The sequence below is a fragment of the Thalassophryne amazonica genome, chromosome 22 (genome assembly GCF_902500255.1).
Source record: "Thalassophryne amazonica chromosome 22, fThaAma1.1, whole genome shotgun sequence".
NCBI lineage: Eukaryota > Metazoa > Chordata > Actinopteri > Batrachoidiformes > Batrachoididae > Thalassophryne > Thalassophryne amazonica.
Window position 1 is genome coordinate 7,947,461 of NC_047124.1, and position 72,089 is coordinate 8,019,549.

General features: G+C 40.8%; 3 protein-coding genes across 7 annotated transcripts; 1 reads left to right on the plus strand and 2 right to left on the minus strand.

Moving 5' to 3' along the window:
• Positions 1–1,295: 1,295 nt before the first annotated feature.
• zmp:0000000711 (tubby-related protein 3) lies at positions 1,296–29,245 on the plus strand. Of its 5 annotated transcripts, none has more exons than XM_034163508.1 (13): positions 1,296–1,431; positions 12,486–12,527; positions 14,394–14,445; positions 19,061–19,223; positions 19,360–19,572; positions 23,201–23,328; positions 23,423–23,614; positions 25,900–26,012; positions 26,133–26,250; positions 26,349–26,447; positions 27,062–27,233; positions 27,341–28,752; positions 28,787–29,245. In XM_034163508.1, the coding sequence occupies exons 1-12, from the start codon at positions 1,412–1,414 to the stop codon at positions 27,472–27,474; spliced, it is 1,446 nt and encodes a 481-aa protein (XP_034019399.1). In that variant the 5' UTR covers positions 1,296–1,411; the 3' UTR covers positions 27,475–28,752; positions 28,787–29,245. The 5 variants fall into 5 exon arrangements, with proteins under 5 accessions (XP_034019399.1, XP_034019398.1, XP_034019400.1 ...); XM_034163507.1 differs by lacking the exon at positions 1,296–1,431 and adding an exon at positions 9,654–9,780; XM_034163509.1 differs by lacking the exon at positions 1,296–1,431 and adding an exon at positions 9,654–9,780 and having other exon boundaries at positions 23,486–23,614.
• Positions 29,246–29,303: 58 nt separating this feature from the next.
• On the minus strand, positions 29,304–32,471 carry LOC117504126 (protein mono-ADP-ribosyltransferase TIPARP-like). Its single transcript, XM_034163512.1, has 5 exons — positions 31,666–32,471; positions 31,366–31,534; positions 31,060–31,244; positions 30,561–30,830; positions 29,304–29,943 (listed from the first exon to the last, which is right to left on the minus strand). Exons 1-5 carry the CDS (start codon positions 32,469–32,471, stop codon positions 29,499–29,501), a joined length of 1,875 nt encoding a protein of 624 aa, XP_034019403.1. The 3' UTR covers positions 29,304–29,498.
• Positions 32,472–34,857: 2,386 nt separating this feature from the next.
• LOC117504219 (tripartite motif-containing protein 35-like) lies at positions 34,858–46,575 on the minus strand. Its single transcript, XM_034163617.1, is given in 9 exon segments — positions 34,858–35,217; positions 35,220–35,689; positions 40,175–40,293; positions 40,396–40,418; positions 40,504–40,734; positions 40,815–40,910; positions 45,406–45,852; positions 46,011–46,091; positions 46,514–46,575. Coding segments are annotated over 7 exon segments (1,446 nt in total). The 5' UTR covers positions 45,841–45,852; positions 46,011–46,091; positions 46,514–46,575; the 3' UTR covers positions 34,858–35,145.
• Between the last annotated feature and the right edge of the window lie 25,514 nt (positions 46,576–72,089).

Here is a 72,089-nt window from a genome sequence, read left to right on the forward strand (position 1 = left end):
TGTAGTAAGATAGAGCTTCAAGATAGGGCCCCAAGTCAATTCATATCATGTCACGTGACAAAACACTCAACACAGTCAAAATCCCCCCCCCCCCCACAAAATAAAAAAAAAAAAAATTTCCAGCCAACACTTTTTTGTGATGTTTTATTCTATTTGTTTATCTTTTTTAAGCTGCAGCAAAAATGGTGCAGCTGTCTTGATTTGTCTACAGTAAGAGCACAGGTTGCCAAGGTAACAATGCATTCTGACATTTTATAAATAAGATTTGACATTTCTCCTTGATTAAAATTTTAAAGTCCTGATGTGACCAAGATATCTTTTTTTCTTTCTTTCTTACAAATGTTATCCTTAAAATGTTCTGTTGATGTGGCCCTGGAGCCTCAGAACCTCACACTGTACCTCATGTTTTTCTAACACTTTTGTGTCTTCCAAACTGCTTTGTCGACTAAAAGATGAGCGCTGGCGGCATTTCTCGAAATATGCCTCTAGGAAGGCCTACAGCTTCATTTCATTGTGCAGTCATGTATATTTTGCGATGATATGGAGGCTGAACATTGCACTGGAATAAATTGATTCATTACTAATAGGGCTGGAAAAGACTGAAACTATAGTGATGGAGGCGGGAGCTGTTATGTTTGCAGTGTTATTATACTAAAGCAAAAATTGAAGAATTTATTGGCAAATATATTGACCACTTGTGAATGGAAGCATCACAAATTGCAAAAGTTGATGTTGGTTTTTGTTCATTTTTATTGCCTTATTGACTTTCCTGAGCCATGTGTTATAGTTAATGGAAAGAAAGATGCCACCTAAATGATCCGCTGAGGTCAATTAAATATTACAACTGTATGGAAAAAATAATAGCTGTGGTAATAGACAAATTAAATAGAAAAAAAGTGCCTGCACTTTAGAATTATATCTCACTTTTGTTGTTATTCACAATGCTTTGATGTAACATGTTGCTCAGGAAAAAATACAACCATTAATCTCACTTTGGGTCAAAGTGATATTAATTAAAATTAGTATAACTATCAATATCAAATCTGCACACATCAACATTACACTAAAGTAGATAAATATTTTAATATTTTTTAGTTATAGCAAAAACCCTTGCATGTTTAATGAAAAAATTAAATGACAATCGTAATTTAAATATTGTAAATACAAACTGACACGGAGTCAGTTATGTATAATACAAACAAATCCTGCCAATAACAATGACACAAGACCTTGCCACCCATCTTCAAAACATTCACCAATCAGCTTCAGCTTTCATGAATGCCAGACCAATACCAACGCGTGTTGTTAGTGTGTGCGGTTACTAAGGAGAGAGTGTAAGAGTTCTCTGCAACCGCCTCCGCTGAAAAGTCCGCTGCTGGAAGAAGACCTTCCTTAGCAACTGCGGATAAACATGAGTTACTACAGTATAAGGTGAGATTTAAACGTCTGTCACCTGTTTAATATGCTAGAGAATGTTGAATTTGTACGTTTGTGGAGTGAAAAGCTAACATTGCACTGGAATAAATTGATTTCTGCCTCCCCAAACGAAAAACTTAAGCGTGAACCCTCAACTTTTGTAAGGCGTCGGGGCAGCTAACATCTTTTTAACACTTAGTGTTTTTTTTTGTTTGTTTGTTTTTTTGTTTTAAAGCTAGCAGTCAGACGAACGGGCTTGAAAACCGCTTCACAAATTCCACTAAGTAACGGGGAAATGAAAAATCACCAGCGCCATCACAAATGCGTCTCATTTGTTTTTATGGTGATTTGCTGTACTTTTATGTAGCTCTGAGTTCTTTTAAGTTCTTTTTATTATTTGTGTTTTTTAATTAAAGATGGAAACCAAAATATTCAAAGCCTATTTCTGCACTGGTAACAGCGAAGGTATTGCACAGCAAAAATGTGAATGAATGGGTTCACCCATACCAGCCAGTATGTGTAGACAATAACTAAAAAACAGTAAATGTCATAAACTTGTATTTCAACACATTAATGGAGGACATAATAAGGATGAACTGGGTAGATGGTTGTTAACTTTGATGCACCATATTAGTCGAAAAAGCATCTTTGTTTTTCGCGACTGTCTGCCACCTGCTGGATGAGATTTCTAAATTAAAGCAGCTACAGCAGCCCTGATTATGGGTACCACCATGCAGCCTTTATTTGAGGGTTTCATTGCTGTTTTGTTGGGATGTTTCCATACAGTTTTGAACCGAATAATCACACTCCCCTGCTCAGAATTTGTAAGACTACTGAGTGTTGGAACGTAGGACACAATAACAGATATAAACCAGCTCGCTGGTTAATTATGGTATATCAGATGATCTGCATCACAAATCTGGGCATTCTGCCACCTTAAACCTCTGACTAAGCCTGGGTTTGAACAAAATAGAGGTGGGTGGTAGTCATGTTGGGGCATGTCTTTTCTGTAGCTTCCAATCCTCTAGAAGTCATAAGCCTTGTCAGATAGTCATTATTGCCGCCTTATGCCATACGAAAACATGTTAGTCAGTAAATAGTAAATGCCAATTCTATGTGTTTGTGTCCCTTTTTTATTTTGTTTGAAGTAACTGGAAGCATCAATACAAGCAAATTTATGTTGTGGAGAATGACGAGGTCGCACCATTATCTGCTACTATATGCAAAGGTTTTAAGCACATTTCATGCTTATACTTTTAATTAGGTTTTTGCACTCATTTAAGCATTGAGTGTGTAACATTTTGCCAAGAGAGGCATGCCATTTGTGTGTGTGCAAGTTACTATAGAGAGATTTGTTTTCTTTTCATAGATAAAAATCAAAGCAGCACCCACCTTTTCCTGTCCAAGTCTTGTAGTTTCAGTGTGACCCCTTCCCCTCCCTGTTGCACACACACACACGAAAAAATGCAGACATAATACAGAATATTGTCTGTCCATAGTGTAGTAGTGTATTACATAAAGTAGCAGTCATTACTGTGATTGACTGAGTGATTGATTAAAACTGAAAATTCCAAATGCCAATTTCTTGTGCTAATTGTTTGGCAGTAATGGTTTCCAATTTTTTTAAAAAATTTTTACAACAATAAGAGTGCACACTTCTGATTATTTGCACTCAGTATACAAAATACTAAAAGAGGATTAACTTTTAGTTTGATCTAAATTATGACATGTTATTTGCCAACTGATCATAACGGAAAATTCTGGCATTTTTACAGCTTTGTTTGCAATCATGATGCATATATAGCTTCTAAAATATTAATAATTTTGGTTTAATGGTTTTGTGTTAGGATTAGAGCCCGACCGATATGGATTTTTTGAGGCCGATGCCGATAACGATATTTGGATGAAAAAATGCTGATAATCGATAAATCGGCTGATTTGCCGATAGCCGATAAATCAGCCGATCAGCTGAATGTTTCAACCTCTTAGCAGTAAACGAAAGTTTTTCATGCTAGAAATAAGGTCCACACAACGTGGGCTTAATAAAAAGTGTGACTGAAGCAATGAAGCACATTTGATACATTACTACATAAACTAGGTTAATCAAACTGAGTTGAACTGAAACGGGAGAAATGTGGGGTGAATGTAATCGCAAAGTTATTACAAACAACATCCTTATAAACTTACTTGTATGCTTTTGTCAGCTGATCAGTGCAGCGTGACGGCGAACTACGGGGGCCGGTGATGAACACATTTAAGCAGGGGTGTAAGCAGCTCTCAGTTGAATGGAGTCAGAGCTCCATCTACTGGACAAACAGTGCAAGGACATTTTACATTGTTGACACAAACTTTATTTCAGTAACTGTTCTGTTTATGAGAAATTATCGGTGTTGTATCGTCAGAATTTCAGCCGATAATGAGTACTTTGAAAAGGGCTTATATCGGCGGTAATATCGCCCGGCCGATATATCGGTTGGGCTCTAGTTAGGATATGTATTAGCATAGTATTAAGTCAGTTTAGTACCCGTTTATAACCTGTGTTTTGTATGGTGATGACCAGGAGCTTTTGTTCATTTTTTTAAAACAAACATTCAGTTACTAATTTGTCAGTACAGAAAATTAGCAATTTTTAATTAACCATTTAATGCTTCGTTGGACAATCACATCAGCAAAAGTGCCCACGAAGCATTAAATGGTTAATTAAAAATTGCTAATTTTCTGTATTGACAAATTAGTAATTGAATGTTTGTTTAAAAAAAAGCTTCTTGGACATTGGAGTAAGAATCTTGGTTACTCTGTTAAAGAATAATCCAACCAGCAGTGCTCAAAATCTGTGCACATAAAATTGTCAGCTACCATATTTTGCTTGTTGATTGTTTGTCACTTATTAAGAAAAGCGGGTCCTACAGTATATAGGGACTGATATCCATTGGTAGAGCAGGTAGCTCTGTGGGATAAGGAGTTTGGCTGTAAGTGTGTAGGCCTGGGTTTGATTACCCATCACACTACCTGTCTGTGTCCTTTGTGTACTTTATGTGTATTGTCTCAGCCCACCCAGCTGTAAATTGGTACTTAAGTTGGAACAATACAGACAGTTGTAGACTCTCATCCGCTTCACGTTATAGATTTCGAGGATAAGCACCGGCACCAGTGGGTCTCAGGACCTATATAGGACTTGCAACTTGTTGCTTGTGATTTTTTTGGGGGGGAATTATACCGACACAGCACAGCTAGCATCCTATTGTCCTCCGACGCTTATTGAACCCTTTCACTTTAAATGAGGGAATACGTTGGCTTTGTATGTGTGTGTCAGTTTTGTAACAGGAGCCTCAGCAGCGGACTTGTTCTCGGTCAGCACCCCACCTGGGATGCACTCGGGTCTGAAGGCTACACTTACACAGACGGTTTGTGTTAAAGTTCACGGAGGATGACTCAGCATTTGGAAGGATCCGTTATTTTCTTTCTTTTGTATCAAGACGTCAGGAAGTTTTTCGACCTCTGTACTACGGTTGTCGATACGCTGCCACGTTCATCGCGGTTTTGCTGTACAAGATTTCTTCTAATGTACAAGGGCCTTTTTAAATGCTTCTGATCAGGCGCTTGAATGCGCACAGTCACACAAAAGTGGAAACTAATTCAAGTCCAGATTTTTCACCAAACCCTTTTATCTTTCCGTCTAATCAAAGTGGTTTGGCTGCTTTCTTAGTGCTGAATGAAGTGACCTCAATTCTGTTATTCACCAAAGACAATTTATTGGTTTTGGTTCAACTTGAGAGTTGTGTTCAAATTTCCACACGTCAGAATTAGTTTCAAATTGAGTCATCAAAAGCGAGATGTCAGTATTTTGGCTTCACATTTTTACACTGGAAGTTAACGGGAGCATAGTTAGCCCGTTAGCTTAGCTGGTTTTGGACTCAAAGAGAGGAGTGTGTTCGAGCTTCTTTCACCGCATGCCCCACCCGTTTATGCATTAATGAATTCATAGCCACGTAGCCAGAATCAGTGCTATCATCACTGTCAGACACAGGCTTCATATCGGCTGTTCTGGGTCTCTATGGAAAACCTACGAGCAGGGGCGCTGCCTGAGATTTTGGGCCCCATGAAAAGAAATTTTACTGGGCCACTCACCATATTATTTTGTCAGTATTATAATTGTATTAGGGGCCTCTCTGGGCCCCTGTCAATCATAGGCCCCTAGAATCCTTCTCCTTATGGCCCAGTCACACATGATGATTCTTGAATGAAGGGAAAAAGTAAAATTAAAGCCACAATTCGTTGAGAAAAGGTGGATGAAAGAGGAACTAAACAAAACCAAAGCTAACGATCTCGACGCGTTAAGCGAAATGCGCCTGGAGCCACAGCTGGAGCAGTGTGTGTCTGCATCTCTGAGTTCCAGGAGTCGGTGCTGGGATGGAGCTCATAGCACCTGAGTCCTGGAGAAACTGCAAACAGAAGCTGTGGAGATCTGTGTGCACGTCGGTGGGACCACCTGCTCTGGTTTCTCATCCAGAACAAAAGAGGGATCATCTCCTCATCATCAGAATCCTCACTGTCTGTCATCACGCTGCACACTCCGTCTTGCTCCAATAAAAAAACTCTCTGGTGTGCCGTGGTCGCTGCTCTATCACTGTATTACATTACTAAGCCATATATATATATATATTGATTTATAACAGAAAACCGTCAAAACAGGGAATAAATATGTGTAAAGATGATTGAATATATCAGAGCAGTAAACTGATCAGTCCGTGTGAATGCTGCGCATTGACTCCCCATGTGCAGTTATTCCACGAGCTGCAGCTGATCCACAACGTGAATTCTGCCTTCCAGAACAGCTCTTTATATAATCATTTGAATCATCTACTTGTTGCAACAATGTACATAAGGGCTGGATTGTCATTCCTACACTCATATTGTTATATTTAATAAAAAATAATCAGCACACACAGGAGCTGCAGCTGTCGCTGCCGCTGCATTCAGGTACCGTCGGAAATTACATAACTTTTTTGTTGTTTCAAATTCAGCAGTTGCTTGTGGCAAAATAATAATTGTATCCACACAAAAGACTAATTCTTCTCTATATAACTTGCCTGAGCCCAGTGAAGCTGACCGTCCACCTGGATAAACAAATCCAAGCAAACAGGCTGAGTTTGCCCTGTAATTTCCGACAGGACATGAACGTAGCAGCAGCAGTGCTCACAAACCGGCTTCTGCTCTGTGTGAAAACATTCAGCTGCTTGAATGAAGTCAAACTAAATAACTTTACAAAAACTAAACAAATGATTAAAAAAACCATCAAGAATGACAGCAAAACGAAACACGGATGAATTGAGGTTTTCGTTGCCCTTCGTTCAAATTTTTCAACAGTTTAAAAATCCTGCCGAAGCGGCACCTGCAGGAATGAAGCTGTGCGAAGGTTAAACAATGCCAATGAAAGTCACGATTTCTTGTTTCATTTGGGCTTTGTTGCCCTTCGTTAAGTGCCGTGTGACTAGGTCATGAGTCTCCCTTTTCGGCACCCCTGCTTACGGTGACATCCCACACATGCTTTGTCCAGTATACATACAGTTTGTGTTTTTTTTGTTGTTGTTGTTGTTTTTTTGCACCTGCTATTATACTAACTGTCACTTTTGTACTCAATGTCTGGTAGGAATACGAGGTCTGTCAATAAAGTATAGGTCCTTTTTATTTTTTTCAAAAACTATATGTATTTCATTCATATGTTTTTATGTCAGACATGCTTGAACCCTCATGCGCATGCGTGAGTTTTTCCACGCCTGTCGGTGACGTCATTCGCCTGTGAGCACTCCTTGTGGGAGGAGTCCTCCAGCCCCTCGTCGGAATTCCTTTGTCTGAGAAGTTGCTGAGAGACTGGCGCTTTGTTTGATCAAAATTTTTTCTAAACCTGTGAGGCACATTGAAGTGGACACGGTTCGAAAAATTAAGCTGGTTTTCGGTGAACATTTTAACGGCTGATGAGAGATTTTGAGGTGATACTGTCGCTTTAAGGACTTCCCACAGAGCGGGACGTCACGCAGCGGTCCCAGGCGCCGTCGTCAGCCTGTTTCAAGCTGAAAACCTCCACATTTCAGACTCTGTTGATCCAGGACGTCGTGAGAGAACAGAGAAGTTTCAGAAGAAGTCGGTTTCAGCATTTTATCCGGATATTCCAATGTTAAAGGAGATTTTTTTAATGAAAGACGTGCGAGCGGATTGCAGTGTTGGCTCGCAGCCACTGCGACGCTCCGCCACAGGAAAAACACCTCTGTTGGAAGCCTTAAGGACAAGTTGGAACATGTCCAGCTGTTAAACAATTTCTCATATACTCACTCCACTGAAAGCCATCAAAAGCCGCCTGGATTTTACAAATGGTTATCAACACGGAGGTGTTTTTCCTGTGGCGCCGCACCGCGCCGGCTGCGTCCCGACGCGCAGACCCGTCCGCACGTCCTTCATTAAAAAAATCTCCTTTAACAGTGGAATATCCAGATAAAATGCTGAAACCGACTTCTTCTGAAACTTCTCTGTTCTCTCACGACGTCCTGGAGCAATAGAGCCTGAAATGTGGAGGTTTTCAACTTGAAACAGGCTGACGACGGCACCTGGGAGTGCTGCGCGACGTCCCGCTCTGTGGGAAGTCCTTAAAGCGACAGTATCACCTCAAAATCTCTCATCAGCCGTTAAAATTTTAACCGAAAACCAGCTTAATTTTTCGAACCGTGTCCACTTCAATGTGCCTCACAGGTTTAGAAAAAATTTTGATCAAACAAAGCGCCAGTCTCTCAGCAACTTCTCAGACAAAGGAATTCCGACGAGGGGCTGGACGACTCCTCCCACAAGGAGTGCTCACAGGCGAATGATGTCACCGACAGGTGTGGAAAAACTCACGCATGTGCACGAGGGTTCAAGCATGTTTGACGTAAAAACATATGAATGAAATCCATATAGATTTTGAAAAAAATAAAAAGGACATATACTTTATTGACAGCCCTTGTACACAGCAGACTCAACCACTCTTGTAATAAATGGTGTTTGAAACAGCTGTGCAATTGTGCCCATAGTGACAGTTATTACAGCAATGGTTGCAGAATAGGTTTGTTGTTATAACGAGGTGGATGATAACTGAGTTGTGGTTACTGTAGTTACTCACGCAGTAGCTTCACATCTGACCCAGTAGACCAGTGTGTTGCTCATGCAGTCATGAGCAAAAGTCTTCATTTTTGTAAAAACCTTTGTAAAAAACCTGCTGTTGCGACATGATGTTTAAAGATAGAGCAGTTAGCTGCTTTTGTCGCCAGAATACTCCTGACAGACTGAGGCTGATATTTTTAAGGTCACGCGCACAAAAGAGGGAAGAGGAGACTATACATTACCCCGGTGGTAATGGCGTCAGCGCATGTAGCTTATTTCCATCGTTTGTTTTGGGCTCATTAATTCCCCCCTCAGGTGAACGATTCCCCCTGCTTATCATCAGTTGACTTATTTTCCATTTTATCCCCGTCCCATGGGATAAACGTGTACAAACACACTCGTCTTTTTCTCTGTTTTCCCTCTCACTCCTTCAGAAAGGCACAGAAAAAGCATTGAGAGGCTCTGGTCTCCTAGCAACAAAATTAAGATCCCAGCATTATGTCTGTTTTTAGAAAGAGTAATCTGTAGGCTTGTGTTTATTGAGTTTGATATAAAACAAAAAAAACAAAAACAAAAAAAAAATAGCATGTACTTTGACTCACGCTGACAATCACAAATACTGAATCTTGAAGTTAAATTTCAGAGATCTCTGCTATTTAAAGCGCAGTAAATTCCCCCGATTGCATGAAACTGGTGCACTTTATATCCGCCTTGTCTGTGATTTGATGAATCCTGAACCCGCTATGAATCAGAGGGCATGAGTCATGGTTTTTGCTGAGTCTTTCAGAAAGTTAAAGATTTAACAAATCAGTATCAAAGAATCACAGTGTTCACAAGTTCCTCAAACTTTCTTTTTGAGCTGATCTTGGCAGCACAGCGCCCGTGCCTATTATTTTGGCATACCTGTCTACCCATCGCTTCATCCTCGCGCGCTGCCTGAAGCGTGAAGTCATGGTAACCGCTCCAAGCCTCCGACCTCAGTCTGCCTCAGCCCTGGTAGCCGTCACTCCCCTGGGTGGAACATAGCTACTCTTTCACTTCTCATTCAGTCACATAGTAGCTGAGATCTTGAAGCCTGCAGGACTGCCTTTTAAATTGGACTCTTGAAAAAAACGTGGGGTTCTAAATGAGTGTGTTTTTGTGAACCCATTGGTCTAACACCCTAGAAGCACCATCCATGGATAATGTAAAGAATGCTGGAGCTCAGCCCGCCTACAGTCGCTGGTCATACAGGTAGCTATATAAATTAAGATGTTTCATACATTATCTTTACCGTGCTGTCCAAAGATTCTGCTTTGGGATTACAGATTGACCTGTGCACAGAGGTCAGCTCGGCTATAATGCTTTGTTACACCGCTAGCTGAGTGGCTATCTGTTAAAGATGTGTCTCTCTCATGTTTCTGTCAATGTGACATTACTTATTTACTGCATCAGGCTGTGGCTGCTGCAACCAGAGTTAGTGATTTGTGCGTACATGTTTTTAATGAATTTTCCCTGGCTGCTGTTGGCTGGCTGATTGCACTACACAAGACTAAGAACTTGTTTAAAATAGCTGTATGTGTCCACCTGGTTACTAACATGGAAAAAGCTGAAATTTGTCATGCATCTTTGCAGTATTAATAAATCTCAGTGACCTCGAGTTTTGTCTGCCTTTTAATCTGAAACATCTTGTGTTTTTCTAAGTCACTTAAAGGTTGAGTCCCTTTTGAGTTTTTTTCCCATTTAAGTCATAAGAGTTTTATTTGGTGGTACTATAGTTTTAGTTGTTATTATTCAAATAAAGGATTTACAGTGTTATGTCACTAATATGATCACAGTTTACCTTGCGGGGAAACGATTTAGAATTTTTGACATTTGGTTAAAATACAACAATCTACCATGACACACTTCCCGTGTCGTCATCATAGATCATGTTTTTTTTTTTTTTTTTATTTGCCCTCAAATGACAAACCTGGCCAGCAGTGTTAATTGTGATTGAACATGACAATACTCAATATAAAACTGAATGGAAGAAAGCAACATCTAGGAAACAGATGAGATCCCATTTGGAAGAACTCTGGGGAAAAAGTTTGGACTTGTTTTGCTGGATATCTGCTGGACAGGTAAGATGACGCACACAGGGCTGCTGTGTCAGATAACGATAGTTATGTTACTCACAGTTATAAAGTTTTTGCTTGTTTTGTCAAAATAAAACCATGCGAAGATGAACTTTTTACATTTTTTACCTTCTTGGAAGCTGGAAATTCCAAGTTTCCTTCAAAGGCAGCACATAGCTACTTCAACCTAGTCTCACAGAGCGAACGTAGTATGAAAGTTACCTAAAATAAATATTTAACTAGCAGTAAAATTAACTGACTTTGTGGTTAACTGTTAATAACTACATTCAACACAGTAAAATTACTAAATGTAGTGGAGCCTAAAACTTTGTGTTTGCCGTTTGATTATTGCCACATAAAACAGAATACCATTTTGGTTCTGTATTACAAGTTTGCGCTCATTCTTTCAATCACACCACTGTTTGTGGATGGGCCGCCCCGGTGTTTGGGAACAAACTGCAAGTTTTGGACTACAGCATCAGGCACTCACTCCACTTAAATTTAAAAAACTTAAATTGCCTTTGGCAGAAATTATGTTGCACTCATTCAACTTTCAAATCCTTTCCGCAGAGGCCCAGTGGAAGGCTTTTAATTAAAATTAACAATGGACGTAACGGAGCGTGGTATGATAAAGAGACTCCTCTGGTTCATGCTTTGCAATTTTAAACTGTTGAAACGAAGTCATTAGCCATCTTTATTCTTCTTTTGTCCCATAAAGCCAAAAGCGGTGACTTTTCCAACACTTTGTAATGTCACATGGTAACAACATGGTGCAACCCCTGCGGAACTACAACTTGATGGATTAGAAAATGTTAGCCAATGTCAACATTTTGATTGTTGAATTATTGTGTCAGTAGTTTTAAATAGTTTAGTTTGTACAACAAAACAAAAATCTGAAGACTGTGCTTTGTCTTATACAATTTGGTGTTGAACCAATTCAGCAAAAACCTCACATGAAGTTTGACACCTCAGTTTAATCCTAGTTAATGCTGGTTGAGGTGCAATGTTGATGGACCTGAGATCTCTGTGGTTACAGTGGACTGACAACACTGACACGTCATTTTGTCACCCAAGCTGTGGCAGAGTAATAAAACATTGATCATCCTCACAGCCGCAATGAGGCATTGTGGGTGTTTGTGGCATGTGTACATAGAGTCTTTTTTCCCCCCAGAACATTTCCAGTAGATGACATTCTCTTCACCCCCAACAGACTGTAGTCATCTGAACCATCAGTTTAACATTATTCTTATTATTTAAAATTCTTTGTATTGTCTTGTTATTCATATTTACGCTAGGCCAAAATATGGCCATCGGGTATTGCGTAGACCAGTGGTCTCCAAACTATTCCAGGAATGGCCGATAGGGTGCAGGTTTTCTTTGCATCCACTGACTCCAGCAGGTGATTTCACTGATGAACTCATCCCACCTGCTCCAAGTGATGTTAATCAGTGAAATCACCTGGTGGAGTCAGTGGCTGCAAAGAAAACCTGCACCCTATCGGCCCTTTCTGGAATAGTTTGGAGACCACTGGCGTAGACTTTGGGTCCGTCTGCCTGTGCTCAGCATAACTCCGGTCCTATTACGGTCAGGGTCTTCAAATTCACAAGGAGCATTTTTGGGACACAGACCTTAGACAGGTTTAAAGATGGCTAACCTTGACCTATTCTAAGGGGTCAAAAGGTCACATTCTCTCTACACAGTCTTTCATTAATTACATGCTCATACAGCCGAGGATATTTTAGCATTGCATTATATTTGAACCTGCAGCTGAAATTTTTTTCAATCTTATTTTTCCTTCATGGTCTGTCTTGTCTGGGTGCCAAACTGCTGTTTTCCCTGAAGACCCTCCAGCTCCACCAGCTTCTCCTCCAATTCAACAGCAAGGTAGACATAGTCACACGCCCTGCTTTCACAGTTCAGAGTACACAAGGTTTAACTGATGTGGAGCCATGAATGCACATGTAAGATTACATGTGTTAACAAGAACATCAACAATGCACACCTTTGGTCTTGGACACCTTGCACCCAAGTGTTTTCCTCACCATCTTGAATGACCACCTCAGATTTGTAATTAAAACCTATGTATTGCTGCCTCCCATCTTCTGGCATTCTTCCTGTTACCACCGCCACCTGCTCTCGGGTGCAGTAGGCGCCCGGCTGATTGCCAGTACCAACACTGGATGAGGATTTTCACTTGGCGGTCGGACAGATGATGACTTGAGTTTCACGAATGTCATCAAGACAAGGTTTTGAGTATCGCCATCATGTAGCACTTCAACCACTATTCCTCAGAGCTGTGATTCAGATGTTTTAACTGTGATGTTATTCGGCCGAAGAAGCGATGACGACGGAATGAGCCTGTGAGTTCACAGCTTTTTTTATTTAAATGTAACTGCACAACAGATGACTTCAACAGGTAAAAGCCTGGTCAGTCTTAACAGGCTCTGAGAGCACAAACCGTAGGAATAGTCTGTACCAAACAATTGGCCATGAAGTGGTAGATGAGAAGATTGTTCGCTTTAACGGGCCAGGTACATTGGAAATTAGTCCAACAAGCAACAATGTCCTTAAGGGAAGAAGCAGAAAAGTTATCCACAGACATAGGCAGAGTTTCAAAACTGTACCAAGCGACCAAACCTGGAATCAGGAGGTTGGATTCAGGAAACACAAAGGCAAACACGAAGAAACAATGCAAGAGAGCAGGTGAGACACTAGACAATCTGCGAAGGGTTATGAATGCTGCCAAACAGTTAACATGGAAGTAGAGAAATGTGAACCTCTAATCCAATGAACAGAAAGTAAAGCCACATGAAGGAGACATCAGAGTAAAAGCACGAGGAATAACAAACGGTGGAAAATCACGAGAGAGCACAAGTACTAGGGGAGCTACGACCACTACCTTTGCGCACCCCCCCCCCCCCCCCCAAACCAAACAAACTTTTTTTAGGTTCCTTAGATGACCCCAAAACACAATCAGGATGTCCCCCCCCCCCCCCCAAAAAAAAAAAAACAGTTATCCAAGATGGCATCCAAGATGGCTGCCAAAATAGGATTTTTCACTAAAACACCTTAAACAACATATAAAGAACTTAAATATCACAGACATGCAATGGGAAGACCATTGCAGGTCACAGCAAACTCATTTGTGCCTAAACTAAATTCATTCATGGGTTTAAGATTCAAATTAGCCGCCAATAGACCCTTATCATTGAATCTCTGTGATATTTAACTGTTTTGTTGTTTAAAGGTGTTTTGGTGAAAAACCCTATTTTGGCGGCCATCTTAGATAACTGGCTTGAGGCCAGTTTTTATTTTTGGGAACATGCTGATTGTGTTTTGGGGTCATCTAAGGAATCTAAAAAAGTTGGTTTGGTTTAGTCGGGGTGCAAAGGTAGTGGTCGTAGCTCCCATAGTAAAGGGATGACTGACACAAAGGGAGCATGAGGAGAAACACCAGATAGCAGTAAAACAACACAGAATAAAACGCAGGAGATAACACAAGAAAGCGCAAAACCCAGTGACCAGAAAGGTGAACTGTGACAGAATTAAATGTGAAGGAATGCTGCTTTAATATGACATTATAAAAGGATAAACCTGGAACAGCTGGTATTAATGAGGACGAAATGCTACCCTCTACTGGCATGGTTGGTAAACTCACACTCAGTGTAGAGCACAGATTTACTGTTTGTGTGACAGGTTAAAGGTTTTTATTTTTTAAGTAAGACAGTTTTTTTTTTCTCCTCCCTGCAGTGGTATTGAAGAGGACAGCGGCAGTCTGATGCAACAGAAGCTGGAAAACAAGGTCAGAAAAATATCATGTTCACAGAGAAGAAGGAGAAAAGAAGACATTTGTCACTGGAGTTGAATGTCGGTTGTATTTATGAGCTAAATTTTAGATGATGTTGTGTTCTGCTGCTTTGTTGCTGGCAAAGATGAATTTGCCTGACTATTCTTAAATTTATAGATTTATTCCTGTTTTAGGACTTTTTTCTCTTCGAACTAGAGTGCGCATGTATCGAGGATATTGATGATCAACACGATCCGTGCAGTTTTGCGTAGCTTGTGATCAGACTAGAAATATCTATTTTATTTCACCTGTTGCTCCACCTTCTTGTCAATCAAATGCATAACCATTTCAGCAGCAGTCACACCAAGAACACTGTGACCGCCTCCTCCTCCTCCTCCTCCTCCTTCTGTCTCTCTCCTGCTTCCTCTCTCTCTCTCTCTCTCTCGCTCTTTCCCCCTCCCCGCCTGTGCGCTAATGACTGCTGATTCAGTTAGCGGCAGTGACTGCGCGTCCACAGGCGCACTGGTGCTGCAAAGGATGTTTTCAGTTTATTGATCCACAAACTCAGAAAAGGAGGATGGACGGAGATGTTCCCAGCATGTGTCCTGCTCTTTGTGGGAGAATCCAGCTTCATCTAAGCTGAAGACAAACAGGAGCTTTTATTTTTATTTTATTTTTTTTCTCCAGAGAAACCTGTTGGCTGTTTGGTATGTCGCTGGAACGGGTGGGTCTCTTCTTGGGTGTCTTCTTCTTTGTTGTTTAAAGAGTCTTTCTCAGGTGTTGTTCTTGGTGAGGTGGCTCGAACCTTTATGACTGGCTTCTGTTTACTGTCATTGCAACAAAACACATTATTATAGAGTATGCTGATGTCTGCTAATGTTAGAATGAATCGATTCTGTTCTTAAGCAGGCTTCTTCTTTTTTTTTTTTTTTATTAACTACGCGCTCATGTTTTGGTGAACACAAGAAGGAAAGTCCAAATGAAGTCACATCCTGACAAGAAAATCCCAAGTGCAGAGCATTTACAAAGTGAAGGAAAATTACAATGGATTATCTTAAAACAGCTGCAGGACAGGATTAAAATAATAATGTTCATTAAATTCATTATTTTAAAACTTGTTGTAGCATTTGAAGTAATCCAGGTTGTTTCTAATCCAGTTTTACTGGAATCAGTCCAGATTACGACGGCTGTCTTCATGTTTAGAGACACTTTATGGCTCATGTTGAGTTTTTGATTTGGTGGACAAAACTGGAGCCTCTTTTCAGGCCAGAATGTATTGTGATTTCTTGTTAGCACTGCTCTGAAGTCAGATTTTACTCCATCACTAATGATGTTCATTATGTACACTCTGCTTTATGTTTCATTCATCTGCTGCTTTTATTTATAACTGTGAAGTGAGCATACAAATTCTGGTGCTCTTGAACGATGTGAAAATGTTTTTGTTAATTGTTTTATGACATCAAATTGAACAAAATGCATTCAGGCATCTTTTGATTAAGATTTCTGAAAATACTAATAGTAGCTTTGGGCATGCAAACTGACATTTGATCCAATTGACCTGGAATCCATATATTTGTGTGGCCAACATATGGTTCAAAATAGGTTGAAAATGATGACCAGGGGTCATCTGGTGAGGTTGCACCCCCCCGGTTGTCTCCCCAGGGAGGACTTCCAGGCCATGTCCAATTGGGAGGAGGCCCTGGGGAAAACCCAGAACAAGATGGAGGGATTATATTTCCCAGATGGCTTGGGAATACCTTGGAATCCCCAAGGAAGAGTTGGAGGACAAGGATGAGTATAGGGAAGTGTGGGATGAGCCTCACTGTTTTTTGTCAGTGGAACTCAGACCAGGATAAGTGGCAGAAAATGAATGAATGAATAAATGGATTGAAAATTAAATTTCTTGACCTCGATCTTTGCTGTAATCAATTCCTTAAGGGTAGTTTCAAGGTCAGTCTTCATTGACATTTGACATGTTTGGTAGAAATCAGCTAAATTTTGGAGACAAAGTCAGAGAGGTGAGATTAAGATGGTTTGGACATGTGCAGAGGAGGGACCCAGGATATATAGGGAGAAGGATGCTGAGGATGGAGCTACCAGGCAGGAGGAGAAGAGGGAGGCCAAAGAGGAGGTTCATGGATGTGCTGAGGGAGGACGTGCAGGTGGCTGGTGTGACAGAGGACAGGGTGAGATGGAAACGATTGATCTGCTGTGGTGCCCCCTAATGGGAGCAGCCGAGAGACAAAGAAGAAGGTAGAAATCAGCAAAATCACCGACAGGAAGTAGACCAACAGAAAGGTGGACAAACAGGACCTTGACCCCACTGATGGATTTTTGGCAGATTTTACCTGGCTGGGCATTTCCTGAACCCACCCACACCCATATGTGTGCCACCTTTGACACCAACAACCTCAACTCCAATGATTAATCTTTGGTCAATTTGATCTCACCTGGACAAATCCAGAACCCACCTCCATATTGTTTTTAGATGCTGCAGTGTGATTTTTTTTTTTTTTTTTTTTTTTTACCTTGACTCCAGGGTTCTTGACCTTTGACAAAATGAATTCTTTGATAGTTTTGTTTTAAATATATCATATTGTAGAGATTTGTTTACACTGTGAGTTTAAAGGGCATCACTTGAGTATTTTTTATATAAAGAAGCTAGTTTTTTTTTTATTTTTTTATTGTTTTAAATTTGATGTGATGAAAAAAAAATCAACTGTATAATGTGTGTAAGCTCTAGGGGGCAGAAATGTTTTTTCCAGCACTGTATGGATGAAAACTCCTTAAGTCATTGTGAATAATGGTGGTAGTTTATCCCGCTGTGGTTTTGTGGTGGACAGTGAGTGGGTGAGAGGTTTCTTTTTCAGAGCTTCCACAATGCCCCAAGACTTACCAAAGCTTTTTGTGCAGGCAAATATGAGGCAAAGCCTTCTCGTCTTCCTTTCTGGCTGGCTGCACAGCATCATGAAACACAAGTTGTTGTTGCGCATTTGGTGTGCGCTAATTAATGCGCTTGCGTAATCTGTCAGTTGGGGCCTCTGGGAAACAGATAGAACATGACCAGGGTGAAATTTCTATCCTCGCGGGAGCAACACGGCTGAAGCGTGCGCCTTCAAATGTCAGTGCAGGAAAGAGTCTGCACTGTTGTTCTCAGTGTGATGGATATTCATGGAAATATTCCTCTAAACAGGGAAGAGAACAACATGAAATGACAGTCACACAACACTCAGTATTGTAATGACTCAATGAACCCATTCAGTGCACTCGGCAATCAGCCATAGCCTGATAGCCGAGTTTATGGTTTATTACAGCTTCATGTGTCTTTCTGCATTATGGTTCAATTTTACATGACATTTAAAAAAAACAAAACAGTGCACTAAACTAGGATAAAAAAAATATAAAGTAAAAGAAATATGTGCTGGGTTTATAAAATAAACACCCAAAAAGCCCAGACATCATAAGGAGCACGTACCTCTGCCAAGACTCAAGTAGATATCTGAACCACAGGTTCCTTAAAGAGAAATCTGAGGGAGAAGAAATATACAGTATGGGAGGTCCTGCAACTTATACTGCAGAATGTACATATTCTGTGATCAAGTTTTATCATTTTGTTCTGTTCACGCCATCGTGTGTATCGTGTTTTGTTTATTGTGCTTTCACTTATGGTGACAACATGGTGACACTTAACTCACTAAACCAATTGAACTACAAACACACAATAAATCAACAACACTAACAACACTGTTAAACTAACATGATTCACAAAAACAACATTTATAACTCCAAAACCCAGAACTCCCATAATGCATTGCAGCACAAGAATTTATAGGTTTAGTGACTGGCCTGGCATTCGTTCCAGTTTAATTTTGCTGAGTATCATTATCATGACATTAAATTATTTTCACGATTACGCATTTCTTAATCCAGTTATATGATCGGTTTATTTTACTTTTCATTCACATGTAGGAGCACAGCGTGCATTTATTTTTTATTCCCCTTCCCTTTCTGTAACAACGAATCACAGCTCTTAGAGGACCACATCATACCTAGTAATGGGGTCAACCCTGCCTCCTCACTAAGATAGGAGTTTCTGCCAACGCCTTGCTCAGATTTGCTATCAGACACCTCCTGGCTCACTCTTAGGCTAAGATTCCTTGCCAGGAAATTTTATGCTAAGTTAGGAGCTCTTTGAGAGGACTTTGAGCTGCTTCATGCATACGGGCCCAGATCTTCATGGGGATCTGCAAGTCCTCCTGCTTTGCAATGTAAGTTTAGGGGAAAAAAATCCAAGATCGCTCTTAATTGTATCCATTCCAGAAGTTAATTGCTTCGTCTTTGTTCCTTACTCCACCCCTGCACCGCCTTCCAAGAAAATTAGTTCAGCAGTTTTTACATAATCCTGCTAATAGACAGCTCAACAGCACTGATAACATCATCACCCTAGAGCATTCCTTCACCATCAACCAGTCCAACCCTTTGATCACTAAACTTGAAAGATTTACAGAAAGGTCCATAGCAGCCAGCATCAGCATGCTGCATTATTTATGGAAGCTCTTTTGGAAAAATTGCCTGTTTTATTGAAGCCGAGTTCTTCAGGTTCCACTTCTGGTCTCTGTTTGGTCCTCAGAGAGCTCTGCTGGAGCAGAAGCAGCGGAGGAAGCGTCAGGAACCTCTCATGGTCCAGCCCAACCCGGAGGCTCGGCCCCGACGCTCCAGGCCACAGCGGAGCGACGAGCAGGCGCTGCTGGTTGAGTCTCAGCTGTGTGTCAGCAGCGATGTCACCATGGATGGTGAGGGGAACTCTTTCACTCTCCTGCTTATATAAAGTTGCCCCAGTGTGCTGTAACTGCGCAATACAGCTTAGCCACAGTCCAGTCAGTTTTTTTTTTTGTTGTTGGTAAATGAGTGAATTTTCCACTATTTTAGGGATTGATGGCCCAGCAGTCTTCATGGGCTCAGAAACACCTGATGAGGGAACAAAAATTCAAATCTTATCTGTGAGCCAGACTCACTCCGAGCTCTCAGCGCAGGCTCCGTCCCAGCCACAGTCTCCTCCTGCCGAGGAACCTGAGAAGGACGGAGACACTGAGACGCTGCTTGAGACAAAGACAGACATCCAAGAGTTGCTGCAGAAACAAGGTGAGTTTGGTACTTTAGTTTTATTTTTATTTAAAACATATCGACAGAGATTTTTTTAATGTGGAAAGTTGTGAACTTATTTATTTCTACATACTTATTTTTATTGAGTTTAATGTAATTGTAACATTTACTGTATTTTCTTCATGTTTTTTGTTTATTTGTTTTTTACTCATTTGGGAGGTCCTGTGACTTACTGAAAAATAACTTATTCATTATTCATAATAATAGTTAGAATGACAGAGATGGAAAAGTGGAAGACTACATGTTTTTATTTTTAGACCACTGCATGTTCCAGAAAAACTTTGTTTTGTTTTTACGTCCCTCGAAGCTGTTCTGGTGTACTGCAGAGATGCAGACGTTGCTGTAAGTGATGGCGACATGCTGTGAAATGGGTCATTTAATAGTAGGCCGGCATTATTCACACTGCGGTGCATATCTGCATCATCGTTCTAGCCTCTGCCTCCCACACTGACCAGACAGTCAGCAGATTTTATAGAAGTTGTCTCAATTTCTTGCCCAGAGTGGTTTACTGTGTAGCTCCACTGACCACTCCAGAGCAAAAACATCTCCTGCCGCAAGTACAAACAATTGTTAGCCACACTGATTCAGACGCTGACTGTTTGAGATCTGTTTTAGTTGGGTTCAGAGTCTTCAGTCTCACAAGTTTCCATTTTGAACGGTAATAATGAAAGGCATCATTGTTAATGTCAGCCCAACTTGGCATCATAATGTCCTCGAGGTTCCAGCAAGTATTTTTGGAAATCTTGTCTCATATATTGTGCCCTGAAGGAAACAGAACAAATTGAGGTTCATTTATATTTGATCAACTCGTTCAATCTTGATCTTATTTTTGGCTGAATGCATAATTTACCATTCCTTTGCCTGACATCTGAGATTTATTTTGAGGAGGTTCTCTAGCTTTTGTTTTGGTGGTTATTGAAATGTTTGCACTTTAGCCTGTTGTGAATTCTGTGACTTTTCCAGGTGAATGATGTATTGAGAAACTGGCGCACAGTGTTGTTGTAGATGAAAGTCTTTAAGTGAGAGGGAAGCTAACAGTTGTCGTCTCTGCTTTCTGATAATTCTCACCATCTTCCAGTGTTGTAGTCAAGGTCTAAATAATCAAGGCCAAGGCTTTGAACACCCTTCCAAGGCTCAGGCCAAGGCTTTGAGCACCCTTCCAAGGCTCAGGCCAAGGCTTTGACTCATCCAAGTCTCAGCCCAAATCTTTGAACACCCTTCCAGTGCTCAGGCCAAGGCTTTGATTCATCCAAGGCTCAGGCCAAGGCTTTGAGCACCCTTCCAAGGCTCAGGCCAAGGCTTTGAGCACCCTTCCAAGGCTCAGGCCAAGGCTTTGAGCACCCTTCCAAGGTTCAGGCCAAGGCTTTGAGCACCCTTCCAAGGCTCAGGCCAAGGCTTTGAGCACCCTTCCAAGGCTCAGGTCAAGGCTTTGAATACCCTTCCAAGGCTCAGGCCAAGGCTTTGACCCTGCAAGGCATAAAAAAGATAATGGACCACACAAAGACAGAGATTCATACAGAAAAGAGACAAAAACCTGGACTTCCCCCCAAAAAATCCCCCCTATCCCCCCAAAAAGTGTATGTTGTGAAAATACCTTCAAGAACAGTAACTGTTTTTTGTGGCCCAGACACCAAAAGTTGTAAAGTAACAGAATTCCATATCCCTTGAAAACACTTTGCAATTTATAGTTATAACCAACACATTGGCCTAGAAAAGGCCTAGAAAACAAAATGGGCCTTAAGGCCAAGGATCAGGGCATTAAAACACTGATATCTTCTCACATCCAGGTTACAAAGTTGAAGAAATACATTGTTTGGCAATTTTATCTATTGCATCATTCATTCTGTTTGCTTTAGGCGAGCGCTTTTCCGACACCTAACTTTATTATCTAAAAAATGATGCCTGTTGAAGTTCGTGGTGATTTTTTTTTTTTTTTCCAATTTCTTTGCATAAGAAATGTAAGATCCCTCCAGGTGATTGACAAAAAGACAAAATCTGAAAATAAACATCTGAAATACTTTGTGGAGAGATATTTGAGGTATTTGTTCACAGATATCGTCTCCTGTCAGTGAAGCACCGCCCACTGGCGACAGCTCGGTAAATTGAGCTGTAGCTGCCGCTAAGATTTACGTCCTACCCGATAAATGCAATTATCAATGACGAGGCAGATGTCTCAACCAGTCCAGACCTCTTCAGACAGCCCAAGCCACTTTATATCTGTCTCTTCACAAGTATACGGTGGGCGGATGAGAAAGGGCTGTCAGCCTTCTCTCTTGTCATTAATCTGCCTCTTGCAGAAACACACTCGGAGAAACCCTCAGTGGTTGTGACAGGTGGGAACACTGAGTTTTCACTTGATTTTCTCTGAACAATGCTGTTATTTTTTATATTTAGAAAACTGCAGATATTACAGGCAGGTTCATGAGAGCTTCTTATGTAAAAGAGCTCAAAGCGATCTGCTCCATGGTACTGAAACAGCCGTCTGAATATTTCAGCGTGGAAGTATGACGGACGCTTTCGCCTCTGCCATTGCTGAAATATTGCATCAGTTTTTTAGAAAGTTCTTGTCACACATCAAAGGCTGGAGATGAAGGAATAACACTATGTAATGCTCCATCACCTTAGGGACACATTCCCTCCCAAACTGTCCGCAAGAAACATTTGTTGACAGTCAGATCATGCAAACAGCATCATACTGGAATTAGAAAAAACATGTATTTTGTGTTTGTTTGCGCCATGACTCTTCTGAGGTGCTTGGGCCAATTTTCCACCAGACTTACTGTGTGCATGTAGGTTGACCCCCATAATTGTCCTCAAGAAGTTTATTTTGGCAACGGTTAAAAATCACTGGGATCAAAGGTCAAAACCTGGGTTTATCTGTCTTTTTGTTCCTTTACTCCTTTGAGGTCCTTTGGTATATTTCAACAGAAGTTGATATGTGGAAGATAGTCAACCCCAGAACTGCCCCTAAAGAGTTTGTTTTGGCAAAGATCAAGGTCATTGGGGTCAAAGGTTAAGATCAAATTTATCACCCCCCGTTTGTTTGTTGGTCTACTCCTCCCAAATCCTTTTGCCAATTTTTGCTAAACTTGAGTTTGTCAATGAAAGTCGTCTCCAAAATTCTCCATATCACATATATACAAAATCAACCCAGAATGCATTGCATCGTCAACGTTCTGCTTTTTTTTTTTTTTTTTGGCAAAGAGCTGAACTTTCAGTCACTTTCGTGCAGTGAACAGTTTTGGCAACCATGTTTTATTTCTACGCATGTCTATGAGAAAGCTGAATAAGTTGATCCTGTTTTGCAAGAATGTGACCATGACGCAAAAAGAGAGTAAAAAATCACTTTGGCAAACGTCGAGGTATTTGATTTACAACCTGATGTGGACCAAATGTGTCAGGGTGCCAGAATTGCCCTGATGAGGTCAGCCAGAGGTCGATCATTTGGTTGAAGATCAAGGTTAATGGGTTCAAATGTCAGGTTACCGTAGCCATCACCGTCTTTATGCCCATGCGTGCTGTTACCGAGTCTGGATTAATGATCCAGAAAAAATGGTAAACAGATGATGGCATCTCGATCAAATCTTCGCCTCTGCTCCCTGACCAGGTCTGTGTGGCAGCATGAACTTTGATGAAACCAGTGAGGGTGAGGAACGGGTGGAGGACGAACAGACACGATCTCAGTCCCCCAACACAGACGGCACCAGGCCCGCTTCCGCCTCCAATGGCAAGGAGGTCTCCCAATCCATTCACTCACCAACGGTTATACTTGTTCTCGCAACATCGCAGTTATCTAACAAAACCACGTGTGTGTATTTACTTCACCAAGGAGTTTGTACCGCCTGGATCGCCGACAGCAGAGGGCGCACTAAATGATGTTGCTAATCTGGAGGAGTTTGTCCTGCGTCCGGCTCCACAAGCTGTCACAGTAAAATGCCGAATCACCCGGGACAAGAAGGGAATGGACCGCGGCCTCTATCCTACCTACTTCATGCACATGGAGAGGGAGGACGGCAAAAGGGTGAGAGTTTTGGCTGTAAGAGTTCACGAATTTCATCATCACAGTACAGCGTTCATGTGGACATAAAGTCATTTTGTCTTTTTTTGTTGTTTTTACCCTTGCTCCATGTGATTTTAATGATTTGTCCTGTTTGTGTTATATTTATTTCGTTGATACATAAAGTGGGAGGGTTGTCGTGATCTGCACTTCCTGTGAGAAGACATGGTCTAGACCCCAACTGTGGCAATTTTTTGTTTGTTTTTTTGGGGGGTGGGGTAAAAGGTAATGATTTTAAAATGATTTTACCCTCTACCTCCAGTGTACTTGAGAATTTATACAACTATTGTGTCATTGTAGTTGAGTTCTTAGTCAAACTGACCAAGATAAGGACCCCCCCCCCACCCCCCCCACCCCAAAAAAATGATATAGGACAGTTGGCATCATATTTTTGTATATTATTTGGGGAATTTTAGGGATTTTTGACAATAAAAACACAAAGTATCACAATGATGAGGAAATGACAACGTTGTCTACCTGAATTTTGTGTGTTTGTTTTGGGGTTTTTTTTTCCACAAAATTGACAAAGTTGACTTCATTTTGAAATCTTATGTTTATTTCACTGGTATAAATCACAAAATTACAGCTAACGTTATTGGTGGTAAAGGATTTATTTTGGGGAATTCCGTGGCAAATGAGTTTGCTCCGTCAATTTGTCAGATTTTGAAGCAACACGATGGAGGTAGTAGTGCATGTGAAAGTTCCAGAATTTGATGATGCATGTTATGGAAATTGTAACTTTCCCATTTTCCCTCAACTGCCTTTCTTTGGAAAACCAAGTAAGGAGGTGATGGTCTAGTGGTTTAGCGTTGGGCTCGAGACCAGAGGATCCTTGGTTCAAATCCCAGCCCAACTGGAAAATCACTAAGGGCCCTTGGGTAAGGTCCTTAATCCCCTAGTTGCTCCCGATGTGTACTGAGCGCCTTGTATGGCAGCACCCTGACATTGGGGTGAATGTGAGGCATTATTGTAAAGCGCTTTGAGCGTCTGATGCAGATGGAAAAAGCACTATATAAATCAGGGTTTTCCTCAGACAATGGAACAACGGCGTTTTGCCATTATACTGTGCACTGCTCTCAGGTAGGGATGGGGAGTTTTCTAATTCATCCAGGCTGTGTCTGTGCTGAACGGACTTGCTGCCTGCTCGCCACTCCCCCGCCGGCAGTGAGCCGGGCAGAGCCACAGCGCTGCAGCTCAGAGTGAGAGAGCACAGCATCTCTCAGTGAAAGAACAAAAAACTCCATCAAAGTCTTCCAATAAAAAAGCTCCTTCTGCCTGTGTAACTAGTGATACAATCAGAAATTAACGCTTTATTTTACAGTTGAAAGTCTTCACGTTTCCAAAGTTTGCTCAAATAAGCCGCAAACACAGTGTGAGAGTGACAAGTCTCCATTTTCCTCGGAGAGATTTCTGTGAAGGAAAGAGAGAGAGGAGGAGGGAGGAGGAGCTGATCAGTGTGAATGGCAGATTTATGCGCTACACACTGTGAAAAACCAGCGAAGCAATTTTAATAAATGATCATCTTCACCACACAGCCTCAGTGAAACAGTAAAGTGTGAAAAACTGATTCAGAAAGTTTTTCATCAAGGGTTTCATCTTTAAAAGAGGAGATTTAGTTCTTTGCTTCTTCCAGTTACTTAAAGAAGTATCTTTTTTTTTTTTTTTAATTTTCTTGTTATTATTATTGTTTATGCACCAATAATGTGAGAACTTACTTGGCAATAAATTTGATTCTGATTTTGATTTGACAGTCAAATCAGTCCAGGTTAAGCTCTTGCTCAAACAAGAAGAGAGCAAATGTTATGTCCATCAAATATTAATGTGTTTTAAACTTCTCAACATTATTTTATTAATTTAGACAGAAACATGCAAAAAAGAACTTTGATATCACAACATAAGTGTCATTTTTTTTTTGTCTATTATTCTCGTTTTCAATACATCTAAAACCAGTCAAAATGACTTGCAACGTGCGCCACCTCGGGTGATAATTGCCAACTGCACCACTATACTAAAAATTCTGGGGAGAACCCTGTAAATGTAGTCCATTTAAAATCGTTATAATTCTAAATGGTCTTGTGTCATGTTTCTGTGTGAAATTTGTTCAGATTTTACCTGGCGGCCTTTAATTATTATCTTTAAGTACAGGTGATTGTGTCCTAACTCAAAGTGCATGAGATAGAAAATATAAACCGGTAGTTTCCTGCGGTGATCCGTCTGATTGATCATCGCTGTCCAATTCGCCTTTTCAGGTATTTCTGCTGGCAGGAAGAAAGCGGAAGAAGAGCAAGACGTCCAACTACCTGATTTCAGTGGACGCCACCGATCTGTCCCGGGAAGGAGAGAGCTTCATCGGCAAACTCAGGTAAAGCCGCTCTCCACCTTCGGCCTCTTTTCGCCCACAGAGGGCTTCAGAGTGACTGAAGAAAACGCACAGACAAGGCATTATTTCTTTGACACCATCTCACGGTGTGTCTTCTATCAGGTCCAACCTCATGGGGACCAAATTCACAGTGTATGACAATGGCACAAACCCGAGCAAAAACCCCAGAGCTCTGCTGGAGGAGAGCAGCACGCGGCAGGAGCTGGCCGCCATCTGCTACGTGAGCGCAACACAAAGACACTTTAGCGTGATTAGATTTTTTTTTTTCTTCCCCATTCAGTCATCACCTGAAGTGACATTCTGTGCAACATTTGGCAGGAAACCAACGTTCTGGGCTTCAAAGGTCCTCGTAAGATGACTGTGATCATCCCGAGCCTGAACAAAACCTTTGAGAGAATCCCCGTCCGGCCTCAGAATGTGAGTCTGACCTTTGTCCTGTCCAGTGGTGTCAGAATAGTTTAGGCGACGGAGCAGGATCTCTCATCGCCAGAGGTGAAAACATGATAACCATATAATGCTGTCTGCAACGTCACCACTAGATGGCACTAAATCCCACAGTTGCTTTAAATAATACTAATAAAACAGGTATGTTATTGTGTATAATCTTCACAAATGCTGTGTTTATGTATGCACACTGTGATTGTCAACCTCTCATTTCTGGATGCAGCAAACAGAAACATTTTTTTTAACTCACTGTCTTAAAGTGGCGTGATGGAATTTTCAACGCCATCTAGTGGTAAGACTTCAGTTGTCTCCCTGCAGTTGTCAAAATGTGCAGGGGTTGGTTAACGCTGGAAAAAAACCACTTCAGGTTTGTTCTAAGCAGATGAGTGGACACTCAGAAAGGGCAAGGCGCAGTTATTCTGTTTAGTTGCCGTTTGAAACCTCACCACTAGATGGCATCAAAAACTCTGTCATCCTGCTTCACTGTTGTTTCACTGGCTTTTCCTTAGCAGCAAACACGAGCACGGCGTGTTTCTGTTTGTGCTTAATGTGAAAACGTAGAGACAAAGTGTGTGTTTGTCCTCCAGGAGCAGGAGAGTCTCCTGATCCGGTGGCAGAACCACACAGTGGGCGACCTGATCGAGCTGCACAACAAGGCCCCCGTGTGGAACGACGACACACAGTCGTACGTGTTGAACTTCCACGGGCGCGTTACTCAAGCGTCAGTCAAAAACTTCCAGATCGTCCACGACAATGACCGTAAGTGTCCCTTTGTTACTGCAGATCTGGGAACGTTCTCCAGTAATACATTTGTCTTTTCTCTGCACTGCGTACACTCACGGTTGCCATGTTCACTTCCCTTCCAGCCGACTACATCGTCATGCAGTTTGGACGCGTGGCCGAAGACGTCTTCACTCTGGACTACAGCCATCCCATGTGTGCCCTGCAGGCCTTCGCAATCGGCCTGTCGAGCTTCGACAGCAAGCTGGCCTGTGAGTGAGACGCAGCGCAGGAAACGCTGCACACCGCGCTCAGCTTTTCAAGCATCTGTCCTCAGCAGGATATGAAACAAATATGAGGAAGATGTGGCTGCCTTTTGGTAAACAACTTTTTTGTAAAACTCTTGATCCTCTCGACGCCTAATCTCCAGTTTTGTGTTTTTTTCCAATTTTTCCAAGTTGTTCAGAAATGTGCACACATGTACGGACTAAAAGGGAAACCAGCACACTGCTCTCAGCTACGCTGCCGCAAAACCAACTCTGACTTTATATGACACTTTTTTGTTCTTTTTTGGGGGGGACTCACTAGCAGCACCATCCTTTGGTCCATCTGTCCAACACTTTGGACAACCACAGAAGAAGATAAAACCAGCTGAAGATTGACAGACATTTTGTTTCCACCATTCAGTTGGATGGATGTGAGAACAGCAGTTGAACACAGTGCGTTTACAGAAAGTGACTCGATCCAAACCAAACCGACTCTGCGGCTTCACATTGTAAGATGACGTCAAAACAAAAAATCAAAGTATCCATGTGGAAAATCACACCATGGCTCAGAACCAGATCGGAATCCAAATACGTTTTTTTTTTTTTTTTTCTCTTTCAGGCAAAATTCTTTGGACATATTTTACCCACCTGAGTCCAAGTTTGGGGCAAGTTTGAGCAACTTGAGTCTTACACAAGTACAGCAAGTTTTGTATGTCTACAATTAAATGATCTAATAGTCTTTTGAACTTTAAGAAGTGTTTCACATTCTAATGTGGCAGTAACATTTTTATTATTATTATTATTATTGCCCTTTTCTCTGCATGTTGAAAAACCATTTAATTGAACAGGTTTGTCTAACATTTTATGTTGTGACTTAATTTTGTTGAAGGATGTTGGATTCCTACTTTAATGACTAAAAAAGGAGAGATATATACACTGTACATACTGTATAATAGAATCAGTTTTTAAAATTAGTTTTGTCTGTGTTTGTTTGTGGAATTGTTCATTTTTTTCTATTTGAATATTTTGTGTGCCGAATTAAAAAACTTTGTCACTTGTCACAAAATGCTTAAATGACATTTAAACATTCCAGCTTATTAACGGATACAGAAGTCTTATTTCATGTCACTTTTTGTGCCTACAAACACTTAAAAAAAGATGTATGGAGTTGAACCCGCTTCTGTAAAGTCCACATTTTATTAGTCAGTGTCGAAAATCAGATTTTTAAATTCATATCAATAAGGGATAAATATAATTCTACACAACTGCCTCGTAAGTGTCCCCAAAGTTTTGTCCTTTCTCCGTATGCAGGAAAATAATTCTGAGGGTTTGTTCTTTCTGGAGTCAGTATACTTTTATCTGTCTTTATTGTTATTTGAGTTGTGTATTTGTTGTTTCTGAACACTATTAAGTATTTGGTTCATTGCAGATTAATAATATTACCAATATTTTGCCAGCAGTGAAAAACACGCTTTAAAGGATGACTGAAAATGTGCAATGGAGCTTTGAAATAAAAACATATATACATGTATTTATATAAAATGTTTTGAAATTTCTACTCTTTCACAACAAAGGATTTTGGGAAAAACAACCTTCCATTCGTCACATTGTAAAAATGACAATCAGACATAAATGTTTTTGAACACAATGATCAAGCATGTTTATTAATATACTGATTAAACTTCAGTAAAACACTGTTTGCTTTGACAGATGTCATTTTTACCAACAATGAAAAAATAAGTATTCTAACAGTGTAAAATATAACCAAAATAACCACTTTTTGAAGAAAAAAAAAAACCGCAGCTTTCCTTCATGCGTTTTAAATGTGTTTAACATTTAAATTTTCACCTTCATTATCTTTGCATCTTCTTGGTCAACTAGAACTTGAACGCACATAATTTATACTTTATGTAAGAAGTTGAATGTATAATTTTTCTGCAACTGACTACGCCGTAATTGTTCAACCAACTCAACACCTTGAAAACTTTTAACTGCCAACTAATCCCACCCACGACCATCATCTTTTCCGAGCCTCTTCCTAAATAGTAATTTGGTTGGGCACGCCTTTGTACCTGATCAGGTAGTATGGGTAGCACTGACAGCTCTGAAAAACTACAAAAATGGCGGGATTGCACAAGTTATTGACACAGCTGTCGTAGAGACGGTACTGCTGTGCGTTACCGGCGAGCGGTGGGGGACGGTGGTACTTGTCCTGTCCCAGACACACCTTCCCGACCAGAACTTTAGCCAAAAACATGCAAGAAGTGCCGCATCCCCTCTTGGTTGAGTACCGGTTGGAGATGTAGGCGGTCGTGGAGAAGTAGGAGCCGTAACCATAGGCCGAGCCATTGGCGCCGGCCATGCGAGGGTCAAAGTTGTTGTGGCAGATGTCTTCTGCAGCCTCCATTGTTGTCCCGTGGAATAGGTGTCGCTCCAGTGGCTCCGTAGACTGGGTGTGCTGTTTCTCCATGTAGGTCTTGTACCTGCATTGACAACGTAGATATAAGTGTCTGTATCTTCATGAGTTGAGGAAGTTGCAGTAAAATTTATATTACACATGAGGCTAATACATTAGACTAACTCACAAGTTTGCATAGATGATGACCATTATTACCACCCCAGAACTATGGGTGGCGCTACTCTACTTTGCTAGACGTCACTAGCGTCAGCTATGTGGTTACTTCAACTGGATGAGCTACACTTTAGTTTCAAAGTGCATTTCAAAAGCTGACATTTCCCCAAGTGGCTTTTTGTTTTTATATCCCCCCCAACAAGCAAATTTAGGGGGGTATACAGTAATCACCCTGTTCAGGATCATCTTACTTCAGGATCCACAAGGTCCTTATTAGGCTTGTCAGTAATCGCTAAGATAATGCAAGTTCCCTTCATCATTTCCAAGCTTTGGGGAGTTACTAGTTAGAGTAGAACATATCTCATGCCACGACATGGTCTTAAAGGAGGAGCTGCAGGGGTGCACTGAAGACCGCTGGACCATTAAAGCTAATATAATATATATATCTTACACACTGTATCTTTAAGGTTGTATTTACCCTATTCAGTAAGTTAAAAACAGGTGTAGATAGCACAAACAGGACTGAACCTTTGATACTTGTCCCAATGCAGCAGGTTTTGGACCTGGTGGATGCTTATGATGTCCGTGATGCTCTCACACAAGGTTGCATGGAAGAGATCACGGACACTACAATAGACCCGCGTGCCCGCCGGAACTTCCACCAGGCTGTAGTCTTCCTCTGAGGGCATCAACCAGACTGGAGGGTACCAGGAACTGAACTCCTCGAAAGGGTCGATGCTGAAGTTGGACGCTGGAGGCTCACCGATAGGTTGGGTAGATTCAATCTGGACTCCAGTTCTGCATGTGGGCAGTTAAAAGAGGCAAAATGAAGAATGTATACACGATGTATGAACTTTATATTTAACTAAGCCTTCATCCAAGAGCCATCTTAACATTTTATCAAAACCCAGTAATAGTACCCGTGGGCACGGAGACAGTAATAGCAAAAAGGCCCAACCCTCTTAAGGAGAAGTGGAACACACAAAACAAAAGTTTCAGCAGTTAAAAGACGGTGAGGGATACAAACTTCAGGTGAGGCTCCATGGAGTCAAGGGAGCGGAACAAGGGTCTCCAGCGAATGGCCCTAGTGTACCCACTGGACACATTGGTCTGGGTCATAGTCATGAAGTCAACTTTGTACTCTTGTTTGCCAATATAGAGGCTGCACTCACTCTCCTTCCCAATCTTCTCTCGAAGCAACTTCTGCACTTCCTATGAAAACACAGATTAATCAGCGGGTAAAGAGCAATGCAGAAGAAATGCTGAACTTCGGAAAAGATAAACTAGAAAAAGAAACGACTGTGAAAGGTGGACAGAAAATGGGAATGACAACCTCATGATACTCTTCCCAGCAGAAGTTGTTCCACCAGTACACTTTTAAAATGGTGGCGAAGTGAGGGCTCTTCAGAGGATCACCAGTGGTCGCCAACCGTCGAATGCCATTATATGTCGAAACGGCATGAAGCTCCATTGTGTCGAAGTCCATATAGTAGCGGGCAGCCCTAAAGAGCACAGAGGACATTGCAATGATAACGCCACAGGAATTAGAGATGGAAGACAAGATAAACAAAAACAGAGATGACTGATTACCACCTTGATTAAGAAAGGGGTCATAATTTTACCTCTTACTCACCCATACTTGATATTCACGTCCTCTTGGTAGACATTACAGTAGACCTTTTCCAGCAGAATCTGTGACTGATGAGGGATGTCAACCCACTTGAAGTCAGACACACTCCGAAACTGCCAGTGAAAAGGGAACGGAGTGTGGTGCATCTTGCACCTTTTCCCCGCGCGACACATATTCAAGAGGAAATTGTTGCAGATGCTGACATGAGAGCTGGCCCTTGTGTGGTACTGATGGGCACTGCGGGGATCCTGCAGCTTTGTTGGGCCCGATGTTGGTGCCTGAGTAATGGGTAAAATGTCTGTCTTTGGCTGGGCTGGAACCTGGGACTGACTGATGATGAAAGGCAGAGAGACGATGAATGAGGTGGTTGGAGTTTGGGATTGAGCCATCACTTGCGGCTCGCCTGAGATGCTCGGAAGTGGCTTATTGCCATTTTGGGACATGGTGAACATCAAGAGAGAGGTGTTGGCAATTGACTGGATGATCATGTGAGGCTGTGGGATGCTGGAAGAAGATCCAGGAATTTGTGAATTAATAGAAGTACTTTGAAGACTGGTCCCAGCTTGCTTAGAAGGAACGGGGGTAAAATGAACGCTGATTTCGTAGGGGTTGACAGTCCAGGAAATGTCAACCTGCTCAGATCTAATGGCATCCCACACGGGGAGGCTGGTGTTGGTGTCAGCAGGGATTTCCAGGAGGAGAACAGACGGGTTCAGCATGATCACTTTGGAGGATTTGGGTAGATGCTGTGAAGGTAGAGCATCTGGGGATTTTCTCTTAAGGTGTCTGTTGGAAGAAGTGTCACTCATCTTGGAGGACCTGTGAAGAAGATCTACCAATTAATGATTGTGGTACTGGCACCAAGACACTGAGATTCTGCTGGTTTAAGTCAAGTTAAAGTTAATCCAGTTACAGTCACATCCAGGTAGGTTGTCAGAAATATAATCCTGGTACAAAAGTGTTTATGGTCTCTATAGCTAGTTTCCCCATTAATGTGCAACAGGTGAATTGTTCATATTTAGTTAAAGCCATAAATGTACACATAATTTTGGGCAAGTTGATGTGAGCGACGCTACCGTCCCTTCAGGCAGTGACGAAGGTGGTGGTAGCAGTGACCAACTAGTAGGCCTTTCTATGAATTTTACAATAAATATAAGAAAATATGGTTTGTTTTGCAACAAACAGACCATCTAAGAAGTTTGTGCTCCAGTATTTTTGTTGAGTTAAATTTTGGTATAATTTCATTTGTATGATAGAACCATATTTACTGAGGCTATATGGCGGACACAGTGCTTAAGAGGCACCGCTCTGCTTTTATTTTTAATAGTTACCTAGCTTGTTAGCCTTAGCTAGCTTGGTAAGTGAGATAAGTGGGTGTGTTCAGGCTTCATTTGTCCTACACAGATCAGGCTAGTACATCCTATGCTCCACCTCAGCCATTGTTTGGGTTGGCTGGGAGCTGCGGTGCGTTCCATTTGTACCTGGAGGCTGGAATTTCACAATTACGCCTCCTGAACTCGGAATGCCTTGGAGGCATCCAGCCTATTTTCCGGCTTGGCTGTGTGGAAAATGCATTTACCTCAGGAGTGACGCCCTTCCCAGTTGCAACTTATGACTTCCGAGGTAAACAGAACGCAGCATTACGGCGAAGTCAGGCATCGCCAAGACAGCAACATTGAGAACCGGCCGATTTGAGCTTCAAGCTACTTTTCAGAAAAACCTTTGGTGACATCGTGAACTTTGCCCATTTTAAATGTATATGGTTCTAATTTCGAGTCGAAATAATGAAATCTCGAGATAAGATTTAGTCTTTTCACTCATTTATCTATTTAAGCCATAATGCAACCTGTCCAGGGCCACCCCATTAATACAATCCTGAGGCCGCCCATGCACTTTCTGTAACTTTATGACATTTTATACAAAATATCTCTGTTGGACGATTCATTACATCTTTGTGATTCAAATTAAAGCTAACATGGTGCTAAAATGCGAGAAGAAAAATGATTTAGCTGTAAATCACCACGTTGCAACTTTTTAAAGAAACGCACCTTTTAAACTGGTAACCAAACTCTCACATTTAACGTTCACCAAAATCAATAAATTCGTACTAATGAAGTTTTATAGGCTAATTATGAAGCTAATTTGCACGTCACCGTCAGTGTTGCTTTACAATCTTCTTTCAAACGTGGAAGCTCGAAAAATTGACGGAAATAAAAGTTGTTTTTTTTTAATCCTCCACAGATAAAATAAATTCTGTAGTCACAATCAAAGTAATCCCATTGTGTGGAAAATCTTGGGTACGATTTAAAAAAAAAAAATGGAAAGATGCTGAAAAAAGAAAAATAAAATATGACGCAGCATTAAAATCTACTAAATCAATAAATTTAATTTTCATTATTGTCCCCTTTGATATATTTTTAAATAAAATTCTTCTTTTTTAAAAAAATATATTTTGTAATCCCTAATTTATTTAACTGACATATATGTACTTTGTAAAACATTTATAACGAAAACCTAGACTTGCAAACTTTCAAAGTAAAAGGATATATTTGCAAAACATCCCTCAAAAATTATTCCACGAATTTATCAAAATGATGAAAAATTGTTGTACGAAGTACTATGTAAATAAAATAATTAAATGTCAAAAGCAGTTGACACAAATGTATGAAAATTAAATAATGTAAAAATCTGAATTCTTGTTGAGATTTTTTAAAGATTTAGTTTGTTTTATATGTGCAACATGAGAGTATTATTTTAGCATTTTATCACAAAATATCAGAGCTGAAAACAATGTTATGGAATAGTGCATAATGTCAGCTTTGTAATTACAAATGAAATGATTATGAATGATCTGAACCCCTGCTGAGAAAGGCATTTCATAATTCACATGCATGCATCAAATTTGTTCAATCTGGCTGATAAAATGTTTGAATTTTACATATTTTGAACTTAATTTTTTTTCAATGTTCCAGTAATTTACAATTTTTTTTCCCAGTGAGGCTGCAAAATTGTAGTAAAAATCTATTATTTATTTTTTTGCTTCATTTCACATGGTTTGCAATGTGCAAGACGCCACAAACACAACATTTAATTACTGTAAAATGTAAGCGGGTTAAGAGAAGCAAAACCCACAAACTTTGAAAATAATTTATTTGCACTCACAAAACATCAGTAGTTTTTTTTTTTTTTTTTTTTACATAAAGTATATTTAGTGTTTACATAATACAACAAGAATCACTGACTGGTAAATAATGCACATTTTGCATGCAGTTTGCAAATTACAGTTTTCATTTGACTTGCAAATATTCAAACGTAAATCCTTTAATTTGCCTTCAGCCACAAAGTCAACTCATTCTGTGCAGTTATAATTTTTTTTTTTTTTTTTTAACATATATCCGTGTTATTGACTGAGGAAGGAGCAGAAAGGTTGCAGAGATGTGAAAATTAAAAAGCTCTGAAGCAGGACAAACCATGAATGTATTCTCATTGATGCTCGACAGCTCTGACGGAAACCTCCAGCGGTTCGATCTTCAAAGGACTTTGTTTACAACCCACCCAAAATAAGGAAAGACTTTCTCAGCGATGGCGTGTTTGTAGGTGTAGATGTGGGCGTTATCCTGCGCGTCCCAGAAACACACCCGGCCCTTTTCACAGTCCAGCTGCACGCGGACTCTCTGCAGGTTCTTCTTCAAGTTAAGCCTGGTCAAAGGAGAAGTACCTGCAAAGTACATTTTGTGGTAAAAGTACACAGTCAGGTAGCCATTCTTCAGCACAGACGGCAGCTTTTCTTTCCTCTGGACCGACTCTTTAGCCACGCCGACAACCCACGCCGTGTTCTCGCCGACATCCACCTCCCAGGCGTGTCTTCCTGAGGTGTAGCCCTGGTGGCCCAGCACGGCGGTATCAGGGTCAAACCGCTCGGGAACGTCCGGCAGCTTCTGTTTGTCGTCGTTGTCGCTGACGCTGGTGAGGTCATCTGACAGGCGGAGCCACGGGGCGGCGGTGTTCGGGTCCAGGGTCACCGGAGCTGAAGGAAACACACAATAACACATTCAAAAGCAGGAATTTGCCCAAATTTTCTCTGATGTAATTTAATTCAACTCGACTGACAAAACTATAGTTTTAGTCGCGGCACACGTCACGTGGCGTACGTACGGGCTACCAGACGATTCAGGGACAGGAACGATTCAATGCAATCTGATACAACTGTTTAATTTTGACATTCATTTTCTGTGATGTCAGAGTAGTGGCAATGGTTATCTTCAAATATATAAAGTATCTCACAAAAAACACAGACGTTCTTCAGGTTTTGCCACTTATCTGAGCAGATTTGTGTAAAATGTCATTAGAATTTGGTGTTTTATGGTAAACGTATATTAAAAAACAAAATTAGATATTATACCAGGCTCGGGGTGCGGTGGTGGTTCCCCAATTTCTTTTACATCAATGTAAATGTGGTTGAAATTCAGGGTGTAAGAAAACAAAAAAATTACACGTAATTTATAGTAATAAACACAAAGCAGTGTGAAGATATTTGCGATTGGTGTGGCCGCCATCTTGGATTTTGATATTCTGGTAGTTGCCATTTAAAAAAAAAAAAAAAAAAAATCAAACAATGTCTGTGCCAAATTTGGTGCTTTTACCGAAAACGTACAATCGTTTTACCTATCTGTCCCGCTAATCTGCTGCCTCCGCTCACCTTCTGTTCATCACTGGGGGCAGCAACTCATACAATAGCGGGAAGTGCAGCATTGAAGAAGCCAGCTCTAGTTAGCATAGCATAATTTTCACATTTTGAACCGGTATGACACAATTAACAAATAATTTACCTGTCATACCACCAATCATGACATTCAATTCAATTTATTTCATTTATATAGCAACAAATCGCAACAAAGTTGCTTCAAGGTGCTTCACACAAGTAAGGTCTAACCTTAACCCCCAGAGCAAGCACACAGGCGACAGTGGTAAGGAAAAACTCCCTCTGAAGATTTGAGGAAGAAACCTCAAGCAGACCAGACTCAAAGGGGTGACCCTCTGCTTGGGCCATGCTACCAACACAGATGACAATACAAATATAAATTTTTGAGATATTGTTTTTACATTTCAAAGTTATTGCCAACCTTTGAAGTTTTACGAGTGATTGAAGACAAAGAAGTAGCAACGGATTTTCATCAACAGGTTCAGAGTACATTTAGATCAATTCGGGGCGTCTGTGTATCAATCAGAGTCGTATATTTGAGTTTAAAATTTAACAACTTTTCCCTGGTGAATGCTATAAAAGCAACGGAGCTTTCTCTGAATATGTGGGAAATCCCATCATGGGCTACTTCAGGCCCATGGGCCACTAGTTTGACACCTCATCTAATAGATCACACAGCACATTTCTGTTTTTAAATTGAACTATATATACAAGGTCTATTAGATAAGAAACCGACACTTTTATTTTTTTTTTTAACTATATGGATTTGAATGACGTGCGATTACACCAATCATGCTTGAACCCTCGTGCGCATGCGTGGGTTTTTTCACGCGTGTCGGTGACGTCATTTCCCTGTGGGCAGGCCTTGAGTGAGATGTGGTCCCGCCCTCTCGGCTGAATTCCTTTGTTTCACACGCTGCTCGAGACGGCGCACGTTGCTTTATCAACATTTTTTCTGGACCTGTGAGGAATATCCGAGTGGACACTATTCGAGAAATTTAGCTGGTTTTCGGTGAAAAGTTTAACGGCTGATGAGAGATTATGGGGTGTTTCTGTCGCTGTAAGGACTTCCCACGGAGCGGGACGTCGCACAGCGCTTCCAGGCGCTGTCGTCGGCCTGTTTCAACCTGAAAACATCCTAATTTAAGGCTTAATTCACCCATGACGTCGTGAGAGAACAGAGAAGATTCAGAAGAGGCCGGCATGAGGACTTTATGCGGACATTCCACTGTTTAAGGACATTTTTTAATGAAAGACGTGCGCGCAAATTCAGAGTCGTTTCCGTGACGACTCGGCAAATCTGTGTGCGCCGCGACAGGAAAAACACCTCCGTGTTGAAAACCATTTGTAAAATTCAGGCGGCTTTTGATGGCTTTCAACAAGTGAGTAACTGAGAAATTGTTTAACAGCTTGGGCATGTTCCAACTTGCCCGTTAAGGTGTTTTTCCTGTCGCGACCCCCCGTGGTCGGGTCCGGCCCGACATGCGACTCTGCCCGCACGTTCTTTCATTACAAAATGTCCGTTAAAAATGGAATGTCCGAATAAACTCCTCATGCCGACTTCTTGTGAAAGTTCTCTGTTCTCTGACGACTTCCTGGATCAACAGAGCCTGAAATGTGGAAGTTTTCAACTTGAAACGGTGAGACGCTGCCGCCTCGAAGCACAGATCGCTGTCAGGCGCTGTGGGCTGTCCTTAAAGCGATACTACCAGACCAAAATCTCTCATCAGCCGTTAAATTTTTTACCGAAAACCAGCTGAATTTATCGAATGGTGTCCACTCAGTTGTGCCTTACAGTTTTTGAAAAATTTTTTATCAAACAAAGCAGCAGTCTCTGAGCCATTCCTAAACAATGAAAAAACGACAAGAGGGTGGGCCACTCCTCACTCAAAGACTGCCCACAGGCGAATGACGTAACCGACAGGCGTGAAAAAACTCTCGCATGCCCACGAGGGTTCAAGCATGTCTGATGTAATCACACGTGATTCAAATCCATATGGTTTTTGAAAAAAATAATAAGGTCGGATACTTTTCTAACAGACCTCGTATATACAACCCCTGGCAAAAATTATGGAATCACCGGCCTCGGAGGATGTTCATTCAGTTGTTTAATTTTGTAGAAAAAAAGCAGATCACAGACATGACACAAAACTAAAGTCATTTCAAATGGCAACTTTCTGGCTTTAAGAAACACTATAAGAAATCAGGAAAAAAAAAATTGTGGCAGTCAGTAACGGTTACTTTTTTAGACCAAGCAGAGGGAAAAAAAAAAAAAAAAAAATGGAATCACTCAATTCTGAGGAAAAAATTATGGAATCATGAAAAACAAAAGAACGCTCCAACACATCACTAGTATTTTGTTGCACCACCTCTGGCTTTTATAACAGCTTGCAGTCTCTGAGGCATGGACTTAATGAGTGACAAACAGTACTCTTCATCAATCTGGCTCCAACTTTCTCTGATTGCTGTTGCCAGATCAGCTTTGCAGGTTGGAGCCTTGTCATGGACCATTTTCTTCAACTTCCACCAAAGATTTTCAATTGGATTAAGATCCGGACTATTTGCAGGCCATGACATTGACCCTATGTGTCTTTTTGCAAGGAATGTTTTCACAGTTTTTGCTCTATGGCAAGATGCATTATCATCTTGAAAAATGATTTCATCATCCCCAAACATCCTTTCAATTGATGGGATAAGAAAAGTGTCCAAAATATCAACGTAAACTTGTGCATTTATTGATGATGTAATGACAGCCATCTCCCCAGTGCCTTTACCTGACATGCAGCCCCATATCATCAATGACTGTGGAAATTTACATGTTCTCTTCAGGCAGTCATCTTTATAAATCTCATTGGAACGCCACCAAACAAAAGTTCCAGCATCATCACCTTGCCCAATGCAGATTCGAGATTTATCACTGAATATGACTTTCATCCAGTCATCCACAGTCCACGATTGCTTTTCCTTAGCCCATTGTAACCTTGTTTTTTTCTGTTTAGGTGTTAATGATGGCTTTCGTTTAGCTTTTCTGTATGTAAATCCCATTTCCTTTAGGCGGTTTCTTACAGTTCTGTCACAGACGTTGACTCCAGTTTCCTCCCATTCGTTCCTCATTTGTTTTGTTGTGCATTTTTTGATTTTTGAGACATATTGCTTTAGGTTTTCTGTCTTGACGCTTTGATGTCTTCCTTGTTCTACCGGTATGCTTGCCTTTAACAACCTTCCCATGTTGTTTGTATTTGGACCAGAGTGTAGACACAACTGACTGTGAATGACCAACATCTTTTGCAACATTGCGTGATGATTTACAATCTTTTAAGTGTTTGATAATCCTCTCCTTTGTTTCAATTGACATCTCTCATGTTGGAGCCATGATTCATGTCAGTCCACTTGGTGCAACAGCTCTCCAAGGTGTGATCACTCCTTTTTAGATGCAGACTAACGAGCAGATCTGATTTGATGCAGGTGTTAGTTTTGGGGATGAAAATTTACAGGGTGATTCCATAATTTATTCCTCAGAATTGAGTGAGTCCATATTTTTTTCCCTCTGCTTGGTCTAAAAAGTAACTGTTACTGACTGCCACAAATTTTTTTCCTGATTTCTTATAGTGTTTCTTAAAGCCAGAAAGTTGCCATTTGAAATGACTTTAGTTTTGTGTCATGTCTGTCATCTGCTTTTTTTTCTACAAAATTAAACAACTGAATGAACATCCTCTGAGGCCGGTGATTCCATAATTATTGCCAGGGGTTATATATATATATATATATATATATATATATATATATATATATATATATATATAGACTCACTGTATTTGACAATGTCATGCATCTTCTCCCAAACGTGGAAGCTGAGAGATCCGAGGTGTTTGGCCACATCAACAAGCGCTCCTGGATCCATAACTGGATCCTCGACTGGACAGCTGATGCTAAAGAAGAAGAAGGGAAAAAAAAGCAGACATTTTTTGTGCTTTTTCAAGGTTAATGAAAAGCAAAATCAAAGTTAAAAAAGAATAAATACTTGTTTTTACCTCGAGAGGACATGCTTGCATTTCTGCAAAGGGAGGAAAAAAGCCAGTCAGGAGCACATTTGGAAACAAGCTCACGATTTTCGGAATGTTAGAGGTTTACAGACATACGTGCAGCAGGAAAATGTCATCGGAATTCATCTCCTCCTCCGCGGTTCTGATGGATTCAGACACACGGGCGATATTTCTGTTTATCTCTTCGATCTTCTGCATCATCGCTCGGCTCTTCTGCTCCTCCTCCTCCCTCAGCGCCTCCATTCTGGCCGCTTCCTCTGCCTGAAGGAAGCTGTGGAGTCTTTCAAACTCCTCGCGGGTTCTCCTTTCCACCAGTCGTGCCTGCGCCTGGAATCACCCCGACGTGAGTACCACTTGAAAATGATCAAAGTGGGAATATTGAAAGTTCAGCGCAAACTGCATTCCACCTGAATTTCTGCGGCAGCATTCTCGTAGTTTTTCTTCATTTTGTCAAAAGATTCCTTCTTCTCCTGCAAAGAGCTGAGGGCAGACCTCATCTTCTCCTGGAAAAAAACAAAAAACAAAAACCCTGATCAGCCAAAAATCTGACCCCCGATCAGCTCCACATCTAAAAGCATTGCGATGACTCAACACAAATGAGGCCAAACGAATCACGTTTCAGACAAATCGTGACTGACAGGCAGTTTGCCCCTCCTCTTTATAATTCCAAGATTAGTCTCATCCCCTAAAATAGGAGCTAAAACGTTGAGGAAAACAATGACACCAGTTGCATCATGGTTAATCTTGGATCAGTCTGTGTTACTTGTTACTCCTGGAGAAGTAGAAGCACAATTGAGATCCAAACCCGATCCAGCTGATTGTGAGAAAATGTTAAATCTTGTACAGCGCAAACCTCTGCCAATACTAGTCTCCGATTCTCCAAATTTTTAATTTGGAAAAAATTTTTAAGGTCAAAGTCCTGTTAGAAGTGGCTTTTCCTAAGCTAAAACATAATATGAAATATAGATCAAAAGGGCTTTTCAATGTCAAAATCAAATATCCGCTAAATCCGCAGTACGGGTCAATCAATCAATCAATCAATTTTTTTTATATAGCGCCAAATCACAACAAACAGTTGCCCCAAGGCGCTTTATATTGTAAGGCAAGGCCATACAATAATTATGTAAAACCCCAACGGTCAAAACGACCCCCTGTGAGCAAGCACTTGGCTACAGTGGGAAGGAAAAACTCCCTTTTAACAGGAAGAAACCTCCAGCAGAACCAGGCTCAGGGAGGGGCAGTCTTCTGCTGGGACTGGTTGGGGCTGAGGGAGAGAACCAGGAAAAAGACATGCTGTGGAGGGGAGCAGAGATCGATCACTAATGATTAAATGCAGAGTGGTGCATACAGAGCAAAAAGAGAAAGAAACAGTGCATCATGGGTACCCCCCAGCAGTCTACGTCTATAGCAGCATAACTAAGGGATGGTTCAGGGTCACCTGATCCAGCCCTAACTATAAGCTTTAGCAAAAAGGAAAGTTTTAAGCCTAATCTTAAAAGTAGAGAGGGTGTCTGTCTCCCTGATCTGAATTGGGAGCTGGTTCCACAGGAGAGGAGCCTGAAAGCTGAAGGCTCTGCCTCCCATTCTACTCTTACAAACCCTAGGAACTACAAGTAAGCCTGCAGTCTGAGAGCGAAGCGCTCTATTGGGGTGATATGGTACTACGAGGTCCCTAAGATAAGATGGGACCTGATTATTCAAAACCTTATAAGTAAGAAGAAGAATTTTAAATTCTATTCTAGAATTAACAGGAAGCCAATGAAGAGAGGCCAATATGGGTGAGATATGCTCTCTCCTTCTAGTCCCCGTCAGTACTCTAGCTGCAGCATTTTGAATTAACTGAAGGCTTTTTAGGGAACTTTTAGGACAACCTGATAATAATGAATTACAATAGTCCAGCCTAGAGGAAATAAATGCATGAATTAGTTTTTCAGCATCACTCTGAGACAAGACCTTTCTGATTTTAGAGATATTGCGTAAATGCAAAAAAGCAGTCCTACATATTTGTTTAATATGCGCTTTGAATGACATATCCTGATCAAAAATGACTCCAAGATTTCTCACAGTATTACTAGAGGTCAGGGTAATGCCATCCAGAGTAAGGATCTGGTTAGACACCATGTTTCTAAGATTTGTGGGGCCAAGTACAATAACTTCAGTTTTATCTGAGTTTAAAAGCAGGAAATTAGAGGTCATCCATGTCTTTATGTCTGTAAGACAATCCTGCAGTTTAGCTAATTGGTGTGTGTCCTCTGGCTTCATGGATAGATAAAGCTGGGTATCATCTGCGTAACAATGAAAATTTAAGCGATACCGTCTAATAATACTGCCTAAGGGAAGCATGTATAAAGTGAATAAAATTGGTCCTAGCACAGAACCTTGTGGAACTCCATAATTAACTTTAGTCTGTGAAGAAGATTCCCCATTTACATGAACAAATTGTAATCTATTAGACAAATATGATTCAAACCACCACAGCGCAGTGCCTTTAATACCTATGGCATGCTCTAATCTCTGTAATAAAATTTTATGGTCAACAGTATCAAAAGCAGCACTGAGGTCCAACAGAACAAGCACAGAGATGAGTCCACTGTCCGAGGCCATAAGAAGATCATTTGTAACCTTCACTAATGCTGTTTCTGTACTATGATGAATTCTAAAACCTGACTGAAACTCTTCAAATAGACCATTCCTCTGCAGATGATCAGTTAGCTGTTTTACAACTACCCTTTCAAGAATTTTTGAGAGAAAAGGAAGGTTGGAGATTGGCCTATAATTAGCTAAGATAGCTGGGTCAAGTGATGGCTTTTTAAGTAATGGTTTAATTACTGCCACCTTAAAAGCCTGTGGTACATAGCCAACTAACAAAGATAGATTGATCATATTTAAGATCGAAGCATTAAATAATGGTAGGGCTTCCTTGAGCAGCCTGGTAGGAATGGGGTCTAATAAACATGTTGATGGTTTGGATGAAGTAACTAATGAAAATAACTCAGACAGAACAATCTGAGAGAAAGAGTCTAACCAAATACCGGCATCACTGAAAGCAGCCAAAGATAATGATACGTCTTTGGGATGGTTATGAGTAATTTTTTCTCTAATAGTTAAAGGTCAGCTAAGGATTACACTTGGTCTATTCATTCAGAGTGCCAGTCTGTACCTCACTGTCACAAATGAGAGTGATTGAGGCACTTTTGATTGAGATATGATGCAAAATGTACATCAAATGGGCTTGTCAATATTAAATTCAAACGTCCACAAAATCCCCAATCTAGATCAGATCAAACTTTGCCAGTCGATAAAGGATGCCATCCCACATAAAACTGTCAAATATGAAAGAAATTTCTGACAGTTATGAATTTCTGAAAATTCATTCAATGTTAAAAGATAAGGATTTTCTCAATTTTCCAAGATTTTTCCTGACTTTGACCTATGACCTAGAAAACTGAATCAGTTCTTGCCTATGAGGATATGAATCTTCAGTAAAAATTTCATAATGATATAAGAAACACTGTGGACTCCAGGCTGTTCAAAAACAAAGAGAAAAACAAACAGGGCAAAACTTTGTTGCAGGAGGTAATAAGTCTTCAAACTGCATCCTGATCAAGACTGTCCCAGCTTCTTGGTGGAGTGGAACAGTGAAGGACTGTCATTGAAATAAAGAAAAAAAAAAACAGACCAAATGTAAAGCTGGAGTCTCCCATGTGCCTTCTAGCAGATGGGAGCTGAAATTTCATATCTTCTTTTTCAGAAAATACTCCTCTGTTCCCCTTCATAAACATGTGCAGCTCATGATGCAACAAATAAAAATTGCATGATGACAGAAGCCTATAATTCCATCCACGTTGTCTGGGTGTCTTGGTGGTTTCCCTCACTACTCTCCTTCTTGCACAGTTACTACGTTTTTGAGACCTTCCTCCTCCAGACAGCTTTACCATGCAGTACGACACTCTAAGTACTTCTTAATAAATGATCAAAATGAGACATAATCAGTGATTTGCCTGATTTGTCTAAAGTAAACTGGCTGTAAAAGTGATGAGTTAAGATTTATCCTAGTTAATCTAATGACTTATAATGTCTGAAAATGGAGGGACAGTCTATAAAAATGGCCCAAATTCCAAAATGGTTCAATGAATAATTTTGGTTAACCCCTTGAATTCAAATTTAATGTCAACTCTATGAGCACATTTTGTTTTACCTTCATTGTGGTGATGCACAAAGACACCAAAATAAATAAATAAATCGCTGTCCAAATACTTAATTCTGCAAGGCGTTGCCAAGCAATGTCACAAATTATTTTAAAGCTACAGTGTGTTGGATTTAGCGGTGTTTATTAGCATGAAGGTAATATAGCATTCATAAGCATCTGTTCGTTAGCATATAATCACCATCAGTGAATCGGTGCGTTTTCATTAGCCTGTCATATCCATATGGGAGCGGGCCTCATCATGGAGGCCGCCATTTTGGTACAGTAGCCCAAAAGGGACACATTTACTCATGTGCATGTAACAGCACAGCCAGAAAACTGAAGAAATAAAGATGAGGACTGAGCAGTTGCTCATCGATACACCGTCTACTGGGTGCTTTTTTTTTTTTTTTGTCTACTGGTTGCTAGCACAGGCTAACAAATTTGAAAGCCCTCATTTTTGTGAACTAGAAGATCACACATACTGATTATCATAAGAATAGGACACAGAGAATGAAAGAGGCAAAAAAAAAAACCGCAAACTGCAACTTCACCACCAGATGGCCTTAAATCCTACACACTGTAGCTTTAAATAATTTAGGGTTACAATTAAGATCTATTTCAGAGTTTAACTGGTGTGAAATGCATCAATGTTGGCGCAACGCCGTTATTCCCACTTCAGGGAGATCTGTGCAGGAGCAGAATTCTGATACAGAATGGTTCTGGAACATATACTCCCTCTGAGCACCTTCCGAGGCGTGTTTATTATATGTTTGTGCAACCTGATCTTTCTGTAAAGTGCAGATATTTACCTTCAGTCCTGCGGCGGCCTCGCTGACGGGGCAGCAGCTGTGGCCTTTGTGCTTCCTGGAGGTGTGACAAACCACACAGATGGGCTCCTGGTCCACCTGGCAGAACAGCTTCAGCCTCTCCTCGTGAAGGGAGCAGGCCTCCCCCGGCTCACAGCGCAGCTCTTCTCCCTCTCCCCCGGTGGCCCCCAGGTCCTCGCCCCCCTCCTCCAGGTAAAACTGGCACAGGTTCCTCAAGGAGAGGCTGGTGACGGGCTCGTCCACACAGCGGCTCCGGCACAGCGGGCAGTCGCGGTTGCGTCCGCGCTGAGCCCAGTAGCGCTGCAGGCAGCCAGCACAGAAGCTGTGGCTGCACTTCAGGACCACAGGGTCTCTGAAGATGTCGCAGCATATGGAACAGGAGAGATCCAGCTCAGGGAGCGACAGCCTGCCGGCCATTCTGCTCACTTTCTGTTTGCACAAAGTGAAAGTGGGTCAAAGGTGCAAAGACACAAAAGCCAACAACCACCACCACCTACAACAGTCCATTTAACAAACCCAAGAAAGACCAAAAACAGCCTGCAAATAAAAAGCAGTCATAAAATTAATGTGTTCCAAGTCAAACTTACCCAACATTCAACAGCCAAGATGATTCTTCTATTTGCAGTTCCTGTTTCCTGGAGTGCTGAGTCACCCAAAGAAGGCGGAGTCTGTGAAACGGAGACTTTTAACCCTTAACTACCCAAAACTGAGCAGTTGCCAGTTTGCATATAGTACTGTAGTCAATAGCAACAGGAAAAAAAAATCCCTATAATGGCAACATCATAGAAAGAAAATGTAGCCAAGCGGACGGGTTCGTTGCACCACAACCAGCTTTTTGTTAGCAATAACTCAAAAACAATAAACACCAACATCGCGTAAATCACAAAGCTAAAAGTACACATCATCAGGATGAACAGATTACTTTGTGGTGAACTTTGGTGCACCAGATCATTTGAAAAGGCAACTTCTTTTCCCAAGGTCATTATCCCATAGACATGTCTGCCACCTGATGGATGGTTCATGGATGCTGCAAGGATGACTGAAAAATAGGAACAGCTATGGTTCAATTGGCATTTGGTTTGTCACTTACTGAACAGGCAGGATATGTTTATTACTGCAGTCTGTCCACAAGCACCCCGCGGCTTCATATCATCAGCATTAGCTAAGAAAAATAAATACAAATCAGTCAGATGACATGAAAATGTTTCCATGAATGAGGATAGGATAGAGGATGCAGCAAAGAATGTATATATTTCAGTCTACATTGTTACAGTTTTAAAAATCACATGGACAAAAAATATAATTAATATTTACTTACACACATTAGGTAACTATAGAGCGAGCTAGCTAGATATGGAGACAGCTACGCAGTTAGCTTGCTAGCTATAGGGAGACAGCTACGCAGTTACTTAGCTCGCTCGCTAGTTAATATATGAATAGATATGAGGCAGCTGGCAGATGTTGAGAACCGTTTCTAAAAACTCAAACAACTCTGATGTTCGTCTCTTGTAGTTTTTCACTCAGCCGACCAGCAACTGAGAGTAAACGGCGCTAAAGAGCGAAACAAACTACATTTCCCAAAATGCATTTCACCTTTAGCAACGTGTTTCATCGAATCACGATGAACTCCACAGGTCACGTGTACATAAAGCCACAACAACATGTATGGCTAAGGTTTTTGTTGTTGTTTTGCCTCTCTACTAATAACTCACAAAGATTCAAAAACTGTAAAGGCTAACAAAACCAAATGATAATATCAGCAATGTTGAAGAGTGGTGTCATATAGTTCAGCACATGGGTATTTTTGTGAAATTGTTTTCTTTATGAATCTTAATTCCTTGTTATTTTGAGTCTTTGTGTGCCGAATAAATAAATTAATTTATTCATTCATTTCTTTGCTTTTATCTGTAGATGGCTGTGCATCTGGTGTATGTCAAAGAGGAAAGGATTGGGAAAGCTAGGAGACAGACTCTGCAGTAGAGGTGGGCGATACCGGGAATTTTGGTATTGATCCGATACCAAGTAAATACAGGCCCAGTATCGCCGATATCGATACCGATACTTTTTCATATTTAAGCTTCATAGATCCAAAGGATCCAAAAGACCTAGGATAGAATTTCTCCAAACATTGTATGTGACAACAAAATACTTTATTATCATAATCAACATTTTTGTATAAAAAATATCACTCAACACAACTTAAAACAAAATCTCCTGAGGTAGAGGGCTGACAAACCACAATACAAGGGTGTGCTGCTCCGTGTTGTGTGACACAGCGCAGCTCTGCTCTTACAGACAGAGTAGACTTGGATGAATCTGCGTGCGCAGCAGTCAGTGTGTGCTGGAGAGAAAAAAAGCTTGAGTATTGATTTTTTTACACGAGGATCGTTCAATATCAATACCAGCATTGGTATCGATATTATCGATAATAGGATCAATCCGCCCACCTCTACTCTGCAGTTCCATCGAGCTTTCCTGAAGACAACAGGTGAAGTTGTGGAGCCCAAACCTTAGTTTTCAATGGATGATGTGTGAACACAGGAACAAGTGACAACAAGCAAGAGACGGAAGAAGAAGAACGGTGGTGAGATGGAAGGACTAAATTGGCAAAGTGTGCAGGAGGCCAACATGGTTTTTGATGCTCTCCGCCAAGCTGAAATGGACTCAAAGACGGCTGACACAAAGGGCGTTAAGAATCCTGGAGTCCCAGTAGGAAGACCAGACCACCTTCTGTGGTCAGAATTTGTAAGTAGGGACCCCATCCCACAGCCTGAAGAAGTGCTCAGTTTTTCTCAAAAGGAAGAGGTGGAGCTGAAGCAGCTGGCTGAATTTGAGTAGATCAAAGTGTGCGAGGAAGAAAAGAAGCCTCCCCAACCTGTCTGCAACCCAGAGCACAAACAGAAGCTGTGGTCCAAGCTTTTAGGAAAGGGTCAAGAAAAGAAGGACAGACCAACCAAGCCTGCAGTCTGCATCTCCTCCATCCCTCCACCTGAGTAGAAGGATCTGAGAGCATAGCAGAAGAAGGAGGTTCACCTGGACGCTTTGGCTCTGCTCAGGAAGAGCAAGGAAGCCCTCCGGGAAAGCCAGCTCAAAGCTCACAGTTGCAGAATAATGCTCCTGGAAGAGCTGCGAGCCATGAAAGACAAGTTTAAAGAAGACACCAAAACGAAGGAGGACTTTATGAAGGAGCTGGTGGAGGAAACAAATTCCCTCAAGAAGGAGCTGAACCAGCTTTAAGCAGCAGCTTGAAGCCATGAAGAACTTATAAAGTGGCATTGCAGCAGCAGAGGAGGAGGAAGACCTGCAAGAAGCTCTACAAAGGAAGGATGGAAAGTCACAATCACTGAGATGATGCGTTTATATTTTCATGTTAATGATTTATCTATTTAATTCAAAACCTGTTCAATAAAACATTGCATTCATTTTACATCAATATATCTCGATCATTGTCTCAAGCTTCTTGATTTAAGTCAAAGACCGAGTCACACTTTACTTCCAATCTGGTCCTGCTTTTACAGCTATAAGGTGATTTCACTAATTGGACATTAAATCTGATTTCTTTCTTCCAAATCCCTGAGTGAAAGAGCAATCTGTTCTCCTCCTGTCGTCTGGCAGGAGAACTTTGGTTTCCAAAAATTTTAATTGAGCTTCATTTAGTTAATGGTGTTCACAGCCCCTGTTCTGGTTCTCCTTCAGAAGGCCACTGCAGATGCTCCGTTGTCATCCGTGATACTTCCAGCAGATGTTCTGCTCGTTCAAAACCTTGTTTCTTGTTAATAGGATAAAGCTGCTTTCCATCTCACACAGCATCTTCTTGAAGAGCCTGTAATATGGAGCTGAGTTGAAATGGTTCTCCAAAAATACTACGATTAATCATGGATGTGATGATGCAGCTTCTAATGATCAAGAATATAAAGCTAAATGAGTATAAATCTAACTCAAAATAAAGTTAACTTTTTACCTTCTGTCAGTTTTAGATTCAGTTAGCTTCACAGTGACAATTAGCTTTTGTTTTAGTATCACATTATATTTAGCTTTGCATTTGGCTAACTGTATATATTGGCTTCATATTAATATTTCTAAATTAAATATCCAATTTTTTTGTATTATTTCTCCATTTAGACTGAAACTTATTTGGTTACTTTTAGAGGTTGTCGACATTAGCTTTAGCTTTAACCTTTCAGTTGATATTATATTCAGTTAGAGTTAGATTTACATCCAGTTAGCTTTATATTTATTAAATGTTTTAGATTTTGTTTGTGTTGGAGCCAGTTAGCCTTTCAGCGAGACTTAATTAGCTTTACCATCACATCTTAGTTTAATTTTCAGTTCAATTTGTTAACACATCTTTACATTTCAATTTTTAAAAAAGGCCAGTTAGCTTTAGCATTAGATTTTCATTTAGCTTCATAATGAGTTAATTTTATATTAATTTCAGTGGATTTGGCATTATTCAGTTTGATTTAGTGTTGGGTATCATTTTGTTTAGCTTTAACGCCAGTTAGCATTTCCTTCAGTGTATGGATGTTTAGCTCCTTATATTTAGCCCATTTTAGATCCACATCACTTCAAATTCATGTATATGCATCAGATACAGTTAGCATTAATATTAATTAACTCTTCATTTAGCTTTATATTATACTTAGTTTGTTGGAGCTACACTTAGCTTTACTATCATTAGCATTTTATTAGCTTTATATTTAGCTCACCATAGTCTGTTAATTTTAGATTCAGATACTTTAATAAGCATTTATACTATATTTTTGATACATAGAGCTGTAGTATCAGGTTTTTATTTAGCATAACTTTGTATTCAGTTAATTTTTGACTGAGTTAGCTTCAGTATCTGCCTTTAATACAACTGTGTAGCTAGAAACTTTATATTCGGTTAGATTCATGTTGAGATTGAGATTTTAAATTACATCATTTTTATTTACAATCACCTCCACTGACATGGTTCTTTTGCTTTACCTTATTTTCCCCCCTTTTTTTGCAATTGTAATTGTATGTACATTTTCTAGTTTTTCCTTGCAGCTCCATGTTCAGACTGACAAGTTTGTTTGGGTTTTTTATTAAGTAATCCTACTTCACAAAAAAAAGAGCTAATTAACCAAATTATGGATGAGGTCTACAAAAGGCTGAGTAAAACTTTTCACATGGAACCATAAAACATTCTGCTGTTCTCACTAATCGCCACTAGATGTCACTGTGGAACCATGCATGCCTGATCACTAAAAATCCTCAACATGTGCTGCAACACCAGTGCAGGAGTTGTTGCTCTGCATCAGGATGTTGAGGTACACAGACAAATCTTCTTATACACGCAGTCATCAGTCCACTCTAATGATTGCAGCCGGACCCGCGTGCACCTGGGTGCCGTGTGCAGCCTCCCCTCACTGTAAATTGGCTGTCAGACACTGTGACCTGGGCTAATAGTGATTCATTATTGCTCAGGCCCTGCTCGGGCTTGCAGCGTTTCATTGAGGCTGGAGGGGAAGTGGAACGAACGGGTCGGGTTTGTCAATCTCTCAGAGACTAATGAGGACTAGCAGGCTGACACACAGCAGATCCGTCTCACCGCCAGACACTTTACAGATCATCAGGACGTGGCTTCGACATGAGCTGAGCTCTGACCGCCACATAATTGAATAGTCACACAACAACATGTTCACGGTTATTAAAAAAACCCACACTAGCACAACTAGAGTATGAGTAAAATGCCATATCAAAGGTGTGAATATCACACCAAGAGTTCCACAGGATGGATTTCATGGCTTCTTTTATTTTTGGAAAAACAAACACATTAAAAAAAAAAAAAAAAAAGAAAAAAATTACAATATTTTAAACTTTTCTGCAGCTAAGCCTCAGACAAAAGCTTAATCGCACTGGCGGTGATGAACGGTGACTAAATTAGTGCAGAAATTAACCGTGTAGTAAGATGCACAGTGGTAAATGAGTTTTAAAAAATATCTTCAAAAACAGTGTGTTTGAGTATTTCCACACGATTTTCATCAAAATCATGGTACATTTCCAGCTAGCTACACGCTAACTTGCCAGGCTGACTTCATAAGCCCTTGTAGTGTCAGAGCTAAGCTAGGTACTCAATAATAATTTAAAAATAACTTAAAAGGGAGTGTATTCATAAAAAATAATCCCTACTCTTGTCATAATTGCCTGTGAACTGTTTCCTTTTTTAGTTTCTTTTTACTTTTGTAAGGCTTAATGACTTGATGTGACAGGATACAATTTTAGAGAAACCAGTTATATGTGACACGGCTAGCTTGATGTTGATTACTGTCTTTTTTGTCATTTTTGTCTCTGCTTATTTCAGTCATCTTAAAAGCATAATTTTATACAACTTTTTTGGCAAGCTGTGGTAGATCACTGGGTGTTTTATCAACAAATGTTAAAGATTTTGCTGTCAAAATACCAGACTGACCAGTCCTGAGGTTGGGCTAGCGTTAACAAATCAGTGCACAACTTTACTTTTTGCCTTGATTACTCATCCTAGATCCAGAGAGCTGACCTCTGATCCTGTTTACTGTACATTTGATTGTGAGCATTGAACTTTGATCACAATCACAGATCTTTGATGTTGATTGCTGAACTTTGATCATAATCATTGATCTTTGATCTTGATTGCTGAACTCCCAGCAACTGTTATTTTCACTGATTTTTGATCCTGATCACTGATCTTTCATCATACGGACCAATATGTGATCATGACCTTTGGTCCCAAGTACTGCCCTTTGACCTTGATCGTTGATTTTATTGATGATCTTTTATCTAAAATCCTGACTTTTATAATGATCACTGATCCTTGATCCCTAATCACAAATCTTAGAAACCAACTGGTGACCTTTGATCATAGCTGATCTTTGATGATTGCTGATTGATGCTCTTAGATCCCACTTGCTGATCCTTGATAGCGGTTGTTGCCCTTTGATCATAATTACCGATATATAATCCTTATCTTTTAGTCCCGGTTGGTGACCTTTGATGCTAATCGCTAAAGTGTTTTGGTGATCTTTGTTTTTGATTGCTGATCTTTGATATGAATCTTGACTTTTGATTGTGATTGCTGATAATTGATACCAAATGCCATATATTTGATCCCAGTTACTGCACCTTGATCCTGATACCTATTCTGGATCTGCTCTTTGATTTGTAGCTGCTCCACATTCAAAGGACTCTTCTTTGATCCATGCCCCAGCCCTCAACAAAGGAAATTAAAATGTAGTATTTGCATAATCCTGCTAACAAACAAATCAACCTACAACCAATTACTTTTTCATTTAGTCTGCAACAAGAAATACCAGTTATGCACCACAATAATCAAAACCACAGTTTTTCATATTCACTGTACTTACACTTTATGAATATATCTAACTTTTTTCAGAGATAACATTCCTATGAATAATGCAGTCACTGCAGTGAAAAAAAGATTCCATCAGCTGAATCTGTGTGCACTGTGGAGAAGACACCATAAGATTCATCTCCTCATCTTCATCGTAACTGTAATTGCTGCCTGTGAGACAAGAGGAAGCGGGACGGGGGCACCAGAACTGAATTATACTCGCTGTCATATCAGTATGTGGTCTGTTCAGACTAAAATACTCGTGACATATGGACAAATCACTTTCATGCTCGTGATCAGCGGGATCACCGCAGTTAAAAGGGAAACACAGAGGAGTAGTGCAGCAGATAACAGAATATTTACAGATGAATCTTTGAAATGGGGAAACAAGCACCAGATTTGGCACAACTACTCCTTAGACATAAAACTGATTGGCCACTTGAATTTTCAATAGGCTACCAGGTAGGGGTCCATTAAGGAATTACACAGGGGTCCAAATTTAAACTATACCACACTATTTGTCTCATCAAAAAGGTATAGTTTGATCTATCTATGACTAAATGTTATGGAGTTATGGGGTAAAAACAGCAAGAATGGTGACAAAGGTCAATTTCAGTTTGTACAGGGGTCAAAAGTTAAAGTTGCTCAATTTTGGTAAAAAGTGATGGAAATTATTGGTTGAGCTAATAGGATTAATAAATGGTATTGTTATGACTATGTTGAATGCTTGGTCTTCACAGTAAAGGTCTAAGAAGGTCAACATCTATTGGATTGTATGACATGTGACATATGTTACCCCATAACATGTTAACTAAGCATGACACATGGTGCAAACTATTCCTTTTTAAAAAGCCTATTAACTAATAATTTGCATCACGGACATCAAAGGGGTCATGTCATAACATAACCCCTTTAAAAGCTGACTGGTCTTTAACGCACTTATTTTAAAACAGGGAACCTGATGTAATTTTTTTTTAGTTTAACTGTTTCAAGTTTCTACTAAATGCCTTGTTTTGGCATCTGTTGCTTTAAATGGGAAGGAGCTGCTGTTAACCACGCCCCTTCTCCCTTTAAAAGACTATATGGGCGTGTCACAGTGCTAACTGCTGTACTTAACTATTATCACAATTGTTTCATTTTAGGAGTCTGTGTTCAATTTTGTGGTACATTTTGTGATGTTATGTGGTAGTACTCCGCTTTTTTGCACTAATAAATAATGTATGGATTATAATTTCATTTTCAGTTATTTTTACTTTGGATGTTCAAAGTGTAGTTGTTATTCACTTATTTATTTACATTATTATTTTTATTTTTGTTTTGCATCCTAAGAGATGAATGCCAGCTCTTGTTTTTGTGTCCATAGTGTTCCGCATGCATACTACACAGAACTGGATGATGAAAAACAAACAAAAATAGAGTTGCTGCTGTTGTCTCCATAAACAAATGCATTTATTAGCATTGAACACTAGATGGTGCATTGCGTATATTACAGACAGTCCATTTGCTATGTGGAAAGGACATGTCAAATGAAGTGAACAGCAGTGGGTTGAGTGTTTGTGAGACTCACAGAGAGAGATACAGAGCAAAAATGCTGTAATTTCTTTTCCAGTACCGAAAGCAGTACCTTTAACATTTGAGGTTATTGAAAAATTTAATTGAAATGCACCGTGGGTTTTTTGTGCATACGTGACAGAGAGAGAGACAGCTACTCCACATGCAGGCTGAAAGAGACAGCAAGAGACCTCTCTTCTGCAGAGACAAACTGACAACATATATTGCAGTACCGTTAACAGTGCTCCCTGCTTTAATAATTTAGCCTCATCACCTTTTTAATACTGGGTTTTAGTACCAGTCCTTACTGATGCCTTCCATTTTTCATTGAAGAGCAAAACAGATCTTGCACAATAGGACCCCTTTAATATATAGATCCCCCCCCCCCCCCTCCCTGTGATAACAATTTTGGCCATTTTAATATAAAAAAATATTCATAAGCATTTCCTGATAGGTCTTTTGTCATAATTGATAGTGTGTAGTAGAAGAATGAAAGGACACATTCACAGCACATCAGCGCCAAACTGGACCAAACTAGAGCAAAATTTGATCTTACTGGAACCATTACAGACCCAGACATTTCCTCAAGCTTCTCCAGACTGACAGGAAAACCTGAGGTATCAGTTCAGACCTGCACAGGAGCGTGCACACCACTGTGATCCAAACCACCAGAGTTTAAAGGAGCGACATCAATTCGACAAGCTCGGCCTGACAGACGCAGTGTCGCGTGCACCACAACACAGCTGCTCTCTCCATCTCCGAGAGAAGCCATTTCCCCTCCTGGCTTCCTCTTCCCTTTAAACTCCAGCTCTGCATAGCAGGAGTGATGACAGTTTGGTTTTAGCCAGATGAATCTGCAGTCTGTGATGACCCAAATCTTTATTAGAATTTTTTTTCTTCCTTTGCTTTGCTGTCAAAAAAATAGTACAGAGAGTCAGGAAATGCTGCCGGTGTCACTTTCACCGGAATTGAGTTGCACGTTGTTTTTTTTTTAAAAAAGCTTTTCATGCTAAGTCAGTATATTAAGGATTCATCAAGTCTGAGGCTCCACCGGAAAGTTAGATCTTTGGGATGTGCGCCACACTTTTTCGAGGAGAAGCCTACAGAAAATGTTAAAGCTTTACCTCCCTGTTCTCACACACGACCACGCTGAATGTGTGTGCTTTAGAGCTACTTTTCCCAACAAAGTAGAGATGGACCAAATTTGGCTTGAACCCTGATGAGAAAATCCAGTCATCCAGATTGCACCTGTCCCGGTTCAGATCCAGATACCATAAATGGAGACAGAGTGATCATTCTGAACAAAGTGGCTCAAAATCTGGCATGTTAACCAGCAATTGAGGTGACATTATGTTTCAAACCTTAATCTTATGATGAATGCAGCAGAGTCATCAAACAACTCTCAAGTAGCCAAGAAATGTGATGTGACAGTGTAATGTCAGAGGATGCACACCCCAAGTCAGGACTTCCCTGTTGATGTTTCTGTACAATTTCTGCTTTATTGATAAACCCCCAAAAATTATAAGATTGAGATGGCATGAAATTTAGACACCTGAGTCCAGGAATGATGATTAAAAACAGTAAAATATTCAGGGGACCTGAAGATTTTATTTGACGTTATATTGTACATTTTTTCAAAATGGTCATTTCAGGAACACAAACCTTGGATTAGCTTTTGTGACACTGCAAAATCAAAGGAAATTTTGAATTATTGCATCTACTGTTCCCATTTTTAGACATGTTGCTCAATTCAAAATCAGAAACTTGTGCATGTTATGGCTCAGATTTGAGCCGGATGGTTTTTGGTACCATGTATGCAAAGGAACGTCTTTCTTGCATCAAACGCAATTCTTTTAACCTTTTTTATTTTTTTCTTAACCTACTCCAGGGTACAAACTGATCTCAAAGACTAGAAAACTGCTCCAGTGATGGAACTCAAGCCTCCACCAGCAATCATGGCCAAACTTTTAGGAGTTTTGCCAACTTTTATGAGCTGTGAAATTCATGCAGTAGTCAGCAGAAATCCCTCCTACAGGAAGTAATTATATCCTCCAGGTTCAAGATTTGCTCCATTCATACCAATAATCCAGAACTAAATTGCGATCTACTTTTTTTTTTTTTTCACTATCCTGAACAGGAACGACGTGGTTTCATTAACATCACGGAGGCTTTGAAATCTATTTTTGTATCCTTTTTCCTACCTGATATACTGTTAAAAATGTTCAACGCTTTGAGGACAAATGGAAAGAGATTGCAAAAGATGAATTGGTGATTATAAGCTCTTACCCACTATATCATCATCCACTTTGCAGACCTGAGGAAAAGCCTGTGCATGATTTTGTTTTCTGGGAACAAATCGCCTCCCCAGCTACCCTTCATTTCATCTACTAAAGGGAGGCCTGGATCTCTTTAGGGCTCAGCTGGATGTGCTTTGCTGTGCCGGTACGAGTCCTGTGAGGTCTCAGTCACGTGATTACGGGCATTAAGCTGCTCTGGGACACGTACCCTGCCTTGGAAGGGCACATCCTATGGAAAGTTTGTGCAAAGATTTGCATTGTTGGATGGAGCCATACTATCACCCACTGATGCCCATGTGTGTGTGTGTGTGTGTGTGTGTGTGTGTGTGTGTGTGTGTGTGAGTGCATGCACGTTTGTCTGAATTGTATGTCCTGGGAAGGATAACGGATACAGCACACAGCATAATTTTATAGTCAAAACCATGACAGAATACAAATACTATTTTAAAGCTACAGTGTGCAGGATTTTATTAGCATCAAAGGAATATATCATTCACCGTCATCTGTTCATTCATGTAACAACAACACAACAACAATGAATTGTCGCATTTTAGAAGCTCAGAATGACTCCTTCATATCTACACAGGAGCGTGCTCCTTGATGGATGCCACCAGGTTGATACAGTAGCCCAAAAGGGACATTACTCATGTGGTCCCTTGCATTGACAAATGGACAATCATACATATTGTCACCAGAGAAGGCAAAGGAGTGTGAATCCATGTCGCCAAAGAAGACAAAACCTGGTGGAAAATTACACTGTATCTCATAATTGCCAACCTCACCACAAGATGGCACTAAATCAGAAACATTGTAGCTTTAAAATGGAGAAATTCACTATTATTTTTTTTACAACCCTGTAAGGATTCTGAATGCTGTTCTCACCTTTGATGTTTGCTTTATTTGTCAGAAATCTTTTATTAATGTTATTATTTATTATTTTAGGAAGGAATAAATGAGAATTAATCGGAAAGCTGATGCGTCATTGACAAAAACCCACTCAAAATAGCAACAATAATGCGAGCAGCCTACATTGTAATTGCTGGTATGTTAGTGGTGCAGTGATGTCAGAAGAAATATTGCCAGCAAGCTGTATTTTTTCCCCTGTAATGTAGCACATTATATAACTCCACACTTGCCTTAGAAGTTATTAATGGTCCATTTCTTTAACATTGATGTTGCTCTTACATTAAAGTAACACTTTATTACTGTACTGCATTGTTCTGGATTGAGTGATTTGGCGTTTAAAATATGAAACTGAACAAGACCATTTAGAAAAGCATTAAACTGCTGGCACATGCAATCAAAAAAACAGAGGATAACACAAGAATATCAAACCATTTTTTACATTGTGGATGAAAAAAAGACTTTCTGAAGACCATTTCTTTTTTTTTAGAGAAAAAAAAGAAAATGTTTTTACTTGAAAAAATGTTGAATTAAACAAGGTGGGGTGCCATTTGGACATCTCTTAAATAAAATAAGTTATTTTTAGACTTAATTTGAATATTTAAAGTAATGCTGCTGGGGTGTGCATCCTCCAACATTACATTGTCACATCGCATTTCTTGGCTACTTGAGAGCTGTTTGATGACTTTTCTGCATTCATCACGAGGTAAAGGTTTGCATCATAATGTCACCTCAGTTGCTTGTTAACATGCCAGACTTTTGCACCACTCTGTCTCCATCATGCCAATCCTTGCCACTGTTAGCTAGTCAGTGAGGTGTGTGACTTCAGTCTTGCGGAGCACACCCACTTCACAGGCATGTGCTACAGTTGTGCCAATACTGAGAATAAGACAACCCAGTTTTTTCAAATACATTTCCAACAACAACAAAACACTGTCTTATATTCAGAACAATACAGGAGTAAACATATTGAACATGCAAAAAAAATATGACTGCAGGTGTTTCCTTGATACTCATGTGTTTTCTTTTGAGCAATTTGTGTAAAACAGGATTTCTCTCATACCTTTGACAATTGTGTAGTACTGTAAGTTTAGCATGCAGGGGCTTAATATATCAATATGTCTCAGGGTGTAAAAAAGTGAACTTGTCCTTTAAAGATGCACATGAGTTGAATGGGTTATAATCTGAGGTTGTGTGCCAAAGAAGATAAATCAAATGCATCACCGCCCGGTTTTAAGTATTTGCCCCACTTTTCCTGACAGGAGTATTTTGTGGCCTCATCTTTAATTAGCATGGCTGGATTTGCAGACATTGACAGTGACACAGTGACATTCCATTAATATATCATTTTTTTTAATCTTGTCTGAAGGGGGAGATTTGAAATGATATAAATCCCTGTGGACCAAAAAGAGGATTGCAGCTGTCGCCTGACTTAAAGGTGTCAAACAGTCCCAGAATGGACCGATCCTGTAATCTGGCCAGTCGGCAGCACCGCAGAGTCGCACAGATTGACATGAAAACACAGCAGCACCATTAGCGCCACAGCTGCCACCACTATCACCATCACCCCACCCACGCCTCATGTGTCATCATATTCCACCTCGCATTGCTCATCCCAGCAACCCTTTGTCCTCCACTGAAATCACCCAGCTATTGTTGGAGCTCAATAGGTAACCGTCTGCATCATTCCTTTATCTTCCAGTTGGATTGTTCATCCTAGAATCTTATTTTTTTAATGGGTCACAACTGTGAGGCACGATTCAGCAGCACGATTTAGAAAAAAGTTGGTTGAGAATGTCAAGAAACAAAATGCGATAAACTGCTACTAGTGACAGATACAGTTTTGGTTATTACACACAATAGATAAACAGCACAAGTGGGGACTAGATGTTTAGTTGCAGAATTAATGAAAATTAACTTGGAGAAAGTCAAACATGGTCTTGTTGGGTGTTGCAGTTGATTGTTGGGTTGTTGCAATGAAGATCTGAGGAAGTGGTCCAGGGCAAGGGTCTTCAACTCCAGTCCTCGAGGGCCGGTGTCCTACACCTTATAGATGTGTCCCTGGTCCAACACACCTGAATCAAATGGCTGAATTACCTCCTCAGTATGCAGTCAAGTTCTCCAGAGTGCTGCTAATGACCTCATTAATTGACACATCTGAAAGGTGTAGGACACCAGCCCTCGAGAACTGGAGTTGAAGACCCCTGGGGGGATCCACAGGCTCAGAGATGTGATTGGAGCTCCAGTCCTCAGTGAAGCAGTTTGTACTTCAGGAGGTTCCTCTCAACTGAAGCCAAAATGGAGTGAGACATTAACAGTTGGATGGGATGGCATTTGAAGGTATGAAGGAGTAGCATTGGCCTGTTGGGTTAAAGACGGAACAAAGTGGAAAGACAATACTCCCAATCAAGTTGCGTTACACTCTTTGGGAACTTTGGGCAGTGATCGGATCACTCATATTCCAGAACGAAGCTTCCAAAATCAGTTTTCTTTACAGTATGGACTGACGGGGTAGAACTGGGAGTAGAATCTCCGGTGCTTCACATTGACAGGAGCCAGTTGGAGGGATTTGGAGATTCCCCAGACACATTCCTTTGGAGGTTTCCCAAGCACACCCAACTGTGCAGAGATGTCAGGGTAGATCATATGAGGGATCACGTTTCCCATCTGAAATCCCCTAGGAAGACCTGGATGATATCCCTGGGAAGAAGGCACATCTGGACTACCTTAGGTTTGCTTTTGATTTCAACATAGACTGTGTTAAACCATCCACAGGACAAAAGAAACCATCATCTGGACTGCTGTAGAAACACTCCAATAAAAATATGAGTCCGTTTGATATTTCATTTCTTTTAAAATCAGTAGGAGCCTGTTGTGAAGGTCACCGGAGGGACCGTGACATATTCTGGGGTTGAACATGGTGGTAAAGTGGTATTAAGTTGACTTCCATAAATTTGTCCATTCTATTAACATCAACATCTTATTTGTAAAAGCTGCAAATGAAGTGGCATTCGCCCGCCGCCTGGTACTTATCGTATGCGGGAATGCGTGTTGACGGACACGTTGGACCGATTGCACACTGAAGTTCATTATAGCGGCTGTTTGCACCTCATTAATCTGACATTTCAACAAGTGGAGGCCAGTGTCGCCGGATGGCTCCGAGAATTGGCTGGATTTAAATGTCAGACAACAAGGGCTAATGATTTTTAAGCCTTGATATCTTTTATCATGCTTATGAAAAGTAGGGTAAAAAAAAAATATATATATATATATATATATATATATGGCAGCTTGCAAATGAGGCAAGAAACTGATAAGAGACCCTTTCTTGCACTCCAGCTCCTTTCAAGAAGAGGAGACAGCAAACTCTTCAAGTGAAGCCTCGGCTGAGTGCATTTGATGATAGCAATTGCATAATGAGACTATCCTGAAGCCTAGCTGAGTTCTCGACTTGAGAAATCACAGGTTTAGCGTAGGCGAGACAGAACAATAGCATGTTTGAAGTCTTTGTTGTGGGTCTTCTTTTTTTTCTTTTCACATATTAATAACTTTGCGATGACCCAAATCGAATGAATGTCACATCGAGATGAAGGAAACTCCTCGGTTCCACGTTGTGCTTGCAGCCAAACATCACTTTTGCTGAAGTTAATGAAACAACGCGCTTCCTTTACGTCTTTTTAATGCAGCCGTGCAGCAGCTACGGTGCGGCCTATAAGACGGATGCCACCTGACGCTGCCGTAGTGCCGCACTCAGCCTGAAATAAGAGGTTTTTAAAACCACAAAGGCAACTGTAATCAGACATTAATCGATGGCCACAGGAGTCTTGGGTTTGCACAGTGTTATTCAGTCAAGCATTTTTTTCAATTTTGAAAAAGTAATGATGTGCTGGTGTGTGTGCGTTAGACGAAACCAGCTGAGATAACTGTTTTGTTGGGGAGCACTCCCGGTGAAGGTCACACCTTATTGAGTGTCTAGCTGCACCTGCGACTATCGCCGTGACTGAGTGGATGAAAAGTAATGAGCCTCAGTTTGACGTGACGTCAGATCCCTGACACCTGGTGTGATGCCATCAAGAAGCAACGACCCAGATGTTAGCCCAGAGGCTAACTTGTGCTTTTGTTGAAATTGTCTCAGGATTCAACTCAAGTCAAATCTGGAAGCATACACTACAATATGAACTGCCTTGGCTCCTGGATGGCAACCATTCAAGCAGACAGTTGATCTATCCTCACCTCTTGATGAAAGTAACCATCTACTTCCCACAGCCAGGTGAAATATGGCCGACCCCTTGGCGTCCTCAAGCTGCTCATGCCCTCAACACTCAGGCCCCTGCATGCTGGATCTTGCACAGAGAAATGGCTCACATGGCCAAAATGTTGTAGCTGATGTTCCTTCATAAAGTCATACTCTTCACCTGAGTCTCCCCAAGTAACTGGTAGTTTGGCACAAAGTGATTGCAGTGGTACCCAAGGATCAATGGTCCCAAAGACATCCAGTGGTCACTAGTTAGTGTTAATGTTTATTTTAGAAATAATTATGTTATATATTAGTGATTTCAACGCTTTAACATATTTTAATTCATTGTTATATTTCTGCTGAGGTTATATAAGGTTAGGTTTCACCGTGTCAATAAGTCTGCACTGGGTCAATGTGTTCTTGCTTTCATCTCTTATCTGCATGGGGAGGGTCACTGCGTTCTTGCTAAGGTCTTTTATCTGCTCAGAAAGCACAATTTGTAACTGCCAGCGTGTTCACTTCTTTTGTTGTCATGTGAAGACATAACAACAGGCAAACCAGTTGAGTCGCCAACCCAAGGTCCTGTTTTTGTGTCCTTCAGTTTGAACTAGTTTTAGCTACATGGCCTGACATAACCCTTTTTTGATCATGCACTGTTCACATGATATGGGTGGACCACCCCTCTGTTGCTGTGAAGCCAATAGGAACTAGTTGTAAGAACAGGTCCACCCATTGTTCCTGGGAGAAGACTCCCACTATAAAATGTCACTGTACCATTGCTCTGGGTCCTTTCTGAACTAGTTCCTGCATGAGCTACGTTCATTAAGAACCCTGATCTGTCTGACTTCACATTAAATTTCAATAAATTTGATTTTTTATTTTTATTTTAATGAGAACAGCACCACTTAAGAGCTGTGTCTTTACATTAGCATCTGAGACTTGCAACTACAGTAAGACAGGAAGCATCAGGACTGTTAAATCTTGGACCTACACTCTCCAGAAAAGAAAACAGCCTCACCAAACACCTTTGTCAAGTGATCTCACAAATCCACAAACTGTTCCCAGATGTGTCCAGGAAGTTGATGAAAGCCTGGATGTTAGTCTTGCTCTAGGACAATTGCAAACCCAGACACTCCGATTTTTCACTCGTCAAGTGTTGCAAATCGGAATATCCACTGATTCCGCAAAGATCTGAGTATTCTAAGTTCAGAATGTTTTTTTACCGGAGTGATTTTTATTGAGAAAAAATAATTATAAAGTGCTGTGAATCTTGACAAGTAAAGGTCAGTTTACTTGCTGCTTTTGCTGTGAAAATGTGGTGGTGGACTAGTCTCTAAAACAGCCAGACCATGACGAGGGAATACTCTGCCAACTCGCCTTGCAGAAGCAAGTTGAATGGCCATCTCGCAGTCAGGACCACATCACTCCTCACATGGCAGTCAATGCCATCGTTGTCATGGCTACCACGTGGAATGTGGCTTTGAACCTAGGCTGCACTCACCATCATCTCTTGACGAAGAAGAACTAATTATTTTGAAAGCATTTTTAAGATGATGAGTCCGTCAGGAAAAATTTGATGCAGAGGATGAAACCTTCTATGCAGCCGTGATCAAAGGAAGGTATTGTGTGGATTCCCGAGGGAACTATTTTAAAAAATAACTACGTCAGTCCCTAATGTTGTCCTTAAATGCATAGCTTCTTATCCAAGAATGGCACTTTTACAACTTTGGCACTGACAAAGAAACTTTGCTCTTCAGCTGAGAGGAAGTGTTTTAGCATGTTCCAGGGCACAGATGTAAAATGGGCTTTCGGATAGGTGGAGTGCTCACTGAGTTGGATAGAGGGTTACTGAGAGAGAGACATCAGCTTCATAAGCTGGAGGAGATGATTGTGTTAAAAAAATGATGGATAAGTTTGGTCCATTGATCGATCAATGGCTCCATCTAGAGTGTGCTAAACGGTCAGCACAGTCTACCCTTACCTGCTCAGATGGGGGCTTTTCTCATATAGGCTCATTAAAAATGTATTTTAATCGTCAGCGTGCTGTGATCAAAGATAAGTCACGATTTAAACACAGTTTACGTTGTTTGTAATTTGAGGCGAGCCTTCGTGCCGCTTCCTCTCAGTGTCACTGTTAGCACTGAAATGGCACATAAACATCGACTCACTTTAATCCAGACTGATTAAACTTTAACTGTTAAGGCACAACTTGACATTTGCAAAATCTCCCTATTGAATGTTGCAGGTAGTCTCGAACAAATCCTCTAGCTTAGATATACGATTGATTGGAGGCTAATTAGCACCAGCATCTGATGGAAAATGGATCAAGAAAGAGTTGGTGCAAAGTCTGAGGATTTTCAAGCGCTATATGGCAACACCAATTTGTGTCTGGGCAGCTGTCGCCACAACTGATAGATAAAATGATACAGTATAATGTTTGATGAAAACATCAAATACAGTTCTTACAATCTACCTGAACTCTACTCAGAGCGAGCTACATGCTAACTGGAAAAGCTAGCTGGCTTGGTGAGCCACAGGGCTACGGTAATCCACTTGATAGCTAGCTCCATGTCTTCAAACCCAGGTCTAAATACTGGCAGGCCAAATCCTGTTACATTGAGCTAACTGACTGCAGCCACATCAGTCTGCTTTTTTATCCCACTCGAGCAAGACATCAACACAGGGCTCGCTAACACTCATGTGTGTATATATACCTTTGATCAGTTTGGTCACTGTTACCTCATTCAAGGTGGTCATATGATCACCTGCAAAAACTATGAGGTCATTTTTATTTTTAAATTAATCTTGGTATAAATGTGGGTCAAGAAAGAACCCATTACATGTCTTGTGAAGATCCATATCAAGAGGTAGATCCTGACTTTGATCCATGCTGATCCCATTAGCAGTTATGATCAAAGATCCATGTTCAGTTTCAGTGATCAGGATTCATGATCAAAATGCCAGGGTGATAATTAAACACGAGTGATCAGGATCAAAGATGTGTTTTAAGCAACAAAGACCAGGATCACAGGTCAGCAACCAGAAACAAATGTGAGTGATCAGGATTAATGATCTGCAATGAGGGTCGATCAGAGGTCAGTATCAAATATCAGGGTCATGACCAAAAATGAGGAATCAGGATCAAAGACGAAGATTGCAGGTAAGCAATGACAAACAAAGACGAGTGATCAGGAATAGAGTCACAATCAGGATCAAAGGTCAGTGTTCACTTTCAGTGATCAAAGTCCAGAATCATGATTAAAGAGTGATCAGGATCACAGATGTTTTAACAACAGAGATCAAGATCACAGGTCAGCTACCAGAAGCAAAGGTGAGTGATCTGTATCAATGATCAGCAATCAGGGTCAATGATGAGAGTTCAGGGTAAAAGGCCAGGGTCATGATCAAATATGAGTGATCAGGAACAAGACCAGGATCACAGGTCAGCATTCAGAAAGAAAGGTGAGTGATCGGGATCAATGATCAGCAATCAGGATCAAAGGCCAGGGCTCCAAGAACAAATGAGGATTGCATGTTAGCAATCAGAAACAAAAGTTGAATGATCAGGATCAAAATCACAATCAAAGATCAATGTTCAGTTTCAATGATTAGGGTTATCATCAAAGATGAGTGATCAGGACAGAAGTTGTGTTATCAGCAACAAAGGTCAGGATCACAGGTCAGCATTCAGAAACAAGGGTGAGTGATCATGATCAAAATCACAATCAAGATCAAAGATCAATATGCAGTTTCAATGATCAGAGTATAGGCTCAAAGGTCAAAGTCATGGTCAAACATGAGGGACCAAGAACAAATATCACCATCACAAGTTAGCAATCAGAAATAAAAGGTGAGTGTGTTATGTGTCGGACGCAGGACGGAGAACCGACCAGCGTTTGAAGGACCCAGTATGAAATAAGCAGAGCACGGTACAAAGGATAACAAAATTTAATGACATAACAGTGACGTGCTAAATACAACAAATGAGTGCGCGGTCTGCGAGGTGGAGATGACGGTGTGCTCCCAGCAGCACTAACGGTCCGGAGCCAGAAACAGTTCGGACCCAAGGACCCCGCCGACACCCCCCAGGTGGCCGCGACAAACCGAGTCTGTGAAAGAAGAACCATCATGTGAGTCCACACTCCACACACAGAGAGACCACTCAAAGGTGTACATAAACAGCAAACACTTCCTGGCTTAATTACTAATCAGCTTCCCAACCTGCAGGCATGGAACACCCTGTTCATCTACTCAACTGCAGTGGAAGCTGATTAAACGACTAACATAACAGCTCAATATAATAAGGTGTGAGGGACACCACATTTACTGACTGTACTAATGTTAGTCACAAAACCTAACGTACCTCAGGAAGTGTGCTGACGAGCGTGAGACCTCACCCCCTCCTCTTTCACAGACCATGGCATCAAACCTGGACGTTCTCTGCATCCATAATGATGAGATGGCTCTCAAGACGACAATCTCACCCGTCTGGTCATAAGGTCGAGTCTCTGGCAAATACACACTGTGTACTCCAGACTTAAATGCCACCATGCTCCAATCCGTGTAGATGCACCACAGCTGTGAGTCCTGACGAGCTGCACATGATCAGCCTCAGGTGATCAGGGTGAGGTCCTGATAACTCAGCCACACAGCCACTCAGTCCTAAACGCGTGCCACCTGGAAGGAAAAACAAAAGACAGAAACAGAAGACAAACAAAAGCCAGCCAGGCACGCCAGACACCCCAGCCACAACAGCGTGACCAGGATCAAAGTTACAATCAGGATCAAAGGTGAGATTTCAGGATCCTGTGACGGTCTATCCATAGGTGTAAGGCGCAGATCGAGATAATGATCTGGTGGAGTATTTTTTGATGCCATGTGGTTTGCTTGATTGGAGCAGAACGGGACCCGCTGAGCCTTGGCGGAGTTGTTTGCTCTCCAAAGTTCTCTTCTTCTTTAAATATCTCTGATTTGGCATCATGGAAATGGCTTGATTGCATTGCCTCAGCTGGAGAAGCGAGGCAGAAAGAGTCCTGTGGCATTAAATCTCCAGAAGAAAAGTAAAAAAAACTATTTAATCAGATTTAAGTTCTTGTGATCCATCTCATCCAGACACGTCTCGTTACTGAGGGCATTTCTCTGTTTTTGGAAAAGAACGTGATAAACCTTTAACAAATTCTAGCAGCGAATCACTCAACTTCCATCCCCGGCCTGGTAGTGAGGTTGGCAGCAGTAATTTATTTTCTCATCGACTTGGACCACGGGCTGCTCCAAAGAGCCGGTGATCAGCTGGAGGGACGCCGAAGTCGATGCAGGACCACAGTTAGAGCCAGTTGTATCCAGCTGGACTCCACTGTTCTTCTGTGAAACACTCAGATGACCATAAAAGCTGGTTGTCATTGCGGCGACGTCAGGAACGTCCCGGATCAGGTCAGTGTCACTTTCCTTCAGAGTTCCCTCCGAGGAAGCGGAAGAAGGTTCAGGATTTGGGAACAGAACTATTTCCCTTTGTACTTTTCTCAAATGACAGATGAAAAGGCTGTGAAGTGCCAAGCAAACATCCCGCGGCTCACGAGCTGCGGACAAGATGACGGAGAACAAATCAAACAGAAAGATGAGTGCCCCCTCAGGAGTTCGGGCTCCATCAGTGGTAGCACTCGCTTTTTAATCTACCGTCTCCTTCCTTTCTGCTCGTCAGATGGCACTAATCCTATTGTTAAAGGTGAGCGCTCAGAACACCGTCACACTTCAGGCTGAAGCACAGAGAGACGTGTTTTTTTTGGCACATTATTTCAAGTCCCATCACTCTAGCATTCATTTGGTTTCCTTAATAATAGGCTGCAAAACTACCAAGTATGAGAACCAACCCTCAAGAAAAGTTCTGTTGCTATGACGATGCTTAACCCAGATGGTGATGCCCACGTTGAGATAAAGCCTGAGGCGAGATAGACCGAAGTGGTTTAGAAGCTCTTCTGTCTGTCCATGAAGAAAAAGGTAAAAATATGGAGTGTTTTACTTTTTGTCCCCTGTGATATGTCCACCAGGGGGCAGTCTCACTTTCCGTGGAGTAAAAATTGCAGCAGCAATATGCAAAAGTGGGAAGTTCTGTATTTTGATCAGAATTCTAGTACTGCACAAGTTTTCCTGAACTGTGCAAAGATGTTGTACGTATCTGGAAGTATTGTTTGAATTTCCAGATTTTATGCATTTCAGAGAAGTCAAACCTCAACCCAAAACCATTTTAAGGAAAGACTCCTCACTTGAGGGGAAGAGGAGTAACAGGAAGACAGGGGACGGGAAGGAGAGGAACAGTAGTAGCCAGTAGCGAGCTGTATTTCTTGTATTTATATTTGTATTTACATTTTGCAAATTGCTTTTTACTTTTACTTTTGATACGCGGTGTGCTTCTTACCCTGTGTGCCACTATGCAATGCTGCTGGAACCTCAATTTCCCTGAGGGAGTCTTCCCAATATTAAATAAATGGTGAATTTGATTGAATAATATAGCACTTTTCCATCTGCATCAGACGCTCAAAGCGCTTTACAGTAATGCCTCACATTCACCCCGCTGTAAGGGTGTTGCCATACAAGGCGCTCACTACACACCGGGAGCAGCTAGGGGATCAAAGACCTTGCCCAAAGGTCCTTAGTGATTTTCCAGTCAGGCTGGGATTTGAACTGAGGATCTTCTGGTCTCAAGCCCAACGCTTAACCACTAGACCATCACGTCCCCTAATAAATAAAGTTCTATCTAATCTAATCTCTAATCTTATGTCATTTGCAATCTTGCCAGACAGCTGAGAGCCTGGGTCTGAATTAAGATGACTCCAACCTGCCCCCTTCCAGAAATGGTCGGCAGTTTTAGAAGTAACGTGTCAAAATGTGTCCTCCTTAGCAAACTGCATGGAACAAATATACGAAATCCAAAGTGTTGGGTCTTCACCAACTCAAGGGCATGCTGACATTAAGGTACAGGAGATAATGTAACTATGGTAGGGATGTGAGATTTTATACTTATTAGTGCGGTTCTAATTTTCAGCCCAATTCTTTATTAATTATTGATTTATTTTCTGTAGAAAAATGTAGATCTACACAGTTACCGACATTGATTCCGTAGTTTTCCTCTTTGCTACGTAGATACAGAGTTTGCCGTTATGTCACAACAGATGTCATGATGCATGAGTTAAAGAAAACACACGGCATTGATAAGAGGAATTGATCAAGCCTCAGGAATTCAATTTTGATGGACTGAAAAATTTGGAACTGTTCTCGAGTTCCATCCCTCGTCATAACCCAGAGTATATCGATGGACACATTACAGTAAACATTGTCGGTCTGGTGTTGGAAGTTGGAATTCATTGTCTTTCAATGGCCGAAAAACTCCATGCAAGTTCAACTGCACCTGCTCCTAATTTCCATCATCCATCCGGCATCCTCCAACCATCCAGCAGGTGGCAGACAGGAGTACAGGAGGTTACATAAGCAAAACAAACTTGCTTTTTGTATTGATCTGGTAATCAAAATTAATCTGTTTATCCTTTTCCAGTTTAAAAGTGTCATCTTTTAAAAAATGTTCTCATCAAAAATTTCCCGAGTTAATGAGTCAAAATTAATTATATTTTGGACAGTGAACATGCCAGTTAATCAGCTAAAGTGTAGTCTGGTAAGAGTCCTTTGTTAATCTCTCCTCAAATGGGGGCGCTGTTTCCCAAAATACAGATAACATGGAACTCAAATGAAAATTGAATTTCAAATGAAATTGAAATGAAAGAAATTATTCAAATATTCATCACACATTATGGTCGACCTACATCGACCTTAAAGTCTAGAATACTTCCAAGGCCAATGACCAATCTCTCCAAAAAATAGAATTAAAAATAATTTCTGACTTTTTTCCCCACAAACAAACAAACAAAAATCACATAACGTTCCATGATGGAAGTAGCTCATAGTTTTATCTTTTTAAATGGACATTTTTTTGTATCTTAGAATACTATAATGAGTATACACACACTTCTTTCAACAAGAAAAGTTTTACAATTGTTGACTTGTCTTTGACCCCTGAAGTAATTCCTGTTTTTCTTCAGTGAAATGTGAACACTTAATGTTTAGTTCACTGGTGAAGAGAACCATAGAATCAATAACCCACAGAGGTTAGAACAAAATACCTTTCAGGATCCTTCTCGAGCTAGTTGTAAATATTTAAAAACCACATTTTGGCTTTTTAATCACTTGAAGTTGAGCTTCAAAATCCTCTCATTCAGCATATATGAAACATTAATGTTTTCTTGTGAGACGGCAGCTCAGATATTATTGATGAACACTGACCACATCAAAACAACTTTTTGCCCTCTTAGAAATTTAGTTCACATCCTGTCTTTCAGGGTCTCATGAAATCTTTGTTTGAACTGTGATTTGCTTGAAGAATTTTAAATCATCTATACCAGAGCTCAATTTTATCTCCTGCATTCGTCATTAACCAACTAAACCCAACTATACATTAACAGACTAAACCTACACAATCAAGATTAACTAACTACCCCCCCACAATTCAACATTAACAAACTACAACTACCCCCCACATGTTCAACATTAACAAACTATAACTACCCCCCACATGTTCAACATTACCCAACTACAACTACCCGCCACGCACTCAACATTAACCAACTACAACTACCCCCCACAATTCAGCATTAACCAACTTGAACTACCCCCCCACATGTTCAACATTACCCAACTACAACTACCCGCCACGCACTCAACATTAACCAACTACAACTACCCGCCACGCACTCAACATTAACCAACTACAACTACCTCCCACAATTCAGCATTAACCAACTTGAACTACCCCCCACATGTTCAACATTACCCAACTACAACTACCCGCCACGCACTCAACATTAACCAACTACAACTACCCCCCACATGTTCAACATTACCCAACTACAACTACCCGCCACGCACTCAACATTAACCAACTACAACTACCCCCCACATGTTCAACATTACCCAACTACAACTACCCCCCACAATTCAGCATTAACCAACTAGAACTACCCCCCCTGCATTCAACATTAACCAACAAGAACTACTCCCCGCATTCAACATTAACCAACTACAACTACCCCCCACAATTCAGCATTAACCAACTAGAACTACCCCCCACAATTCAGCATTAACCAACAAGAACTACCCCCCACAATTCAGCATTAACCAACTAGAACTACCCCCCGCATTCAACATTAACCAACTACAACTACCCCCACATTCAACATTAACCAACAAGAACTACCCCCCACAATTCAGCATTAACCAACTAGAACTACCCCCCACAATTCAGCATTAACCAACTAGAACTACCCCCCGCATTCAACATTAACCAACTACAACTACCCCCACATTCAACATTAACCAACAAGAACTACCCCCCACAATTCAGCATTAACCAACTAGAACTACCCCCCACAATTCAGCATTAACCAACTAGAACTACCCCCCGCATTCAACATTAACCAACTACAACTACCCCCACAATTCAACATTAACCAACTAGAACTACCCCCCACATTCAACATTAACCAACAAGAACTACCCCCCACAATTCAACATTAACCAACAAGAACTACCCCCCACAATTCAGCATTAACCAACTAGAACTACCCCCCACAATTCAGCATTAACCAACTAGAACTACCCCTGCATTCAACATTAACCAACTACAACTACCCCACAATTCAACATTAACCAACAAGAACTACCCCCCACATTCAACATTAACCAACTACAACTACCCCCACAATTCAGCATTAACCAACTTGAACTACTCCCCACATGTTCAACATTACCCAACTACAACTACCCGCCACACACTCAACATTAACCAACTAGCACTACCCCCCACATTCAACATTAACCAACTATAGCTGCCCCCCACAATTCAGCATTAACCAACAAGAACTACTCGCACACATTCAGCATTAACCAACTACAACTACCTCCACATGTTCAACATTAACCAACTACAACTACCCCCCCACAATTCAGTATTAACCAACTACAAGTACCCCCCCACATGTTCAACATTAACCAACTACAACTACCCCCCACATTCAACATTAACTAACTATAGCTACCCCCACGCATTCAACATTAACCAACTAGCACTACCCCCCACATTCAACATTAATCAACTGTAGCTGGCCCCCACAATTCAGCATTAACCAACTACAACTACCCCCACATGTTCAACATTAACCAACTAGCACTACCCCCACATTCAACATTAACAAACTACAACTACCGCCCCATTCAACAT

Excerpts from the sequence above, each read along its gene's own strand:
- zmp:0000000711 (XM_034163507.1), top strand. The coding sequence starts at position 9,725 with ATGGATAATGTAAAGAATGCTGGAGCTCAGCCCGCCTACAGTCGCTGG. Across the intron at positions 12,528-14,393 it reads TCCTCCAATTCAACAGCAAG|TGGTATTGAAGAGGACAGCG; the intron begins GTAGACATAGTC and ends TCCTCCCTGCAG. Across the intron at positions 26,448-27,061 it reads TCCCCGTCCGGCCTCAGAAT|GAGCAGGAGAGTCTCCTGAT; the intron begins GTGAGTCTGACC and ends TTTGTCCTCCAG.
- LOC117504126 (XM_034163512.1), bottom strand. The coding sequence starts at position 32,471 with ATGAGTGACACTTCTTCCAACAGACACCTTAAGAGAAAATCCCCAGAT. Across the intron at positions 31,535-31,665 it reads GACGTGAATATCAAGTATGG|GGCTGCCCGCTACTATATGG; the intron begins GTGAGTAAGAGG and ends TGTGCTCTTTAG. Across the intron at positions 31,245-31,365 it reads GCTGGGAAGAGTATCATGAG|GAAGTGCAGAAGTTGCTTCG; the intron begins GTTGTCATTCCC and ends GTGTTTTCATAG.